This window comes from Oncorhynchus masou, chromosome 24 (assembly GCF_036934945.1).
Source record: "Oncorhynchus masou masou isolate Uvic2021 chromosome 24, UVic_Omas_1.1, whole genome shotgun sequence".
NCBI lineage: Eukaryota > Metazoa > Chordata > Actinopteri > Salmoniformes > Salmonidae > Oncorhynchus > Oncorhynchus masou.
Window position 1 is genome coordinate 11,383,465 of NC_088235.1, and position 72,089 is coordinate 11,455,553.

General features: G+C 43.0%; 1 protein-coding gene and 1 pseudogene across 1 annotated transcript; one reads left to right on the top strand and one right to left on the bottom strand.

The window, feature by feature from the left end:
• Positions 1 to 13,206: 13,206 nt before the first annotated feature.
• cabcoco1 (ciliary associated calcium binding coiled-coil 1) lies at positions 13,207 to 38,416 on the bottom strand. Its single transcript, XM_064936318.1, has 7 exons — positions 38,107 to 38,416; positions 37,850 to 37,944; positions 37,599 to 37,768; positions 32,811 to 32,949; positions 32,566 to 32,638; positions 30,709 to 30,816; positions 13,207 to 13,311 (listed from the first exon to the last, which is right to left on the bottom strand). Exons 1-7 carry the CDS (start codon positions 38,179 to 38,181, stop codon positions 13,207 to 13,209), a joined length of 765 nt encoding a protein of 254 aa, XP_064792390.1. The 5' UTR covers positions 38,182 to 38,416.
• A 1,289-nt stretch (positions 38,417 to 39,705) lies between these two features.
• On the top strand, positions 39,706 to 54,333 carry LOC135511555 (transmembrane protein 26-like; annotated as a pseudogene).
• The last annotated feature ends 17,756 nt before the right edge of the window (positions 54,334 to 72,089 follow it).

Below are 72,089 nucleotides of genomic sequence, written 5' to 3' on the forward strand. Positions count from 1 at the left end.
AGGCGGGAGACTCCGGCAGCAGCGCCGGACAGGCGGGAGACCCCGGCAGCAGCGCCGGACAGGCGGGAGACTCCGGCAGCAGCGCCGGACAGGCGGGAGACCCCGGCAGCAGCGCCGGACAGGCGGGAGACTCCGGCAGCACAGGAGAGGAGGAAGGCTCTGGCAGATCCTGGCTGACTGGCAGATCTGGAAGAGTCTGGCTAACTGGCAGATCTGGAAGAGTCTGGCTGACTGGCGGATCTGGAAGAGTCTGGCTGACTGGCGGATCTGGAAGAGTCTGGCTGACTGGCGGATCTGGAAGAGTTTGGCGGATCTGGAAGAGTCTGGCGGATCTGGAAGAGTCTGGCGGATCTGCAAGAGTCTGGCGGATCTGCAAGAGTCTGGCGGATCTGCAAGAGTCTGGCGGATCTGCAAGAGTCTGGCGGATCTGCAAGAGTCTGGCGGATCTGCAAGAGTCTGGCTGACTTGCGGATCTGCAAGAGTCTGGCTGACTTGCGGATCTGCAAGAGTCTGGCTGACTTGCGGATCTGCAAGAGTCTGGCTGACTGGCGGATCTGCAAGAGTCTGGCTGACTGGCGGATCTGCAAGAGTCTGGCTGACTGGCGGATCTGCAAGAGTCTGGCTGACTGGCGGATCTGCAAGAGTCTGGCTGACTGGCGGATCTGGAAGAATCTGGCTGACTGGCGGATCTGCAAGAGTCTGGCTGACTTGCGGATCTGCAAGAGTCTGGCTGACTGGCGGATCTGCAAGAGTCTGGCTGACTGGCGGATCTGCAAGAGTCTGGCTGACTGGCGGATCTGCAAGAGTCTGGCTGACTGGCGGATCTGCAAGAGTCTGGCTGACTGGCGGATCTGCAAGAGTCTGGCTGACTGGCGGATCTGGAAGAGTCTGGCTGACTGGCGGATCCTGGCAGACTGGCGGCTCTGGCTGCTCCATGCTGACTGGCGGCTCTGGCTGCTCCATGCTGACTGGCGGCTCTGGCTGCTCCATGCTGACTGGCGGCTCTGGCTGCTCCATGCTGACTGGCGGCTCTGGCTGCTCCATGCTGACTGGCGGCTCTGGCTGCTCCATGCTGACTGGCGGCTCTGGCTGCTCCATGCAGACTGGCGGCTCTGGCTGCTCCATGCTGGCTGGCGGCTCTGGCTGCTCCATGCAGACTGGCGGCTCTGGCTGCTCCATGCTGGCTGGCAGCTCTGGCGGCTTCTTGCAGACTGGCAGCTCTGGCGGCTTCTTGCAGACTGGCAGCTCTGGCTGCTCCTTGCAGACTGGCAGCTCCTTGCAGACTGGCAGCTCTGGCTGCTCCATGCAGACTGGCAGCTCTGGCTGCTCCATGCAGACTGGCAGCTCTGGCTGCTCCATACAGACTGGCAGCTCTGGCTGCTCCATGCAGACTGGCAGCTCTGGCTGCTCCATACAGACTGACAGCTCTGGCTGCTCCATGCAGACTGACAGCTCTGGCTGCTCCATGCAGACTGACAGCTCTGGCTGCGCTAAACAGGCAGGAGACTCCGGCAACGCTGTAGAGGCGGAAGGCTCTGGCAGCGCTAAACAGGCGGGCAGGAGACTCCGGCAGCGCAGGAGAGGAGGAAGGCTCTGGCAGCGCTAAACAGGCGGGCAGGAGACTCCGGCAGCGCAGGCCATGTAAGCCGGCCCAAGGAGACACACTGGGGACCAGATGCATAGAGCCGGCTTCATGGCATTTGGCTCGACGCTCAATCTAGCCCGGCCGATACGAGGAGCTGGAATATACCGCAACGGGCTATGCACCCGCACTGGGGACACCGTGCGCACCACTGCATAACACGGTGCCTGCCCGGTCTCTCTAGCCCCCCGGTAACCACAGGAAGTTGGCGTAGGTCTCCTACCTAGCGTCGCCATACTCCCTGTGAGCCACCCCCCAAGAAATTTTTGGGGCTGACTCTCGGGCTTCCATCCGCTTTGCCGTGCTGCCTCCTCATACCTGCGCCTCTCAGCTTTCTCCGCCTCCAGTTCTTCTTTGGGGCGGCGATATTCTCCAGGCTGAGCCCAGGGTCCTTCACCATCCAGATTCTGTTCCCATGTCCATTCCTTCTCTTGCTGCACCTTGGGGCGGCTACACTCCCCTGGTTAAGCCCAGGGTCCTCTCCCGTCGAGGATTTCCTCGCAAGTCCAGAAATTCTTGTCACGCTGCTCCTGCTGCTGCTGTTGCCTGTTACCACACCGCTTGGTCCTGTTGTGGTGGGTGACTCTGTAACGGTTCTCATCTGGTGAAGGAGAAGCGGACCAAAATGCAGTGTGGTGGTTATTCATGTTCTTTAATTAAAAAAAGGAACTCGACATGAAATAAGGATGGATAGTCAACATTCATAGTGAGATTGTTATACAACACTCATCTGGGTTCTCATACAGGCAGAGAACTACTGTTTCATTTTAAAACGTTACCATTATCATATTCAATGAGGATCAGGCAGTTCAGAGAACAGGTCGGGGACAGGGAGAGGACAGGGAGAAGACAGGAAGAGGACAGTGAGAGGACAGGGAGAGGACATGGAGAGGACAGGGAGAAGACAGGAAGAGGACAGGGAGAAGACAGGGAGAGGACAGGGAGAGGACATGGAGAGGACAGGGAGAAGACAGGAAGAGGACAGGAAGAGAACAGGGAGAAGACAGGGAGAGGACAGGAAGAGGACAGGGAGAAGACAGGGAGAGGACAGGAAGAGGACAGGGAGAGGACAGGGAGAGGACAGGAAGAGGACAGGGAGAAGACAGTGAGAGGACATGGAGAGGACAGGTAGAGAACAGGGAGAGGACAGGTAGAGAACAGGGCAGGGCACTAGAACGCTGTAAGACATCATTACTCAAGCTGAGCTACATTTCTGCTTCAATTAAATGACACACACCTATCATGTTGCAACAGTACCCTGTCAGCCCCGTTCAGGTCCTGAACAGCGAAAGACAAAACACATATTTCAAGTCACAGCAGAAGCAAAGCCTGGACTTGCAACATTAACAACCAACCACATGTTGAAACACTGATTTCACAATACAAGAAATATATTAATATATTATTTATTTATTTTTTCACCTTTATTTAACCAGGTAGGCTAGTTGAGAACAAGTTCTCATTTGCAACTGCGAACTGGCCAAGATAAAGCATAGCAGTGTAAACAGACAACACAGAGTTACACATGGAGTAACCAATTAACAAGTCAATAACACAGTAGAAAAAAAGGTTCTATATACATTGTGTGCAAAAGGCATGAGGAGGTAGGCAAATAATTACAATTTTGCAGATTAACACTGGAGTGAGAAGTGATCAGATGGTAATGTACAGGTAGAGATATTGATGTGCAAAAGAGCAGAAAAGTAAATAAATAAAAACAGTATGGAGATGAGGTAGGTATAATTGGGTGGGCTATTTACCGATAAGACTATGTACAGCTGCAGCGATCGGTTAGCTGCTCAGATATCAGATGTTTGAAGTTGGTGAGGGAGATAAAAGTCTCCAACTTCAGCGATTTCTGCAATTCGTTCCAGTCACAGGCAGCAGAGTACTGGAACGAAAGGCAGCCAAATGAGGTGTTGGCTTTAGGAATGATCAGTGAGATACACCTGCTGGAGCGCGTGCTACGAGTGGGTGTTGCCATCATGACCAGTGAACTGAGATAAGGCGGAGCTTTACCTAGCATGGACTTGTAGATGACCTGGAACCAGTGGGTCTGGTGACGAATATGTGTCGAGGGCCAGCCGATTAGAGCACACAAGTCGCAGTGGTGGGTGGTATAAGGTGACAAAACGGATGGCACTGTGATAAACTGCATCCAGTTTGCTGAGTAGAGTGTTGGAAGCTATTCGGAGATGACGTCGCCGAAGTCGAGGATCGGTAGGATAGTCAGTTTTACTAGGGTAAGTTTGGCGGCGTGAGTGAAGGAGGTTTTGTTGCGGAATAGAAAGCCGACTCTAGATTTGATTTTCGATTGGAGATGTTTGATATGAGTCTGGAAGGAGAGTTTACAGTCTAGCCAGACACCTAGGTACTTATAGATGTCCACATATTCAAGGTCGGAACCATCCAGGGTGGTGATGCTAGTCGGGCATGCGGGTGTAGGCAGCGATCGGTTGAAAAGCATGCATTTGGTTTTACTAGCGTTTAAGAGCAGTTGGAGGCCACGGAAGGAATGTTGTATGGCATTGAAGCTCGTTTGGAGGTTAGATAGCACAGTGTCCAATGACGGGCCAAAAGTATATAGAATGGTGTCGTCTGCATAGAGGTGGATCAGGGAATCGCCCGCAGCAAGAGCAACATCATTGATATATACAGAGAAAAGAGTCGGCCTGAGAATTGAACCCTGTGGCACCCCCATAGAGACTGCCAGAGGACCGGACAGCATGCAATCATAATACAATCATGACAAATGTGAAATATGTCAACATCTGTCCAACAATAATTACTGAGACGGTCTTTAGGTGTTGGTATTTTAGAGGAAGTTCAGCCTAATGGCATTTAGCCATGTTAACATCTAACAGTCTACTGGATTGAAGTCAAACACAGAATGACATTGACACAGTGTTATGCTGTAAATATTACCACAATGCTATGGTGTAAATATGATCACAATGCTATGTTGTAAATATTATCACAATGCTATGTTGTAAATATTACCACAATGCTATGCTGTAAATATGATCACAATGCTATGCTGTAAATATTACCACAATGATATGCTGTAAATATTACCACAATGCTATGTTGTAAATATTACCACAATGCTATGTTGTAAATATTATCACAATGCTATGTTGTAAATATTATCACAATGCTATGTTGTAAATATTATCACAATGCTATGTTGTAAATATTATCACAATGCTATGTTGTAAATATTATCACAATGCTATGTTGTAAATATTACCACAATGCTATGTTGTAAATATTACCACAATGCTATGCTGTAAATATGATCACAATGCTTACAATGCAGTCCTGTCCATGATCATACAATACTTTGACCTAGAAAGATAAACATTATTATGACTGATACAATTCAGAAGACTAGAAATCACATCAGAAACAACAGTTGCAGACGATTACAAATGATTTGAAATGTTGTGTTCTGTGTATCCACATGTCTGCAAAGTGCTTCTGGTATGTCAAGAAGAATGGAGCTTTGTAACAGTTTATATGGACCACTACTATATCCCCCTCGCTGCTACCTTCACTACAGAAGGGGATACAGCAGCTTATCTTTCGACGATAAGATTACATTTAGCCAGGCATTAAAACCAGACAAACAAATGAGACGGAGAAAAACAGGAAGGTTGATTTACTGCCCAGTGTTCTGAGAGAATGAATGATTTCTACAGGGAGCCCTACAGAGAGACTGAATGAATGATTTCTACAGGGAGCCCTACAGAGAGACTGAATGGATGATTTCTACAGGGAGCCCTACAGAGAGACTGAATGAATGATTTCTACAGGGAGCCCTACAGAGAGACTGAATGAATGATTTCTACAGGGAGCCCTACAGAGAGACTGAATGAATGATTTCTACAGGGAGCCCTACAGAGAGACTGAATGAATGATTTCTACAGGGAGCCCTACAGAGAGACTGAATGAATGATTTCTACAGGGAGCCCTACAGAGAGACTGAATGAATGATTTCTACAGGGAGTCCTACAGAGAGACTGAATGAATGATTTCTACAGGGAGCCCTACAGAGAGACTGAATGAATGATTTCTACAGGGAGCCCTACAGAGATAGACTGAATGAATGATTTCTACAGGGAGCCCTACAGAGAGACTGAATGAATGATTTCTACAGGGAGCCCTACAGAGAGAGACTGAATGAATGATTTCTACAGGGAGCCCTACAGAGAGACTGAATGAATGATTTCTACAGGGAGCCCTACAGAGAGAGACTGAATGAATGATTTCTACAGGGAGCCCTACAGAGAGACTGAATGAATGATTTCTACAGGGAGCCCTACAGAGAGAGACTGAATGAATGATTTCTACAGGGAGCCCTACAGAGAGACTGAATGAATGATTTCTACAGGGAGCCCTACAGAGAGACTGAATGAATGATTTCTACAGGGAGCCCTACAGAGAGAGACTGAATGAATGATTTCTACAGGGAGCCCTACAGAGAGAGACTGAATGAATGATTTCTACAGGGAGCCCTACAGAGAGACTGAATGAATGATTTCTACAAGGGAGTCCTACAGAGAGACTGTGTTTCAGACATAAGGAAGTGGATGGCTGCAAACGTTCTACTTTTAAACTCGGACAAAACAGAGATGCTTGTTCTAGGTCCCAAGAAACAAAGATATCTTCTGTTGAATCTGACAATTAATCTTGATGGTTGTACAGTCGTCTCAAATAAAACTGTGAAGGACCTCGGCATTACTCTGGACCCTGATCTCTCTTTTGAAGAACATATCAAGACCATTTCAAGGACAGCTTTTTCCGATCTATGTAACATTGCAAAAATCAGAAACTTCCTGTACAAAATTGATGCAGAAAAATGAATCCATGCTTTTGTCACTTCTAGGTTAGACTACTGCAATGCTCTACTTTCCGGCTACCCGGATAAAGCACTAAATAAACTTCAGTTAGTGCTAAATACGGCTGCTAGAGTCCTGACTAGAACCAAAAAAAATTGATCATATTACTCCAGTGCTAGCCTCTCTACACTGGCTTCCTGTCAAAGCAAGGGCTGATTTAAAGGTTTTACTGCTAACCTACAAAGCATTACATGGGCTTGCTCCCATCTATCTCTCTGATATGGTCCTGCCGTACATACCTGCACGTACGCTACGGTCACAAGACGCAGGCCTCCTAATTGTCCCTAGAATTTCTAAGCAAACAGCTGGAGGCAGGGCTTTCTCCTATAGAGCTCCATTTTTATGGAACGGTCTGCCGACCCATGTCAGAGACTCAAACTCGGTCTCAACCTTTAAGTCTTTACTGAAGACTCATCTCTTCAGTGGGTCAATGATATGATTGAGCGTAGTCTGGCCCAGGAGTGGGAAGGTGAACGGAAAGGCTCTGGAGCAACGAACCGCCCTTGCTGTCTCTGCCTGGCCGGTTCCCCTCTTTCCACTGGGATTCTCTGCCTCTAACCCTGTTACAGGGGCTGAGTCACTGGCTTACTGGGGCTCTCTCATACCGTCCCTGGGAGGGGTGCGTCACCTGAGTGGGTTGAGTCACTGATGTGATCATCCTGTCTGGGTTGACGCCCCCCCCCCCACCTTGGGTTGTGCCGTGGCGGAGATCTTTGTGGGCTATACTCAGCATTGTCTCAGGATGGTAAGTTGGTGGTTGAAGATATCCCTCTAGTGGTGTGGGGGCTGTGCTTTGGAAAAGTGGGTGGGGTTATATCCTTCCTGTTTGGCCCTGTCCGGGGGTGTCCTCGGATGGGGCCACAGTGTCTCCTGACCCCTCAAATCAAATAAATCAAATTTATTTGTCACATACACATGGTTAGCAGATGTTAATGCGAGTGTAGCGAAATGCTTGTGCTTCTAGTTCCGACAATGCAGTAATAACCAACAAGTAATCTAACTAACAATTCCTAAACTACTGTCTTATACACAGTGTAAGGGGATAAAGAATATGTACATAAGGATATATGAATGAGTGATGGTACAGAGCAGCATAGGCAAGATACAGTAGATGGTATCGAGTACAGTATATACATTTGAGATGAGTATGTAAACAAAGTGGCATAGTTAAAGTGGCTAGTGATACATGTATTACATAAGGATGCAGTCGATGATATAGAGTACAGTATATAAGTATGCATATGAGAAGAATAATGTAGGGTAAGTAACATTATATAAGGTAGCATTGTTTAAAGTGGCTAGTGATATATTTAAATAATTTCCCATCAATTCCCATTATTAAAGTGGCTGGAGTTGAGTCAGTGTGTTGGCAGCAGCCACTCAATGTTAGTGGTGGCTGTTTAACAGTCTGATGGCCTTGAGATAGAAGCTGTTTTTCAGTCTCTTGGTCCCAGCTTTGATGCACCTGTACTGACCTCGCATTCTGGATGATAGCGGGGTGTCCTCGGATAGGGCCACAGTGTCTCCTGACCCCTCCTGTCTCAGCCTCCAGTATTTATGCTGCAGTAGTTTATGTGTCAGGGGGCTAGGGTCAGTTTGTTATATCTGGAGTACTTCTCCTGTCCTATTCGGTGTCCTGTGTGAATTTAAGTGTGCTCTCTCTACTTCTCTCTTTCTTTCTTTCTCTCTCGGAGGACCTGAGCCCTAGGACCATGCCTCAGGACTACCTGACATGACTCCTTGCTGTTCCCAGTCCACCTGGCCGTGCTTCTGCTCCAGTTTCAACTGTTCTGCCTTATTATTATTGGACCATGCTGGTCATTTATGAACATTTGAACATCTTGGCCACGTTCTGTTATAATCTCCACCCGGCACAGCCAGAAGAGGACTGGCCACCCCACATAGCCTGGTTCCTCTCTCGGTTTCTTCCTAGGTTTTGGCCTTTCTAGGAAGTTTTTCCTAGCCACCGTGCTTCTACACCTGCATTGCTTGCTGTTTGGGGTTTTAGGCTGGGTTTCTGTACAGCACTTTGAGATATCAGCTGATCTACGAAGGGCTATATAAATACATTTTATTTGATGATATCTGCTGAGGGGGTAAACATGATATCTGCTGAGGGGTTAAACATGATATCTGCTGAGGAAGAAAACATGATATCTGCTGAAGAGGGAAACATTATATCTGCTGAGGGGGTAAACATGATATCTGCTGAGGAGGTAAACATGATATCTGCTGAGGGGGTAAACATGATATCTGCTGAGGGGGTAAACATGATATCTGCTGAGGGGGTAAACATGATATCTGCTGAGGAGGTAAACATGATATCTGCTGAGGAGGTAAACATGATATCTGCTGAGGGGTTAAACATGATATCTGCTGAGGGGTTAAACATGATATCTGCTGAGGGGGTAAACATGATATCTGCTGAGGAGGTAAACATGATATCTGCTGAGGGGGTAAACATGATATCTGCTGAGGGGGTAAACATGATATCTGTTGAAGGGGTAAACATGATATCTGTTGAAGGGGTAAACATGATATCTGCTGAGGGGGTAAACATGATATCTGCTGAAGAGGGAAACATTATATCTGCTGAGGGGGTAAACATGATATCTGCTGAGGGGTTAAACATGATATCTGCTGAGGAAGAAAACATGATATCTGCTGAAGAGGGAAACATTATATCTGCTGAGGGGGTAAACATGATATCTGCTGAGGGGTTAAACATGATATCTGCTGAGGGGGTAAACATGATATCTGCTGAGGAGGTAAACATGATATCTGCTGAGGGGGTAAACATGATATCTGCTGAGGGGGTAAACATGATATCTGTTGAGGGGTTAAACATGATATCTGCTGAGGGGGTAAACATGATATCTGCTGAGGAGGTAAACATGATATCTGCTGAGGGGGTAAACATGATATCTGCTGAGGGGGTAAACATGATATCTGTTGAAGGGGTAAACATGATATCTGTTGAAGGGGTAAACATGATATCTGCTGAGGGGGTAAACATGATATCTGCTGAAGAGGGAAACATTATATCTGCTGAGGGGGTAAACATGATATCTGCTGAGGGGTTAAACATGATATCTGCTGAGGAAGAAAACATGATATCTGCTGAAGAGGGAAACATTATATCTGCTGAGGGGGTAAACATGATATCTGCTGAGGAGGTAAACATGATATCTGCTGAGGAGGTAAACATGATATCTGCTGAGGGGGTAAACATGATATCTGCTGAGGAGGTAAGCATGATATCTGCTGAGGGGGTAAACATGATATCTGCTGAGGGGGTAAACATGATATCTGCTGAGGAGGTAAACATGATATCTGCTGAGGAGGTAAACATGATATCTGCTGAGGGGGTAAACATGATATATGCTGAAGAGGAAAACATGATCAAATACATTTTTATTTGTCACATGCACCGAACACAACACCTTACCCTGAAACGCTTACTTACAAGCCCTTAACCAACAATGCAGTTAAGAAAATATAGTCAAATATTTACTAAATAAACTAAAGTCAATTTTAAAAAAGCGACACAAAATAACAATCATGAGGCTATATACAGGGGGAACCGGTACCAAGTCAATGTGCGGGGTACAGGTTAGTCGAGATAATTTGTACATGTAGGTAGGGGTAAATTGAATATGCATAGATAACAAACAGTGAATAGCAGCAGTTTAAAAACAAAGGGGGGGGGCTCAAAGCCAATAGGCTGGGTGGCCATTTGATTCATTGTTCAGCAGTCTTATAGCTTGGGGGTAGAAACTGTTACGAAGCTTCTTGGACTCTTGGCTCTCCGGGACCACTTTCCGTGCGTAGCACAGAGAACAGTCTCTGACTTTGGTGACTGTAGACTTTTTGGGCCTTCCTCTGACACCATCTAGTATAGAGTCCTGGATTGCAGGAAGCTTGGCCCCAGTGATGTACTGGGCCGTACTCACTACCCTCTATATAGGTCCTGGATGGCAGGAAGCTTGGCCCCAGTGATGTACCGGGCCGTACTCACGACCCTCTATAGAGGTCCTGGATGGCAGGAAGCTTGGCCCCAGTGATGTACTGGGCCGTACTCACGACCCTCTATAGAGGTCCTGGATGGCAGGAAGCTTGGCCCCAGTGATGTACCGGGCCGTACTCACGACCCTCTATATAGGTCCTGGATGGCAGGAAGCTTGGCCCCAGTGATGTGCCGGGCCGTACTCACGACCCTCTATATAGGTCCTGGATGGCAGGAAGCTTGGCCCCAGTGATGTACCGGGCCGTACTCATGACCCTCTATATAGGTCCTGGATTGCAGGAAGCTTGGCCCCAGTGATGTGCCGGGCCGTACTCACGACCCTCTATATAGGTCCTGGATGGCAGGAAGCTTGGCCCCAGTGATGTACCGGGCCGAATTCACTACCTTATTATTGATATACAGTGGGGCAAAAACGCATTTAGTCAGCCACTTAAAAAGATGAGAGAGGCCTGTAAAATACTTATTTTCCACCATAATTTGCAAATAAATTCATTAAAAATCATACAATGTGATTTTCTGGATGTTTTAAAATCATTTTCTCTGTCATAGTTGAAGTGTACCTATGATGAAAATTACAGGCCTCTCTTATCTGTTTAAGTGGGAGAATTTGCACAATTGGTGGCTGACTAAATACCTTTTTGGAGGATAAAACTGAAATTGTAAACAGCTTTGTATGGCTTGTGTAAGAAAGGGTGACACTTTAAACAAAATTTCATTTTTAATTAGTGGGAAATATAAATTGTAATCTGTATGAAGGCAAAAAGGCCATTTTAACAAAGGAGGAGTCTTTCTTAATCATCCACTGGAGAACCATTTGGGGTTTCAGTTTAATTTAGTGAAGCTTCTAGTGAGAGGATTAAAGCTTTAATATTTAATCATTTTAGCCCCCAAACTCCTTTTCATTATATTAACAGGGACGTTTAATTTGATCTGGTTTAGCATTCCAAATAAAGTTACATATTTGTTTTGCTCATATGATTTCAAAACAAGATGTCTGGAATAGGCAGAGCCATTAGTCAGTAACTGTGACAGAACCAGAGTTAATCAATATGATTTCAAAAACGAGATGTCTGGAGTAGGCAGAGCCACTAGGCAGTAACTGTGACAGGACCAAAGAGTTAATCAATGTGATAAGACCATTAGTAAGTAACTGTGACAGGACCAAAGAGTTAATCAATGTGATAGGACCATTAGTAAGTAAACTGTGACAGGACCAAAGAGTTAATCAATATGATTTTTCCATAAATAGACAAGTATTCACCTCTCCATGGTTGCAGAATCGTATCTATTTTTGCAAACTTTCTACTGAAATTAATTGTGGTAAGTTCATTTATATTTTTAGAAATGTGAATAACAAATCTGTCTACTTTACCATCTGTCCATTTTATTGGTCAACTACAAGTTAGTGTAAACACTGTACTTTTAACGATCCAATACGTAATATGGCACCCTTGTTAGGTTTTAGTCCAGAGAGAAAAGTGACCAAGATGTTCAATGTGAAGGGATCCAGATTGCTGACTGAAGAAAAAAACGTAACACTTTAGTTTCTAACCCCTGGATTTCCAACCCCTTGATGTTCTCGTTGAATCAGTAGCTAGAAATTCAAAGGAGATAATAAATAGATATGGAGACAGACATCCTTGTTGGACTCCTCTTAACAAGCTGAATACTTTCTGAGAAGAAACCATGATTTATTTTACACCTGGGGTTGCAGTTCTTAACTTTAACATATTGTATAAGACAATCACCAAAGTGAAAGTAATCCAGGCATTTACACTGCATTCGGAAATTATTCAGACCCCTTGACTTTTTCCACATTTTGTAATGTCACAGCCCTATTCTAAGCTTGACTATACATATTAAAAAAAACTCCTCAATCTACACACACTCCCCATCATGACAAAGTGAAAACAGATTTTTTTAAATGTTTGCGAATTTAAAAAAACAAAAAAAAGAAATACATTATTTACATAAGTATTCAGACCCTTTGCTATGAGACTCGAAATTGAGTTGTTTCCATTGATCATCCCTGAGATGTTTCTGCAACTTGATTGGAGTGCACCTCTGGTAAATTCAAATGATTGGACATGATTTGGAAAGGCACACACCTGTCTATAGAAAGGTCCTACAGTGAAGGGCCTTGGTCAAAGAGGTGACCAAGAACCCGATGGTCAATCTGACAGAGCTCCAGAGTTCCTCTGGGGAGATGGGAGAACCTTCCAGAAGGACGACCATCTCTGCACCACTCCACCAATCAGGCCATTATGGTAGAGTGGCCAGACGGAAGCCACATGACAGTTCGCCTATAGGACTCTCAGACCATGAGAAATAAGATTCTCTGGTCTGATGAAACCCAGATTGAACTCTTTGGCCTGAATGCCAAGCTTCACATCTGGAGAAAATCTGGCACCATCCCTACGGTGAAGCATGGTGGTGGCAGCATCATGTTGTGCAGTGGCAGGGACTGGGAGACTAGTCAGGCTCGAGGGAAAGATGAACGAAGCAAAGTACAGAGATCCTTGATGAAAATTTGCTCCAGAGAACTCAGGACCTCAGATTGGGGAGAAGGTTCAACTTCTAACAGGCCAACGACCCTAAGCTCACAGCAAAGACAACGCAGGAGTGGCTGAACGTCCTTAAGTGGCCCAGCTGGAGCCCAGACGATCAAACATCTCTGCATAGACCTGAAAATAGCTGTGCAGCGACGCTGCCCCATCCAACCTGACAGAGCTTGAGAGGATCTGCAGAGAAGAACGGGAGAAGTCCATAAATACAGGTGTTTTAGCGACATACCCAAGACTAGAGGCAGTAATTACTGAAAAAAAGGTATTTTAACAAATTACTGAGTAAAGGGTCTGAATACTTATGTAAATGTGATATTTCAGTTTTGTATTTTTTATACATTTGCAACATTTTCTAAAAACCTGTTTATGCTTTGGTATTATGGGGTATTGTTTGTAAATTGATGAGGGGAAAAAACTACTTAATACATTTTAGAATAAAGCTTTAACACAAAATGTGGGAAAAGTCAAGTGGTCTGAATACTTTCTGAATGTTATGTGTATACATTATCAAACACCTTTTAAAAATCTGCTATGCAGACCAGGCCTGGTATCTTAGATGTTTCGTAATGTTCAGTTGGTTCCAGTAGTTGTGGCATATTATCTCCAATGTATCGTCCATGTAAAAAACCTGTCTGATCAGGATGAACAATACCTGGTAAAACCTGTCTGATCGGGATGAACAATACCTGGTAAAACCTGTCTGATCAGGATGAACAATACCTGGTAAACCCTGTCTGATCAGGATGAACAATACCTGGTAAAACCTGTCTGATCAGGATGAACAATACCTGGTAAACCCTGTCTGATCAGGATGAACAATACCTGGTAACACCTGTCTGATCAGGATGAACAATACCTGGTAAAACCTGTCTGATCAGGATGAACAATACCTGGTAAAACCTGTCTGATCAGGATGAACAATACCTGGTAAACCTGTCTGATCAGGATGAACAATACCTGGTAAAACCTGTCTGATCAGGATGAACAATACCTGGTAAAACCTGTCTGATCAGGATGAACAATACCTGGTAAACCCTGTCTGATCTGGATGAACAATACCTGGTAAAACCTGGTAAAACCTGTCTGATCAGGATGAACAATACCTGGTAAAACCTGTCTGATCAGGATGAACAATACCTGGTAAACCCTGTCTGATCTGGATGAACAATACCTGGTAAACCCTGTCTGATCAGGATGAACAATACCTGGTAAAACCTGTCTGATCAGGATGAACAATACCTGGTAAACCCTGTCTGATCTGGATGAACAATACCTGGTAAAACCTGTCTGATCAGGATGAACAATACCTGGTAAAACCTGTCTGATCAGGATGAACAATACCTGGTAAACCCTGTCTGATCAGGATGAACAATACCTGGTAAAACCCTGTCTGATCAGGATGAACAATACCTGGTAAAACCTGTCTGATCAGGATGAACAATACCTGTAACAACCTGTCTGATCAGGATGAACAATACCTGGTAAAACCTGTCTGATCAGGATGAACAATACCTGGTAAAACCTGTCTGATCAGGATGAACAATACCTGGTAAACCCTGTCTGATCAGGATGAACAATACCTGGTAAAACCTGTCTGATCAGGATGAACAATACCTGGTAAAACCTGTCTGATCAGGATGAACAATACCTGGTAAACCCTGTCTGATCAGGATGAACAATACCTGGTAAAACCTGTCTGATCAGGATGAACAATACCTGGTAAAACCTGTCTGATCAGGATGAACAATACCTGGTAAACCTGTCTGATCAGGATGAACAATACCTGGTAAACCTGTCTGATCAGGATGAACAATACCTGGTAAAACCTTGTCTGATCAGGATGAACAATACCTGGTAAAACCTGTCTGATCAGGATGAACAATACCTGGTAAAACCTGTCTGATCAGGATGAACAATACCTGGTAAACCTGTCTGATCAGGATGAACAATACCTGGTAAAACCTGTCTGATCAGGATGAACAATACCTGGTAAAACCTGTCTGATCAGGATGAACAATACCTGGTAAAACCTGTCTGATCAGGATGAACAATACCTGGTAAACCCTGTCTGATCAGGATGAACAATACCTGGTAAAACCTGTTTATTCTCTGTGTTATGCATTTCACCAGGATCTTCAAACACAACATTGAAGTGTAAGAGGCCTCCAGTTGTTTAAATGGATCTTTATGGGTCCTGTGTGGCTCAGTCGGTGGAGCATGGCGCTTGCAATGCCAAGCGTCGTGGGTTCGATTCCCGCTGGGGCCACCCATATGTAAAAGTAGTGGCCCCAGCCGACTTGTAAGTCGCTTTGGACAAAAGCGTCTGCTAAATGGGATATATTATATATATATTATTATACTACCTGGGTCCTGTTTCAGTAGTAATGAAATCAGACCTTGTTGAGTAAATCTACTATTTTTATACGATTAATTAGCCTTTCCTTCCAGTTCTCTGCTGCCTGTGACTGGAACGAATTGCAAAAATTGCTGGAGTTGGAGACTTTTATCTCCCTCACCAACTTTAAACATCTGCAATCTGAGCAGCTAACCGATCGCTGCAGCTGTACATAGTCTACTGGTAAATAGCCCACCCAATTATACCTACCTCATCCCCATACTGTTGTTATTTATTTACTTTTCTGCTCTTTTGCACACCAGTATCTCTACCTGCACATGACCATCTGATCATTTATCACTCCAGTGTTAATCTGCTAAATTGTAATTATTCGCCGACCTCCTCATGCCTTTTGCACACAATGTATATAGACTCTTCCCCCCCTCTACTGTGTAACTCTGTGTTGTTGTCTGTTCACACTGCTATGCTTTATCTTGGCCAGGTCGCAGTTGTGTCTACCTGGTTAAATACAGGTGAAAAAAAATACTAAATTAAAACATGCTAATAATGGTTTTGGTATTTACATTCAGACACAATCCATGATGGAGGAGGAAATGACACGACTCTGTATAATGAGTTGGAAGCAAAATAACATTTTGGGAGATTAAAACAGATGTGAACATTAAATATTTGTAAAAGAAAGAAAAAAATCACCTGAGAGCCAAGATAATGATGTAACACCAGATAATGTCTCCCAAACTGCACCATTTCATATAGTGCACTACTGCACTACTAATCTGCTGGGACAACACTAAAGAAGACAGAATTAACACCAGATAGGTAAATAAGTTAATAAAACCATTTTATCAGCATTCTTTTTCATCTGCAGCAGTGAGTAGTTCTAGTTGTTTCAGGTCGATTAAGTGACTCAATCAAATGCAGCGGCAAGGTACTATTCAGCTTAAATAATAGATGTCTGTATATGGCCACTCAGCTACTCAGGCTGTGAGTTGGTTCAAATCAAACCAAATAGAATGTTATCGGTCACATGTTTAGCAGATGAAGCAGATGTTATTGCGAAATACTTGTGTTCCTAGCTCCAACAGTGCAGTAATATCTAACTAAATGCTTGTGTTTCTAGCTCCAACAGTGCAGTAACATCTAACTAAATACTTGTGTTTCTAGCTCCAACAGTGCAGTAATATCTAACTAAATGCTTGTGTTTCTAGTTCCAACAGTGCAGTAATATCTAACTAAATGCTTGTGTTTCTAGTTCCAACAGTGCAGTAACATCTAACTAAATGCTTGTGTTTCTAGCTCCAACAGTGCAGTAACATCTAACTAAATGCTTGTGTTTCTAGCTCCAACAGTGCAGTAATATCTAACTAAATACTTGTGTTTCTAGCTCCAACAGTGCAGTAATATCTAACTAAATGCTTGTGTTTCTAGCTCCAACAGTGCAGTAACATCTAACTAAATACTTGTGTTCCTAGCTCCAACAGTGTAGTAATATCTAACTAAATGCTTGTGTTCCTAGTTCCAACAGTAACATCTAACTAAATGCTTGTGTTTCTAGCGCCAACAGTGCAGTAACATCTAACTAAATGCTTGTTTCTAGCTCCAACAGTAATATCTAACTAAATATTTGTGTTTCTAGCTCCAACAGTGCAGTAATATCTAACTAAATGCTTGTGTTTCTAGCTCCAACAGTGCAGTAATATCTAACTAAATGCTTGTGTTCCTAGCTCCAACAGTGCAGTAATATCTAACTAAATGCTTGTGTTTCTAGCTCCAACAGTACAGTAGTATCTAACTAAATGATTGTGTTCCTAGTTCCAACAGTGCAGTAATATCTAACTAAATGATTGTGTTCCTAGTTCCAACAGTGCAGTAATATCTAACTAAATGATTGTGTTCCTAGTTCCAACAGTGCAGTAATATCTAACTAAATGCTGAAGCTCTTTCAGTCAGCTAATTCTTCCAGTAAACATTATATAACCATCCTAATTAGATTCTTGACCTGCTAACTGACTGTTAAAGAGTGGTTCTGCTTTAATTAAATCAATAAAGCTGTACCTTAAACAACTACAATAAGGGTTAGAAATTAAAACCAGTTACCAGTTACCCTCCACCAGTTACCAGTTACCCGCCACCAGTTACCAGTTACCCGCCACCAGTTACCCGCCACCAGTTACCAGTTACCCGCCACCAGTCACCAGCCACCAGTTACCAGTCACCAGCCACCAGTTACCAGTCACCAGTTACAGGCCACCAGTTACAGGCCACCAGTCACCAGCCACCAGTTACCAGTTACCAGTTACCAGCCACCAGTTACCAGCCACCAGTCACCAGCCACCAGTTACAGGCCACCAGTTACAGGCCACCAGTTACAGGCCACCAGTTACCAGTCACCAGTTACCAGTCACCAGTTACCAGTCACCAGTTACCCACCACCAGTTACCAGTCACCAGTTACCAGCCACCAGTTACCAGCCACCAGTCACCAGCCACCAGTTACAGGCCACCAGTTACAGGCCACCAGTTACAGGCCACCAGTTACCAGTCACCAGTTACCAGTCACCAGTTACCCACCACCAGTTACCAGTCACCAGTTACCAGTCACCAGTTACCCACCACCAGTTACCAGTCACCAGTTACCAGCCACCAGTTACCAGACACCAGTTACCAGTTACCAGCCACCAGTTACCAGCCACCAGTTACCAGCCACCAGTCACCAGTCACCAGTCACCAGCCACCAGTTACCAGCCACCAGTTACCAGTCACCAGTTACCAGCCACCAGTTACCAGCCACCAGTTTCCTGCCACCAGTTACCAGCCACCAGTTACCAGTCACCAGTCACCCGCCACCAGTTACCAGTCACCAGTTACCAGCCACCAGTTACCAGTTACCAGTTACCAGTCACCAGTCACCAGTCACCAGTCACCAGTCCAGTCACCAGTTACCAGCCACCAGTCACCAGCCACCAGTTACCAGCCACCAGTCACCAGCCAAATGGAGCTTGATTCTGGCTTTGGCTTGTAGAATGTGTATTCTTACTGGCCACATTGGCGTGTGGTCACACAGAGCATTTGGGAACAGTTATATATATAAATATATATATTTGAGTGTGAATGTGTCATCTCAATGCCACCATGCTGAAAGTGGGGTAGCAGTGTTTTCTGCGATTTACCTAACCCTAACCCTTTAAGAGAGAATCTCAATACCACCATGCTGAAAGCGTAATGATTAATCTTCATTATTTATTTTTCCTGATAAAAATGAGTAAATTTCCCACCCTTACTACAATCTACTGTCCTTTTATCCAATAAAATAATTCAGTTTGGCATAGTCTGTGTGGTTGATGTCCTGTATATTTAGTAAACCCTTCAGGGAAGATCAGAGAGTTTGTGTTCATAGTGGATATATTATAAACTGTGTGGTGTATTGTGGATATATTATAGACTGTGTGGTGTATTGTGGATATATTATAGACTGTGTGGTGTATTGTGTTCATAGTGGATATATTATAGACTGTGTGGTGTATTGTGGATATATTATAGACTGTGTGGTGTATTGTGTTCATAGTGGATATGTTATAGACTGTGTGGTGTATTGTGTTCATAGTGGATATATTACCGACTGTGTGGTGTATTGTGGATATATTACAGACTGTGTGGTGTATTGTGGATATATTACAGACTGTGTAGTATATTGTGTTCATAGTGGATATGTTATAGACTGTGTGGTGTATTGTGTTCACAGTGGATATGTTATAGACTGTGTGGTGTATTGTGGATATATTATAGACTGTGTGGTGTATTGTGGATATATTATAGGCTGTGTGGTGTATTGTGTTCATAGTGGATATATTATAGACTGTGTGGTGTATTGTGTTCATAGTGGATATATTACAGACTGTGTGGTGTATTGTGTTCATAGTGGATATATTATAGGCTGTGTGGTGTATTGTGTTCATAGTGGATATATTACAGACTGTGTGGTGTATTGTGTTCATAGTGGATATATTATAGACTGTGTGGTGTATTGTGTTCATAGTGGATATATTATAGACTGTGTGGTGTATTGTGTTCATAGTGGATATATTACAGACTGTGTGGTGTATTGTGGATATATTACCGACTGTGTGGTGTATTGTGGATATATTATAGACTGTGTGGTGTATTGTGGATATATTACAGACTGTGTGGTGTATTGTGTTCATAGTGGATATATTACAGACTGTGTGGTGTATTGTGTTCATAGTGAATATATTATAGACTGTAGTGTATTGTGTTCATAGTGGATATATTACAGACTGTGTGGTGTATTGTGTTCATAGTGGATATATTACAGACTGTGTGGTGTATTGTGGATATATTACCGACTGTGTGGTGTATTGTGGATATATTATAGACTGTGTGGTGTATTGTGGATATATTATAGACTGTGTGGTGTATTGTGGATATATTACAGACTGTGTGGTGTATTGTGTTCATAGTGGATATATTACAGACTGTGTGGTGTATTGTGTTCATAGTGGATATATTATAGACTGTGTGGTGTATTGTGGATATATTATAGACTGTGTGGTGTATTGTGTTCATAGTGGATATATTATAGACTGTGTGGTGTATTGTGTTCATAGTGGATATATTATAGACTGTGTGGTGTATTGTGTTCATAGTGGATATATTATAGACTGTGTGGTGTATTGTGTTCATAGTGGATATATTATAGACTGTGTGGTGTATTGTGTTCATAGTGGATATATTATAGACTGTGTGGTATATTGTGTTCATAGTGGATATGTTATAGACTGTGTGGTGTATTGTGTTCATAGTGGATATATTATAGACTGTGTGGTGTATTGTGTTCATAGTGGATATATTATAGACTGTGTGGTGTATTGTGTTCATAGTGGATATATTATAGACTGTGTGGTGTATTGTGTTCATAGTGGATATATTATAGACTATGTGGTGTATTGTGTTCATAGTGGATATATTATAGACTGTGTGGTGTATTGTGGATATATTATAGACTGTGTGGTGTATTGTGGATATATTACAGACTGTGTGGTGTATTGTGGATATATTATAGACTGTGTGGTGTATTGTGTTCATAGTGGATATATTACAGACTGTGTGGTGTATTGTGGATATATTATAGACTGTGTGGTGTATTGTGGATATATTATAGACTGTGTGGTGTATTGTGTTCATAGTGGATATATTACAGACTGTGTGGTGTATTGTGGATATATTATAGACTGTGTGGTGTATTGTGGATATATTACAGACTGTGTGGTGTATTGTGTTCATAGTGGATATATTACAGACTGTGTGGTGTATTGTGGATATATTATAGACTGTGTGGTGTATTGTGTTCATAGTGGATATATTATAGACTATGTGGTGTATTGTGTTCATAGTGGATATATTATAGACTATGTGGTGTATTGTGTTCATAGTGGATATATTATAGACTATGTGGTGTATTGTGTTCATAGTGGATATATTATAGACTGTGTGGTGTATTGTGTTCATAGTGGATATATTATAGACTATGTGGTGTATTGTGGATATATTATAGACTGTGTGGTGTATTGTGTTCATAGTGGATATATTATAGACTGTGTGGTGTATTGTGTTCATAGTGGATATATTATAGACTATGTGGTGTATTGTGTTCATAGTGGATATATTATAGACTATGTGGTGTATTGTGTTCATAGTGGATATATTATAGACTGTGTGGTGTATTGTGTTCATAGTGGATATATTACAGACTGTGTGGTGTATTGTGGATATATTATAGACTGTGTGGTGTATTGTGTTCATAGTGGATATATTATAGACTGTGTGGTGTATTGTGTTCATAGTGGATATATTATAGGCTGTGTGGTGTATTGTGTTCATAGTGGATATATTATAGACTGTAGTGTATTGTGTTCATAGTGGATATATTATAGACTGTGTGGTGTATAGTGGATATATTATAGACTGTGTGGTGTATAGTGGATATATTATAGACTGTGTGGTGTATTGTGTTCATAGTGGATATATTATAGACTGTGTGGTGTATTGTGTTCATAGTGGATATATTATAGACTGTGTGGTGTATTGTGTTCATAGTGGATATATTATAGACTATGTGGTGTATTGTGTTCATAGTGGATATATTATAGACTGTGTGGTGTATTGTGGATATATTATAGACTGTGTGGTGTATTGTGGATATATTACAGACTGTGTGGTGTATTGTGGATATATTATAGACTGTGTGGTGTATTGTGTTCATAGTGGATATATTACAGACTGTGTGGTGTATTGTGGATATATTATAGACTGTGTGGTGTATTATGGATATATTATAGACTGTGTGGTGTATTGTGTTCATAGTGGATATATTACAGACTGTGTGGTGTATTGTGGATATATTATAGACTGTGTGGTGTATTGTGGATATATTACAGACTGTGTGGTGTATTGTGTTCATAGTGGATATATTACAGACTGTGTGGTGTATTGTGGATATATTATAGACTGTGTGGTGTATTGTGTTCATAGTGGATATATTATAGACTATGTGGTGTATTGTGTTCATAGTGGATATATTATAGACTATGTGGTGTATTGTGTTCATAGTGGATATATTATAGACTATGTGGTGTATTGTGTTCATAGTGGATATATTATAGACTGTGTGGTGTATTGTGTTCATAGTGGATATATTATAGACTATGTGGTGTGACTGTGTGGTGTATTGTGTTCATAGTGGATATATTATAGACTGTGTGGTGTATTGTGTTCATAGTGGATATATTATAGACTATGTGGTGTATTGTGTTCATAGTGGATATATTATAGACTATGTGGTGTATTGTGTTCATAGTGGATATATTATAGACTGTGTGGTGTATTGTGTTCATAGTGGATATATTACAGACTGTGTGGTGTATTGTGGATATATTATAGACTGTGTGGTGTATTGTGTTCATAGTGGATATATTATAGACTGTGTGGTGTATTGTGTTCATAGTGGATATATTATAGGCTGTGTGGTGTATTGTGTTCATAGTGGATATATTATAGACTGTAGTGTATTGTGTTCATAGTGGATATATTATAGACTGTGTGGTGTATAGTGGATATATTATAGACTGTGTGGTGTATAGTGGATATATTATAGACTGTGTGGTGTATTGTGTTCATAGTGGATATATTATAGACTGTGTGGTGTATTGTGTTCATAGTGGATATATTATAGACTGTGTGGTGTATTGTGGATATATTATAGACTGTGTGGTGTATTGTGTTCATAGTGGATATATTATAGACTGTGTGGTGTATTGTGTTCATAGTGGATATATTATAGACTGTGTGGTGTATTGTGGATATATTATAGACTGTGTGGTGTATTGTGCTCATAGTGGATATGTTATAATATGAGGTGTATTGTAGCTATTTGCAGGCAGAATGTTTCAGTGGTTCTAGTCTGGTACTGAAACTCTCCTCCTGGACTCTCAGCTTCTCTGTGAATTCAGCCTGTAACAACACAAGAGGAAAGCCATTGATACTAGTTTGGATAATTACTCATTATTTACCACATGAAGAGTGTTTCAACGTTGTCATCCAAAAGACCATTGTACATCCCTGGCTCCGTGTATTCCCCCTGGCTCCGTGTATTCCCCCTGGCTCCGTGTATTCCCCCTGGCTCCGTGTATTCCCCCTGGCTCCGTGTATTCCCCCTGGCTCCGTGTATTCCCCCTGGCTCCGTGTATTCCCCCTGGCTCCGTGTATTCCCCTGGCTCCGTGTATTCCCCCTGGCTCCGTGTATTCCCCCTGGCTCCGTGTTTTCCCCCTGGCTCCGTGTATTCCCCCTGGCTCCGTGTATTCCCCCTGGCTCCGTGTATTCCCCCTGGCTCCGTGTATTCCCCCCTGGCTCCGTGTATTCCCCCTGGCTCCGTGTATTCCCCCTGGCTCCGTGTATTCCCCCTGGCTCCGTGTATTCCCCCTGGCTCCGTGTATTCCCCCTGGCTCCGTGTATTCCCCCTGGCTCCGTGTATTCCCCCTGGCTCCGTGTATTCCCCCCTGGCTCCATGTATCCCCCTGAGCGTCCCCCTGGTCTGCGTGTCCCCCTGGCTCCCTCCCCCTGGCTCAGTCAGTATTCCCCCCTAGTCATGTCCCTGTGTGTCAGTGCGTCAGTCAGTGTCGGTCAGTCAGTATACAACATAGTCAGTCAGTGTGTGTGTCAGTCAGTCAGTGTGTGTGTCAGTCAGTCAGTGTGTGTGTCAGTCAGTCAGTCAGTGTGTGTGTCAGTCAGTCAGTCAGTGTGTGTGTCAGTCAGTCAGTCAGTCAGTGTGTGTCAGTCAGTCAGTCAGTGTCAGTCAGTCAGTCAGTCAGTCAGTGTGTGCCAGCCAGTCAGTGTGTGTGCCAGTCAGTCAGTCAGTGTGTGTCAGTCAGTCAGTGTGTGTGCCAGTCAGTCAGTCAGTGTGTGTGCCAGTCAGTCAGTCAGTCAGTGTGTGTCAGTCAGTCAGTCAGTGTGTGTGTCAGTCAGTCAGTCAGTGTGTGTGCCAGTCAGTCAGTCAGTCAGTCAGTCAGTCAGTGTGTCAGTCAGTCAGTCAGTCAGTGTGTGCCAGCCAGTCAGTGTGTGTGCCAGTCAGTCAGTCAGTGTGTGTCAGTCAGTCAGTGTGTGTGCCAGTCAGTCAGTCAGTGTGTGTGCCAGTCAGTCAGTCAGTCAGTGTGTGTGTCAGTCAGTCAGTCAGTGTGTGTGTCAGTCAGTCAGTCAGTGTGTGTGCCAGTCAGTCAGTCAGTCAGTCAGCCAGCCAGTCAGTGTGTCAGTCAGTCAGTCAGTCAGTGTGTGCCAGCCAGTCAGTGTGTGTGTCAGTCAGTGTGTCAGTCAGTCAGTCAGTGTGTCAGTCAGTGTGTCAGTCAGTGTGTCAGTCAGTCAGTCAGTATGTCAGTCAGTCAGTGTGTCAGTCAGTCAGTATGTCAGTCAGTATACAACAGACAGTCAGTCAGTATGTCAGTCAGTATACAACAGACAGTCAGTCAGTGTGTCAGTCAGTATACAACATAGACAGTCAGTCAGTATGTCAGTCAGTGTGTCAGTCAGTATGTCAGTCAGTCAGTACGTCAGTCAGTGTGTCAGTCAGTCAGTACGTCAGTCAGTGTGTCAGTCAGTATACAACATAGACAGTCAGTCAGTGCGTCAGTATACAACATAGACAGTCAGTCAGTGCGTCAGTCAGTATACAACATAGACAGTCAGTCAGTGTGTCAGTCAGTCGTCAGTATACAACATAGACAGTCAGTCAGTGCGTCAGTCAGTATACAACATAGACAGTCAGTCAGTGTGTCAGTCAGTATACAACATAGACAGTCAGTCAGTGTGTCAGTATGTCAGTCAGTGTGTCAGTCAGTGCGTCAGTATACAACATAGACAGTCAGTCAGTCAGTCAGTCAGTATACAACATAGACAGTCAGTCAGTGTGTCAGTCAGTCAGTATCAGTCAGTCAGTATGTCAGTCAGTCAGTACGTCAGTCAGTGTGTCAGTCAGTCAGTATACAACATAGACAGTCAGTCAGTGCGTCAGTATACAACATAGACAGTCAGTCAGTGCGTCAGTCAGTCAGTGCGTCAGTCAGTCAGTGCGTCAGTCAGTTAGTGCGTCAGTCAGTACGTCAGTCAGTATACAACATAGACAGTCAGTCAGTGTGTCAGTATACAACATAGACAGTCAGTCAGTGTGTCAGTCAGTATACAACATAGACAGTCAGTCAGTGTGTCAGTCAGTATACAACATAGACAGTCAGTCAGTCAGTATGTCAGTCAGTATACAACATAGACAGTCAGTCAGTATGTCAGTCAGTATACAACATAGACAGTCAGTCAGTATACAACATAGACAGTCAGTCAGTATGTCAGTCAGTGTGTCAGTCAGTCAGTGTGTCAGTCAGTATACAACATAGACAGTCAGTAAATGATTCAGATTCAGTATACAACATACCAGTCAGTCAGTTCCCAGTGTCAGTCAGATCTCCCAGCACGTAGACAGTCAGTCAGTGTGTCAGTCAGTATACAACATAGACAGTCAGTCAGTCTCCATGTCAGTGGCTGGTCCTCTGTCCCTGGGTCAACAGAACAACACCTATCAGTCAGTGGTGTGTTATCAACAGAACACCACCTATCAGACAGTGTCCTGTGGGTCAACAGAACACCACCTATCAGTGGTCTCTTTGGTCAGAACACACCTCAGTCAGTCAGTGTGTCAGTGTGTCAGTGGTCCTCTGTACAGAACACCACCTATCAGACAGGCTGGTCCTCAGTCAACAGAACACCACCTATCAGACAGTGGTCCAGTCAACAGAACACCACCTATCAGACAGTGGGTCCTCTGGGTCAACAGAACACCACCTATCAGACATTGGTCCTCTGGGTCAACAGAACACCACCTATCAGACAGGCTGGTCCTTTCAATAAAAACCACACAGACAGGCTGCTTTAAAGAACAGATTCATCAGACAGGCTGGTCCTCTGGGTTCAGAACACACCATCTCTTTGGGTCAGATCACCACCTATCAGACAGGCTGGTCCTTTGACATCACTGAACAGGCTGTATCCTTCCAGACCCACCTATCAGACAGGCTGGTCCTCTGGGTCCAGAGCTGTTTCACCTGGTACTCTCCATCCTCCTCCTGGTCCTCTGGGTCAACAGAACACCACCTATCAGACAGGCTGGTCCTCTGTCCTCTGGGTCAACAGAACACCACCTATCAGACAGGCTGGTCCTCTGGGTCAACAGAACACCACCTATCAGACAGGCTGGTCCTCTGGGTCAACAGAACACCACCTATCAGACAGGCTGGTCCTCTGGGTCAACAGAACACCACCTATCAGACAGGCTGGTCCTCTGTCCCTGGGTCAACAGAACACCACCTATCAGACAAGCTGGTCCTCTGGGTCAACAGAACACCACCTATCAGACAAGCTGGTCCTCTGGGTCAACAGAACACCACCTATCAGACAGGCTGGTCCTCTGGGTCAACAGAACACCACCTATCAGACAGGCTGGTCCTCTGGGTCAACAGAACACCACCTATCAGACAGGCTGGTCCTCTGGGTCAACAGAACACCACCTATCAGACAGGCTGGTCCTCTGGGTCAACAGAACACCACCTATCAGACAGGCTGGTCCTCTGGGTCAACAGAACACCACCTATCAGACAGGCTGGTCCTCTGGGTCAACAGAACACCACCTATCAGACAGGCTGGTCCTCTGGGTCAACAGAACACCACCTATCAGACAGGCTGGTCCTCTGGGTCAACAGAACACCACCTATCAGACAGGCTGGTCCTCTGGGTCAACAGAACACCACCTATCAGACAGGCTGGTCCTCTGGGTCAACAGAACACCACCTATCAGACAGGCTGGTCCTCTGGGTCAACAGAACACCACCTATCAGACAGGCTGGTCCTCTGTCAACAGAACACCACCTATCAGACAGGCTGGTCAACAGAACACCACCTATCAGACAGGCTGGTCCTCTGGGTCAACAGAACACCACCTATCAGACAGGCTGGTCCTCTGGGTCAACAGAACACCACCTATCAGACAGGCTGGTCCTCTGGGTCAACAGAACACCACCTATCAGACAGGCTGGTCCTCTGTCCAGAACACCACCTATCAGGGTCAACAGAACACCACCTATCAGACAGGCTGGTCCTCTGGGTCAACAGAACACCACCTATCAGACAGGCTGGTCCTCTGGGTCAACAGAACACCACCTATCAGACAGGCTGGTCCTCTGGGTCAACAGAACACCACCTATCAGACAGGCTGGTCCTCTGGGTCAACAGAACACCACCTATCAGACAGGCTGGTCCTCTGGGTCAACAGAACACCACCTATCAGACAGGCTGGTCCTCTGGGTCAACAGAACACCACCTATCAGACAGGCTGGTCCTCTGGGTCAACAGAACACCACCTATCAGACAGGCTGGTCCTCTGGGTCAACAGAACACCACCTATCAGACAGGCTGGTCCTCTGGGTCAACAGAACACCACCTATCAGACAGGCTGGTCCTCTGGGTCAACAGAACACCACCTATCAGACAGGCTGGTCCTCTGGGTCAACAGAACACCACCTATCAGACAGGCTGGTCCTCTGGGTCAACAGAACACCACCTATCAGACAGGCTGGTCCTCTGGGTCAACAGAACACCACCTATCAGACAGGCTGGTCCTCTGGGTCAACAGAACACCACCTATCAGACAGGCTGGTCCACTGTCCCTGGGTCAACAGAACACCACCTATCAGACAGGCTGGTCCTCTGGGTCAACAGAACACCACCTATCAGACAGGCTGGTCCTCTGGGTCAACAGAACACCACCTATCAGACAGGCTGGTCCTCTGGGTCAACAGAACACCACCTATCAGACAGGCTGGTCCTCTGTCCCTGGGTCAGTATCAGACATTCTGTTGCTCCATGTTCAAATCAACCGTTATGGTATTTAACTGCAATCTCCTACCCTTACATTCTGTTGCTCCATGTTCAAATCATTCTGTTTAACTGCTCCATGTTGTTCAAATCAACCGTTATGGTATTTAACTGCAATCTCCTACCCTTACATTCTGTTGCTACATGTTCAAATCAACCGTTATGGTATTTAACTGCAATCTCCTACCCTTACATTCTGTTGCTCCATGTTCAAATCAACCGTTATGGTATTTAACTGCAATCTCCTACCCTTACATTCTGTTGCTACATGTTCAAATCAACCGTTATGGTATTTAACTGCAATCTCCTACCCTTACATTCTGTTGCTACATGTTCAAATCAACCGTTATGGTATTTAACTGCAATCTCCTACCCTTACATTCTGTTGCTCCATGTTCAAATCAACCGTTATAGTATTTAACTGCAATCTCCTACCCTTACATTCTGTTGCTCCATGTTCAAATCAACCGTTATGGTATGTACTAGTAGTAGTGGTAACACATTGATCAGTCATAAAGTCAAGCTTCAGTTCTCAGTGAAGAGGTCTTCAACAGTGTGACAGCACCCACCTGTGGTCTTATGGGAAATAGCAGGATCACTGACTTGGAATAGGAGTTTTGGAATAGGAGTGACACTAACTCAGAGATAATACACAATAATACAATCTGTATTATTTATTAATCTACTCGTCTTTTAAATCCAGATAGTACACGAAAATATAAAAACATCAGCTGTGAGCAGTAACCTAAACAGAGCCCATGGTAGAGTCAATTACAGTACCTCTTCCTGCTGTTCAACAGGAGTCATGTAATGAGGTAGTCATCAGTAGTCCTACAGTACCTCTTCCTGCTGTTCAACAGGAGTCATGTAATGAGGTAGTCATCAGTAGTCCTACAGTACCTCTTCATGCTGTTCAACAGGAGTCATGTAATGAGGTAGTCATCAGTAGTCCTACAGTACCTCTTCCTGCTGTTCAACAGGAGTCATGTAATGAGGTAGTCATCAGTAGTCCTACAGTACCTCCTCCTGCTGTTCAACAGGAGTCATGTAATGAGGTAGTCATCAGTAGTCCTACAGTACAGTACCTCTTCCTGTTGTTCAACAGGAGTAATGAGGTAGTCATCAGTAGTCCTACAGTACAGTTCCTCTTTATGCTGTTCAACAGGAGTCATGTAATGAGGTAGTCATCAGTAGTCCTACAGTACCTCTTCATGCTGTTCAACAGGAGTCATGTAATGAGGTAGTCATCAGTAGTCCTACAGTACCTCTTCATGCTGTTCAACAGGAGTCATGTAATGAGGTAGTCATCAGTAGTCCTACAGTACCTCTTCCTGCTGTTCAACAGGAGTCATGTAATGAGGTAGTCATCAGTAGTCCTACAGTACAGTTCCTCTATATGCTGTTCAACAGGAGTCATGTAATGAGGTAGTCATCAGTAGTCCTACAGTACCTCTTCCTGCTGTTCAACAGGAGTCATGTAATGAGGTAGTCATCAGTAGTCCTACAGTACAGTACCTCTTCCTGCTGTTCAACAGGAGTCATGTAATGAGGTAGTCATCAGTAGTCCTACAGTACCTCTTCCTGCTGTTCAACAGGAGTCATGTAATGAGGTAGTCATCAGTAGTCCTACAGTACTGTACCTCTTCCTGTTGTTCAACAGGAGTAATGAGGTAGTCATCAGTAGTCCTACAGTACAGTACCTCTTTATGCTGTTCAACAGGAGTCATGTAATGAGGTAGTCATCAGTAGTCCTACAGTACCTCTTCATGCTGTTCAACAGGAGTCATGTAATGAGGTAGTCATCAGTAGTCCTACAGTACTGTACCTCTTCCTGTTGTTCAACAGGAGTAATGAGGTAGTCATCAGTAGTCCTACAGTACAGTACCTCTTTATGCTGTTCAACAGGAGTCATGTAATGAGGTAGTCATCAGTAGTCCTACAGTACCTCTTCCTGCTGTTCAACAGGAGTCATGTAATGAGGTAGTCATCAGTAGTCCTACAGTACCTCTTCCTGCTGTTCAACAGGAGCCATGTAATGAGGTAGTCATCAGTAGTCCTACAGTACAGTTCCTCTTTATGCTGTTCAACAGGAGTCATGTAATGAGGTAGTCATCAGTAGTCCTACAGTACCTCTTCATGCTGTTCAACAGGAGTCATGTAATGAGGTAGTCATCAGTAGTCCTACAGTACAGTTCCTCTTTATGCTGTTCAACAGGAGTCATGTAATGAGGTAGTCATCAGTAGTCCTACAGTACCTCTTCATGCTGTTCAACAGGAGTCATGTAATGAGGTAGTCATCAGTAGTCCTACAGTACTGTACCTCTTCCTGTTGTTCAACAGGAGTAATGAGGTAGTCATCAGTAGTCCTACAGTACCTCTTCATGCTGTTCAACAGGAGTCATGTAATGAGGTAGTCATCAGTAGTCCTACAGTACCTCTTCATGCTGTTCAACAGGAGTCATGTAATGAGGTAGTCATCAGTAGTCCTACAGTACCTCTTCCTGCTGTTCAACAGGAGTCATGTAATGAGGTAGTCATCAGTAGTCCTACAGTACCTCTTCCTGCTGTTCAACAGGAGTCATGTAATGAGGTAGTCATCAGTAGTCCTACAGTACCTCTTCCTGCTGTTCAACAGGAGTCATGTAATGAGGTAGTCATCAGTAGTCCTACAGTACCTCTTCCTGCTGTTCAACAGGAGTCATGTAATGAGGTAGTCATCAGTAGTCCTACAGTACCTCTTCCTGCTGCTCAACAGGAGTCATGTAATGGAGGTAGTCATCAGCGTTCATGCCTTCCTCCAGCGGGGCTACAAAGTCTGCTGAGCTGATCACCTCTATGGTCCTCTGGAATACAGTAAGTCAGGAAACAGAGGTTGTAGTCTCACCCATGATCTTACAGTAGAATATGTTGGATGTTTGCCTTCACATTGGTGAATATATTAAGAAAAGGATCATATTAACTGGTAACAGACCTTGTTAAGGTATCAATGGGAAATCAAACAGACTCATTCATAATGAATCACTATACTACAGCTCGATCTGGAAATGATGAGTAGTTTATTATGTCACATCCTGGAACGTTGCAGCTCCTAGAAAAGAGCTCTGGTTGAACAAATCAATTTAATGGGCTCTGATGTTATTATAGGCTCCATACATGCTGTGATAATGAGACCTAACGTTATTATAGGCTCCATACATGCTGTGATAATGAGATATGATGTTATTATAGGCTCCATACATGCTGTGATAATGAGATCTAATGTTATTATAGGCTCCATACATGCTGTGATAATGAGATCTGATGTTATTATAGGCTCCATACATGCTGTGATAATGAGATATGATGTTATTATAGGCGCCATACATGCTGTTATAATGAGATATGATGTTATTATAGGCTCCATACATGCTGTGATAATGAGATATGATGTTATTATAGGCTCCATACATGCTGTGATAATGAGATCTAATGTTATTATAGGCTCCATACATGCTGTGATAATGAGATCTGATGTTATTATAGGCTCCATACATGCTGTGATAATGAGATATGATGTTATTATAGGCGCCATACATGCTGTGATAATGAGATCTAATGTTATTATAGGCTCCATACATGCTGTGATAATGAGATCTAATGTTATTATAGGCTCCATACATGCTGTGATAATGAGATCTGATATCATTATAGACTCCACACATGTTGTGATAATGATATCTAATGTTATTAGAGCTCCATACATGCTGTGATAATGATATCTAATGTTGTTATAGGCTCCATACATGCTGTGATAATGATATCTAATGTTATTAAAGGCTCCATACATGCTGTGATAATGATATCTAATGTTATTATAGACTCCATACATGCTGTGATAATGAGATCTAATATTATAGGCTCCATACATGCTGTGATAATGATATCTAATGTTATTATAGGCTCCATACATGCTGTGATAATGATATCTAATGTTATTATAGACTCCATTAATGCTGTGATAATGAGATCTAATGTTATTATAGACTCCATACATGCTGTGATAATGATATCTAATGTTATTATAGGCTCCATACATGCTGTGATAATGATATCTAATGTTATTATAGACTCCATTAATGCTGTGATAATGAGATCTAATGTTATTATAGGCTCCATACATGCTGTGATAATGAGATCTAATGTTATTATAGGCTCCATACATGTTGTGAGAGGAACAGAGTGAACTGTTGTGATTGACTTTTGTTTCTGCACAGTACATGCAGTATAGGGCCAGTACATTTACAGTAAAGTGGTTCCACTAATATGACTTCTCCTGATGGTGAGTTAGACAGAGAGGACAGATAAATTATCTCCTGATGGTGAGTTAGCCAGAGAGGACAGATAAATTATCTCCTGATGGTGAGTTAGTTAGACAGAGAGGACAGATAAATGGTTAGGGACAATGAGAGGAAAGGACTCTCTGCCAAATGACTTAAATGTAATGTAAAAATGTAATGTAATGTCTTTATGGTCACTGCCCTTCCAAGTTACTCACTAGCTTCCTTAAGGAAACCTCAACATACATACGGACACAATGACGCAGGCAGTCTCACCTTCTTCCCAAGGAGCAGCTCCTCTCTAGGTTGGCTGAAGAGAAACTCATAGAGTTGGTAGTTCTGAAAGAGACTATAGTAAAACAGGTGAACCAAGATAAGTAACCAACAGACCAGAACTTCAACATCCCCTATGAGGGTCACTGCTCTGAATGGATTATCACCAGGTAAGTAAGGACAGTGTTCATGTGATATTAATCATGTAGGCCTTACTAAAAAAGGCTAACAGAGAAGAGTCTTGCTACCTGCACTTCAGGTAGTCAGTGATGGACATGGCCTGCTCAGCATCAAACAGTGAGTCAACCTCTGGAGAAGGAGACTGGCGCGTTCCTGATATCATCTTGGCAAACTCATTCAGGTTATCAACAAACAGCATCTGCTTCTCTGGGACATTGAGGACAGATATGAATACAGATATTAGCCACAGCCAGTCCATATTGACGTTAGCCATAAGAATCGGACTGGACGTTCATTACTTCTTAATGCTAAAGCAACCCATTAGATTCGACAACACTTTAGTTAGATACTCACCACAACGCATTGCATTTTAATGGAATTCAATGGGCATTGCATATAGCATTAGCTAGCCTAGCATGCTGACAAAATGGCAGTTTCATTTAAAAAACTAGCAGTATTTCAATCTTCTCAATTTTTCAGTTGGGATAATTAGGAATACAGCGCCATCTCCCATTCATGGATTGAGGTAGGTTGTCCGAGCCATATCTCGCACCGGCTCCGTGGTTTCCACAATCTGGCAGAGCACCACTCAGCTAGAGAGAGAAGTATTAAACGTCTGGTTGGATTCTTATGGCTATATTGATGAATTCCACAACAAACACAGTCCCTAATGAAGGTCTTGATGATTAGGTGGTGAACACACAGTCCCTAATGAAGGTCTTGATGATTAGGTGGTGAACACACAGTCCCTAATGAAGATCTTGATGATTAGGTGGTGAACACACAGTCCCTAATGAAGGTCTTGATGATTAGGTGAACACACAATCCCTAATGAAGGTCTTGATGATTAGGTGAACACACAGTCCCTAATGAAGGTCTTGATGATTAGGTGAACACACAATCCCTAATGAAGGTCTTGATGATTAGGTGAACACACAGTCCCTAAAGAAGGTCTTGATGATTAGGTGGTGAACACACAATCCCTAATGCAGTCCCTACTGCAATAGCATCGAATAGTCCCCGCGATATGCAACTGTTCAGGGAAGTCCGGAACCAATACACGCAGTCAGTCAGGAAAGCTAAGGCCAGCTTCTTCAGGCAGAAGTTTGCATCCTGTAGCTCCAACTCCAAAAAGTTCTGGGACACTGTGAAGTCCATGGAGAACAAGAGCACCTCCTCCCAGCTGCCCACTGCACTGAGGCTAGGGAACACGGTCACCACCGACAAATCCATGATTATTGAAAACTTCAACAAGCATTTCTCAACGGCTGGCCATGCCTTCCGCCTGGCTACTCCAACCTCGACCAACAGCTCCGGCCCCCCCGCAGCTCCTCGCCCAAGCCTCTCCAGGTTCTCCTTTACCCAAATCCAGATAGCAGATGTTCTGAAAGAGCTGCAAAACCTGGACCCGTATAAATCAGCTGGGCTTGACAATCTGGACCCTCTATTTCTGAAACTATCCGCCGCCATTGTCGCAACCCCTATTACCAGCCTGTTCAACCTCTCTTTCATATCGTCTGAGATCCCCAAGGATTGGAAAGCTGCCGCAGTCATCCCCCTCTTCAAAGGGGGAGATACCCTGGACCCAAACCGTTACAGACCTATATCCATTCTGCCTTGCCTATCTAAGGTCTTCGAAAGCCAAGTCAACAAACAGGTCACTGACCATCTCGAATCCCACCGTACCTTCTCTGCTATGCAATCTGGTTTCCGAGCCGGTCACGGGTGCACCTCAGCCACTCTCAAGGTACTAAACGACATCATAACCGCCATCGATAAAAGACAGTACTGTGCAGCCGTCTTCATCGACCTTGCCAAGGCTTTCGACTCTGTCAATCACCATATTCTTATCGGCAGACTCAGTAGCCTCGGTTTTTCGGATGACTGCCTTGCCTGGTTCACCAATTACTTTGCAGACAGAGTTCAGTGTGTCAAATCGGAGGGCATGCTGTCCGGTCCTCTGGCAGTCTCTATGGGGGTGCCACAGGGTTCAATTCTCGGGCCGACTCTTTTCTCTGTATATATCAATGATGTTGCTCTTGCTGCGGGCGATTCCCTGATCCACCTCTACGCAGACGACACCATTCTATATACTTTCGGCCCGTCATTGGACACTGTGCTATCTAACCTCCAAACGAGCTTCAATGCCATACAACACTCCTTCCGTGGCCTCCAACTGCTCTTAAACGCTAGTAAAACCAAATGCATGCTTTTCAACCGATCGCTGCCTGCACCCGCTTGCCCGACTAGCATCACCACACTGGATGGTTCCGACCTTGAATATGTGGACACCTATAAGTACCTAGGTGTCTGGCTAGACTGCAAACTCTCCTTCCAGACCCATATCAAACATCTCCAATCGAAAATCAAATCAAGAGTCGGCTTCCTATTCCGTAACAAAGCCTCCTTCACTCACGCTGCCAAGCTTACCCTAGTAAAACTGACTATCCTACCGATCCTCGACTTTGGCGATGTCATCTACAAAATTGCTTCCAACACTCTTCTCAGCAAACTGGATGCAGTTTATCACAGTGCCATCCGTTTTGTCACTAAAGCACCTTATACTACCCACCACTGCGACTTGTATGCTCTAGTCGGCTGGCCCTCGCTACATATTCGTCGCAAGACCCACTGGCTCCAGGTCGTCTACAAGGCCATGCTAGGTAAAGCTCCGCCTTATCTCAGTTCACTGGTCACGATGGCAACACCCATCCGTAGCACGCGCTCCAGCAGGTGTATCTCACTGATCATCCCTAAAGCCAACACCTCATTCGGCCGCCTTTCGTTCCAGTACTCTGCTGCCTGTGACTGGAACGAATTGCAAAAATCGCTGAAGTTGGAGACCTTTATCTCCCTCACCAACTTCAAACATCAGCTATCTGAGCAGCTAACCGATCGCTGCAGCTGTACATAATCTATTGGTAAATAGCCCACCCATTTTCACCTACCTCATCCCCACAGTTTTTATTTATTTACTTTTCTGCTCTTTTGCACACCAATATCTCTACCTGTACATGACCATTTATCAATCCAGTGTTAATCTGCAATATTGTAATTATTCGCCTACCTCCTCATGCCTTTTGCACACATTGTATATAGACTCCCCTTTTTTTTTTTTTTCTACTGTGTTATTGACTTGTTAATTGTTTACTCCATGTGTAACTCTGTGTTGTCTGTTCACACTGCTATGCTTTATCTTGGCCAGGTCGCAGTTGTAAATGAGAACTTGTTCTCAACTAGCCTACCTGGTTAAATAAAGGTGAAATAAATAAAAAATAAATAAAATGAAGGTCTTGATGATTAGGTGAACACACAATCCCTAATGAAGGTCTTGATGATTAGGTGGTGAACACACAGTCCCTAATGAAGGTCTTGATGATTAGATGGCGAACACACAGTCCCTAATGAAGGTCTTGATGATTAGGTGGCGAACACACAGTCCCTAATGAAGGTCTTGATGATTAGGTGGTGAACACAGTCCCTAATGAAGGTCTTGATGATTAGGTGGTGAACACAGTCCCTAATGAAGGTCTTGATGATTAGGTGGTGAACACACAGTCCCTAATGAAGGTCTTGATGATTAGGTGGTGAACACAGTCCCTAATGAAGGTCTTGATGATTAGGTGGTGAACACACAGTTAGGTGGTGAACACAGTCCCTAATGAAGGTCTTGATGATTAGGTGGTGAACACACAGTCCCTAATGAAGGTCTTGATGATTAGGTGAACACACAATCCTTAATGAAGGTCTTGATGATTAGGTGAACACACAGTCCCTAATAAAGGGCAAAATGAGTAGAATTGCCTGAAATTAGTTATAAATTGCTCAGTCTTCTCTCCATGACTCTGTTCCATGGCAAAATTAGTAGAATTGCAGGAAACTTGCTTTCAAACGGCAACATTATCTCAAATTGTGAAGTTTGAGGAAATTAACTCTATTTTCTTCGCTCTGCTGTCATGAGGGGGGCAACTTAAATTCTCGCAGGGTGGGGTGGGACCCTTTGGGCCCACAAAAAGGCTGTCTGCATGTGTGGGTATAGATGTGGATATGCAGGCCTGCGAGTCATTGTGGCCGGTCATGATGAGGGCTTGGCCGGTATGGATATCCTTGTCTCATCGCACACCAGCGACTCCTGTGGCGGGCCGAGCGCAGTGGCTGCCAGGTGCACAGTGTTTCCTCCGACACATTGGTGCGGCTGGCTTCCGGGTTGGATGCGCGCTGTGTTAAGAAGAAGTGCGGCTTGGTTTGGATTGTGTATCAGAGGACACGTGACCTTCAACCTTCATCTCTCCCGAGCCCGTACGGGAGTTGTAGCGATGAGACAAGATACTGCTAATTGGATACCACAAAATTGGGGTTGAAAAATGGGGTAAAATTCAAAAAATAATAGGTTGCACAGTAAATTACTCATCTCATACTTTATTCTATACTATTCTACGGCATTTCTCATCTCTAATAATGTTTACATTTCTCATCTCATATGTACTGTATTCTATCTTAGTCCGTTCCACTCTGACGTCACTTGTCCTTTACTTAGATTTGTGTGTATTGGGTTTATGTAGTGTAATTTGTTAGATATTATGTGTTAGATATTACTGCACTGTCGGAGCTAGAAGCACAAGCGTTTCGCTACACCCGCAATAACATCTGCTAATTTTATTTATTTTACCTTTATTTAAATAGGCAAGTCAGTTAAGAACAAATTCTTATTTTCAATGATGGCCTCGGAACATTGGGTTAACTGCCTTGTTCAGGGGCAGAATGACAGCTTTGTACCTTGTCAGCTCTGGGATTCGATCTGTGACCGATAAAATTTGATTTGATACTGTCTGTTACCTATAAATCCTATGACTTACCACTGATATTGTCCAGTAACAATTGCAGTAGAGCCATGATGAATGAGATCTGTTGACAGGTGTAGTTCATCTCCCTGGTCCACCAGAAGCCAGAGACAAAGTAGTCCAACAGGGAAGCCTCCTTCAGACACGTCTGGTAGTTCTTCAAACCAAGTATTTCTTCAAACTGGCTGTTGTAAAACCAAAGGTTGGCTTACATGAAACACTTCCAAATAAACTGGCCAGTATACCTATTTATCCTCGTTACTTACAATTGCACTTGTTCCACTGTCAAATCCAACAGCATGTTGATTTGTTCATGGGAAATAAGTTTCCATTGAGGGTTGGCTTTTTCAGCATAATTTTCCTGTATTAATTGGATTCAGAACACAAGTTGCGTTTGGTTAGCAGGCCAAACTCGGTTAACCCGAGCTATGATAACAGTTTGTCAAATAATAACCAGACAAATGATGTAGTAAATATTTCAAATAATATTAAATATTAATAGGGTTTTAACATATCTTCCTACTTTGGACGCAACGTCATTTCTATCGTTTGCATTTTTATCCGCTGACTTGTTGCTTTGTTTCGCTTTTGCAGACATGTTTTAGTCACCAGCGTTGCCATGTCAACATGTCCACACTGGACGGGCGGTGAGCTTCCGCTCCGGGTGATGAGCTTCCGGGCGGGTGAGCTTCTGGGCAGTCTGGTCTATGGAGATGGATAAAGCTGATTCTAGAATCGCAGTGTTGTCAACTTAGCGACTTTGTCGCTATATTTAGCGAGTATTCAGACCCCTCTAGCGACAAATAAAAATAAATAAAAAAACGAACCGCCAATAGCTACTTTCCATACTGAGGAGTTGGCAACACTGTGTTAGATCTGTCTAGTCAAGCTGTAACCAGTGCTGTCCGGAGGGCCGTACTGGTACTTCTAATTTTGGCCGAATAGCATACCGTCTCCTCTATAAAACAACGTCAATGAAAGTACAGTATCAAGACAGGTAGAAGCTGCTTCTCCAATAGAAAACCAGGCGCTGACATGGTGTCTGGCTGAACTCATGGGTAGAGACATGTCTTCGGGTTAACAGTGGTCTCGCAACGAACTGCGCATGTGCAAGCAGTCAACTCAAAGGCATTCGTTCAATATAAAGTTGTTTTTGATGAAAATGAAACCGTGTAATTTCTCTCTTTCACTTGGTTGGAGTAATAACATGTTCAGCTACTTAAGACACTAGCTTAAATCTATGTTGTGCTTTTAGACATTCATTTCCTGATTCAGCTTCGTACAAATGTATTTTCTTTAGGGTTGCTTTCCAAACACTTAAACGACACACCCTGTCCCCTCAGCCCTCAAATTAAGTGGACGCTTCTGATAACGTTTCATGACGTCTGACGAGTATACACTTGCAGGGCGAAGGAGGCAGGAATGATTTTTAATTGGGCCGGCCTTTCCCTTGAAAGGTGTCACTCGTTCGTTCCGCGACGATTGTGTTTTCAGCCACCGGTAGTTTATGGGTGCTTTACATACGCTACAGTCAATTATGATTGCATGTCTACTTATATTAACTATATCATTATTAATATACGCCTACTGTATGATACCTAGCACATTAACTAACTAACGTTAGCCTGCCTAGTTGGAACTTCTGAAGAAGGAAATGTTTTTATTTCTACAATTTCCAAAAGCTAACCAAACAAAAACATCGTTACTTTTATGATACGTGTTCGTGCATTACAGACAATGTAATCGCCATCAAATCTAATTTTATAAGTCACATGCGCCGATTACAACCTTACAGTGAAATGCTTACTTACGAGTCTCTAGCCAACAATGTAGTTTAAAATTATTATTTTTTTTATTTTATTTTTTTTGGGGGGGGGGTTGCTCTGACTTGCACTGTCAACTGTGGGACCTTATATAGACAGGTGTGTGCCTTTCCAAATCATGATCAATCAATTGAATTCACCACAGTTGGACTCCAATCAAGTTGTAGAAACATCTCAAGGATGATCAATGGAAACAGGATGCACCTGAGCTCAATTTTGAGTCTCGTAGTCAAATGTCTGAATACTAATGTAAATAAGTTATTTATGTATTAATTTTTTATAAATTTGTTTTCGATTTGTCATCATGGGGTATAGTGTAGATTGATGAGAAAAAAATAATTGTATACATTTTAGAATAAGGCTGTAACGTAACTAAATGTAGAAACGGGTCTGAATACTTTCCGAATGCACCGTATAATAATACTTCCTACATGCAACTCCCTTAAACATGTAACATTTACTTGTACTCAACTAATTGCTTTGCAATGTCGCGCGTCAAGCGCAGCATTTTGCCACCGGCAGCACCCATTGGGTATTCGTTGTGCGGAGGCGTGCCTAAACGGTCACTTTTTCAACGGTGTGTTGAAGTGGCTGACAGCGAGCAGACTAGAAGCATGCCCCGTTAATGAGGCAGCTGGAGTTGTATAGTATTTCTCGGACCCAGACAAAAAGATGATAGTGAAGTTTATCTGTGCGGTTGTTACCCGGTCGCTATTCCTTCTCATCTCTCTGATAGGAGTATGGAGGGTGGTCTGGGTTAAGAATAATGCTCTTTATTGGTTCTTGACGATCCTTTATCTTCCTCTGGTGGTCGAGATGATTTTAACCCTGAAGAGAAAAAAATTACAGGATTATAAATGGTAAATCTAAATAACATAGAACTGTGAAATTACTTTTTCTTAAAGTTTAGTAGCCTTGACTGTTTGTTTTTAATACCTTTTCATGTTATCTTTCCGTGTCTCCAGGTTTTCTCCTGCCATCTTCCTGTTCCTCGTCAGTATCATTCCATCTCTATGGATTCTAGAGTTACATCATCAACAGAACATTGCTACTGATTCCACGGTATGGACTTGGATGTTCTCTTTTATTTAGGATTTTTAATAATTTATTCCTTCACTTTAGTTGTACATTTATTTGTAACTTGCATAATGAGCGGAAATCGTATACTGTACTCTGTGTAAATAATGCTGAATGGAATCATATACTGTACTCTGTGTAAATGATGGTGAATGGAATCATATACTGTGTGTAAATGATGGTGAATGGAATCATATACTGTGTGTAAATGATGGTGAATGGAATCATATACTGTACTCTGTGTAAATAATGCTGAATGGAATCATATACTGTACTCTGTGTAAATGATGGTGAATGGAATCATATACTGTACTCTGTGTAAATGATGGTGAATGAAATCATATACTGTGTGTAAATGATGGTGAATGGAATCATATACTGTACTCTGTGTAAATGATGGTGAATGTAATCATATACTGTGTGTAAATGATGGTGAATGGAATCATATACTGTACTCTGTGTAAATGATGGTGAATGTAATCATATACTGTGTGTAAATGATGGAGAATGTAATCATGTACTCTGTGTAAATGATGGTGAATGTAATCATATACTGTGTGTAAATGATGGTGAATGTAATCATATACTGTACTCTGTGTAAATGATGGTGAATGTAATCATATACTGTGTGTAAATGATGGTGAATGTAATCATGTACTGTGTGTAAATGATGGTGAATGTAATCATATACTGTGTGTAAATGATGGTGAATGTAATCATATATTGTGTGTAAATGATGGTGAATGTAATCATGTACTGTGTGTAAATGATGGTGAATGTAATCATATACTGTGTGTAAATGATGGTGAATGTAATCATATATTGTGTGTAAATGATGGTGAATGTAATCATGTACTGTGTGTAAATGATGGTGAATGTAATCATGTACTGTTTGTAAATGATGGTGAATGTAATCATATACTCTGTGTAAATGATGGTGAATGTAATCATATACTGTGTGTAAATGATGGTGAATGTAATCATGTACTGTGTGTAAATGATGGTGAATGTAATCATATACTCTGTGTAAATGATGGTGAATGTAATCATATACTCTGTGTAAATGATGGTGAATGTAATCATATACTGTGTGTAAATGATGGTGAATGTAATCATGTACTGTGTGTAAATGATGGTGAATGGAATCATATATTGTGTGTAAATGATGGTGAATGGAATCATGTACTCTGTGTAAATGATGGTGAATGTAATCATATACTCTGTGTAAATGATGGTGAATGTAATCATATACTGTGTGTAAATGATGGTGAATGTAATCATGTACTGTGTGTAAATGATGGTGAATGTAATCATGTACTGTGTGTAAATGGTGCTGTTTCTTTTCTATTGTCCATACTGTAGGCTAGAACACATAGTATCGTATCAATTTAACTCATGTACTGTATGTCTGCTCATCCTCAGTGTGACAAACTGGATTCATCTGAAAACATAAAGAGCCTGTTAAACATGTGGAGAGGGAATTCCACCAATGGCAGCGAGACGCTACTCCAGGTGGGCAGAAAACACAGTGTTTCCTGTGTCCTGCAGGTTTTTCCTACAGGCCTGACTAGACAGAGGCTGTCTTTAACACCAGTTTGTTTGGTAATGCTGCTGGTGCACCTCAAAGACTTTATTGTGAGCTCAGACTTTTTATAACTAAAATACATCTACAGAAGTTGTTTTTTAACTAAACAACCCTTAATAAAAACTATTACAAGCTTAGTCACACAGGACTTTTATTCATGTGGCAGACTCTGCTGCTGGCTGTAGTACCCTCCCCTGGCCTGAACTGGGCTCCCTTAACCTCTTAGAAAACATTCATTCATGTTTATTAAGGAGATTTGGAGATACTGATCTTTAATAATAACAACACTGGTTGGAGTTACCTAGCCATTAATAACCTCTAATCAGTTAAACTAACCACTATGTGTCTCTCTGGTTGGAGTTACCTAGCCATTAATAACCTCTAATCAGTTATACTAACCACTATGTGTCTCTCTGGTTGGTTATACTAACCACTATGTGTACCTAGCCATTAATAACCTCTAATCAGTTATACTAACTATGTGTCTCTGGTTGGAGTTACCTAGCCATTAATAACCTCTAATCAGTTATACTAACCACTATGTGTCTCTCTGGTTGGAGTTACCTAGCCATTAATAACCTCTAATCAGTTATATTAACCACTATGTGTCTCTCTGGTTGGAGTTACCTAGCCATTAATAACCTCTAATCAGTTATACTAACCACTATGTGTCTCTCTGGTTGGAGTTACCTAGCCATTAATAACCTCTAATCAGTTATACTAACCACTATGTGTCTCTGGTTGGAGTTACCTAGCCATTAATAACCTCTAATCAGTTATACTAACCACTATGTGTCTCTCTGGTTGGAGTTACCTAGCCATTAATAACCTCTAATCAGTTATACTAACCACTATGTGTCTCTGGTTGGAGTTACCTAGCCATTAATAACCTCTAATCAGTTATACTAACCACTATGTGTCTCTCTGGTTGGAGTTACCTAGCCATTAATAACCTCTAATCAGTTATACTAACCACTATGTGTCTCTGGTTGAGTTACCTAACCTCTAATCAGTTATACTAACCACTATGTGTCTCTCTGGTTGGAGTTACCTAGCCATTAATAACCTCTAATCAGTTATACTAACCACTATGTGTCTCTCTGGTTGGAGTTACCTAGCCATTAATAACCTCTAATCAGTTATACTAACCACTATGTGTCTCTCTGGTTGGAGTTACCTAGCCATTAATAACCTCTAATCAGTTATACTAACCACTATGTGTCTCTCTGGTTGGAGTTACCTAGCCATTAATAACCTCTAATCAGTTATACTAACCACTATGTGTCTCTCTGGTTGGAGTTACCTAGCCATTAATAACCTCTAATCAGTTATACTAACCACTATGTGTCTCTCTGGTTGGAGTTACCTAGCCATTAATAACCTCTAATCAGTTATACTAACCACTATGTGTCTCTCTGGTTGGAGTTACCTAGCCATTAATAACCTCTAATCAGTTATACTAACCACTATGTGTCTCTCTGGTTGGAGTTACCTAGCCATTAATAACCTCTAATCTTATACTAACCACTATGTGTCTCTCTGGTTGGAGTTACCTAGCCATTAATAACCTCTAATCAGTTATACTAACCACTATGTGTCTCTCTGGTTGGAGTTACCTAGCCATTAATAACCTCTAATCAGTTATACTAACCACTATGTGTCTCTGGTTGGAGTTACTAGCCATTAATAACCTCTAATCAGTTATACTAACCACTATGTGTCTCTCTGTTGGAGTTACCTAGCCATTAATAACCTCTAATCAGTTATACTAACCACTATGTGTCTCTCTGGTTGGAGTTACCTAGCCATTAATAACCTCTAATCAGTTATACTAACCACTATGTGTCTCTCTGGTTGGAGTTACCTAGCCATTAATAACCTCTAATCAGTTATACTAACCACTATGTGTCTCTCTGGTTGGAGTTACCTAGCCATTAATAACCTCTAATCAGTTATACTAACCACTATGTGTCTCTGGTTGGAGTTACCTAGCCATTAATAACCTCTAATCAGTTATACTAACCACTATGTGTCTCTCTGGTTGGAGTTACCTAGCCATTAATAACCTCTAATCAGTTATACTAACCACTCTCTGGTTGGTTACCTAGCCATTAATAACCTCTAATCAGTTATACTAACCACTATGTGTCTCTGGTTGGAGTTACCTAGCCATTAATAACCTCTAATCAGTTATACTAACCACTATGTGTCTCTCTGGTTGGAGTTACCTAGCCATTAATAACCTCTAATCAGTTATACTAACCACTATGTGTCTCTCTGGTTGGAGTTACCTAGCCATTAATAACCTCTAATCAGTTATACTAACCACTATGTGTCTCTCTGGTTGGAGTTACCTAGCCATAATAACCTAATCAGTTATACTCTAATCAGTTATACTAACCACTATGTGTCTCTCTGGTTGGAGTTACCTAGCCATTAATAACCTCTAATCAGTTATACTAACCACTATGTGTCTCTCTGGTTGGAGTTACCTAGCCATTAATAACCTCTAATCAGTTATACTAACCACTATGTGTCTCTCTGGTTGGAGTTACCTAGCCATTAATAACCTCTAATCAGTTATACTAACCACTATGTGTCTCTCTGGTTGGAGTTACCTAGCCATTAATAACCTCTAATCAGTTATACTAACCACTATGTGTCTCTCTGGTTGGAGTTACCTAGCCATTAATAACCTCTAATCAGTTATACTAACCACTATGTGTCTCTGGTTGGAGTTACCTAGCCATTAATAACCTCTAATCAGTTATACTAACCACTATGTGTCTCTCTGGTTGGAGTTACCTAGCCATTAATAACCTCTAATCAGTTATACTAACCACTATGTGTCTCTCTGGTTGGAGTTACCTAGCCATTAATAACCTCTAATCAGTTATACTAACCACTATGTGTCTCTGGTTGAGTTACCTAGCCATTAATAACCTCTAATCAGTTATACTAACCACTATGTGTCTCTCTGGTTGGAGTTACCTAGCCATTAATAACTAACCACTAATCAGTTATAGCAATAACTATGTGTCTCTCTGGTTGGAGTTACCTGCCATTAATAACCTCTAATCAGTTATACTAACTGTGTCTCTCTGGTTGGAGTTACCTAGCCATTAATAACCTCTAATCAGTTATACTAACCACTATGTGTCTCTCTGGTTGGAGTTACCTAGCCATCCTCTAATCAGTTATACAACCACTATGTGTCTCTGGTTGGAGTTACCTAGCCATTAATAACCTCTAATCAGTTATACTAACCACTATGTGTCTCCTGGTTGGAGTTACCTAGCCATTAATAACCTCTAATCAGTTATACTAACCACTATGTGTCTCTGGTTGGAGTTACCTAGCCATTAATAACCTCTAATCAGTTATACAACCACTATGTGTCTCTGGTTGGAGTTACCTAGCCATTAATAACCTCTAATCAGTTATACTAACCACTATGTGTCTCTCTGGTTGGAGTTACCTAGCCATTAATAACCTCTAATCAGTTATACTAACCACTATGTGTCCTGGTTGGAGTTACCTGACCATGAATAACCTCTAATCAGTTATACTAACCACTATGTGTCCTGGTTGGAGTTACCTAGGGATTAGTTAGCTCCTCCATAACTCTAATCCAGTTAACTAACCACTATGTGTCTCTCTGGTTGGAGTTACCCATTAATAACCTCTAATCAGTTATACTAACCACTATGTGTCCATTACCTAGCCATTAATAACCTCTAATCAGTTATACTAACCAGATGTGTCTCTCTGGTTGGAGTTACCTAGCCATTAATAACCTCTAATCAGTTATACTAACCACTATGTGTCTCTCTGGTTGGAGTTACCCTAGCCATTAATAACCTCTAATCAGTTATACTAACCACTATGTGTCTCTCTGGTTGGAGTTACCTAGCCATTAATAACCTCTAATCAGTTATACTAACCACTATGTGTCTCTGGTTGGAGTTACCTAGCCATTAATAACCTAGTTATACCCACTATGTGTCTCTTGGTTGGAGTTACCTAGCCATTAATAACCTCTAATCAGATACTAACCACTATGTGTCTCTCTGGTTGGAGTTACCTAGCCATTAATAACCTCTAATCAGTTATACTAACCACTATGTGATATTGGAGTTACCTAGCCATTAATAACCTCTAATCAGTTATACTAACCACTATGTGTCTTCTGGTTGGAGTTACCTAGCCATTAATAACCTCTAATCAGTTATACTAACCACTATGTGTCTGACAATTCCATTAGGTTGGAAACAGTTACCCAGCCATTAATAACCTCTAATCAGTTATACTAACCACTATGTGTCTCTCTGGTTGGAGTTACCTAGCCATTAATAACCTCTAATCAGATACTAACCACTATGTGTCTCTCTGGTTGGAGTTACCTAGCCATTAATAACCTCTAATCAGTTATACTAACCACTATGTGTCTCTCTGGTTGGAGTTACCTAGCCATTAATAACCTCTAATCAGTTATACTAACCACTATGTGTCTTCTGGTTGGAACCTAGCCATTAATAACCTCTAATCAGTTATACTAATTCCATATGAACAGTCAGGTTGGACCTAGCCATTAATAACCTCTAATCCATTATACTAACCACTATGTGTCTCTGGTTGGAGTTACCTGACATTAATAACCAATCAGTTATACTAAACAGACTGGACCCAGGGTTCAGTATCTCTGTTGTCGTCAGTGTGCGCTAACGACTGGATCCTGGCCCAGCACCAGACCCTGTTGATCCTGCTGGTCATAGGGAAGTGGCTGCTCCCTGTTGCAGGAGGGGTGACCAGGGATGAACTGTCTCAGCTCCTCCTCATCTTCGAGGCACTGCCGCTGACATCCTGGAGTTCACCTCAGAAACAGACTGGACCCAGGCTCCTGGAGTACCTCAGTACCATGACAATTCCATTAACCCCTAACAGAAACAGAGACACTCCCTGACCTCTGGACCCAGGCTAACCTTAACCAGAGATACTGTCTAATGTCAAGTCAGTACCTTAACTAACCCAGGCTAGACCTAGAGATACCTGATGACACATTCCATAATGTGGAACCTGGGTGCCAGTTGTTTCTGTACTTGACAATTCCATAGTGAACAGAAACAGACTGGACCCAGGCTATAGTACCATGACAATTCCATTAGGAACAGAAACAGACTGGACCCAGGCTATAGTACCATGACAATTCCATTAGGAACAGAAACAGACTGGACCCAGGCTATAGTACCATGACAATTCCATTAGGAACAGAAACAGACTGGACCCAGGCTATAGTACCATGACAATTCCATTAGGAACAGAAACAGACTGGACCCAGGCTATAGTACCATGACAATTCCATTAGGAACAGAAACAGACTGGACCCAGGCTATAGTACCATGACAATTCCATTAGGAACAGAAACAGACTGGACCCAGGCTATAGTACCATGACAATTCCATAATGAACAGAAACAGACTGGACCCAGGCTATAGTACCATGACAATTCCATTAGGAACAGAAACAGACTGGACCCAGGCTATAGTACCATGACAATTCCATAATGAACAGAAACAGACTGGACCCAGGCTATAGTACCATGACAATTCCATTAGGAACAGAAACAGACTGGACCCAGGCTATAGTACCATGACAATTCCATTAGGAACAGAAACAGACTGGACCCAGGCTATAGTACCATGACAATTCCATTAGGAACAGAAACAGACTGGACCCAGGCTATAGTACCATGACAATTCCATAATGAACAGAAACAGACTGGACCCAGGCTATAGTACCATGACAATTCCATAATGAACAGAAACAGACTGGACCCAGGCTATAGTACCATGACAATTCCATTAGGAACAGAAACAGACTGGACCCAGGCTATAGTACCATGACAATTCCATTAGGAACAGAAACAGACTGGACCCAGGCTATAGTACCATGACAATTCCATTAGGAACAGAAACAGACTGGACCCAGGCTATAGTACCATGACAATTCCATTAGGAACAGAAACAGACTGGACCCAGGCTATAGTACCATGACAATTCCATTAGGAACAGAAACAGACTGGACCCAGGCTATAGTACCATGACAATTCCATTAGGAACAGAAACAGACTGGACCCAGGCTATAGTACCATGACAATTCCATTAGGAACAGAAACAGACTGGACCCAGGCTATAGTACCATGACAATTCCATAATGAACAGAAACAGACTGGACCCAGGCTATAGTACCATGACAATTCCATTAGGAACAGAAACAGACTGGACCCAGGCTATAGTACCATGACAATTCCATTAGGAACAGAAACAGACTGGACCCAGGCTATAGTACCATGACAATTCCATAATGAACAGAAACAGACTGGACCCAGGCTATAGTACCATGACAATTCCATAATGAACAGAAACAGACTGGACCCAGGCTATAGTACCATGACAATTCCATTAGGAACAGAAACAGACTGGACCCAGGCTATAGTACCATGACAATTCCATTAGGAACAGAAACAGACTGGACCCAGGCTATAGTACCATGACAATTCCATTAGGAACAGAAACAGACTGGACCCAGGCTATAGTACCATGACAATTCCATTAGGAACAGAAACAGACTGGACCCAGGCTATAGTACCATGACAATTCCATTAGGAACAGAAACAGACTGGACCCAGGCTATAGTACCATGACAATTCCATTAGGAACAGAAACAGACTGGACCCAGGCTATAGTACCATGACAATTCCATAATGAACAGAAACAGACTGGACCCAGGCTATAGTACCATGACAATTCCATTAGGAACAGAAACAGACTGGACCCAGGCTATAGTACCATGACAATTCCATAATGAACAGAAACAGACTGGACCCAGGCTATAGTACCATGACAATTCCATTAGGAACAGAAACAGACTGGACCCAGGCTATAGTACCATGACAATTCCATTAGGAACAGAAACAGACTGGACCCAGGCTATAGTACCATGACAATTCCATTAGGAACAGAAACAGACTGGACCCAGGCTATAGTACCATGACAATTCCATTAACAGAACAGAAACAGACTTCCATGACAATTCCATTAGGAACAGAAACAGACTGGACCCAGGCTATAGTACCATGACAATTCCATTAGGAACAGAAACAGACTGGACCCAGGCTATAGTACCATGACAATTCCATTAGGAACAGAAACAGACTGGACCCAGGCTATAGTACCATGACAATTCCATAATGAACAGAAACAGACTGGACCCAGGCTATAGTACCATGACAATTCCATTAGGAACAGAAACAGACTGGACCCAGGCTATAGTACCATGACAATTCCATAATGAACAGAAACAGACTGGACCCAGGCTATAGTACCATGACAATTCCATAAGAACAGAAACAGACTGGACCCAGGCTATAGTACCATGACAATTCCATTAGGAACAGAAACAGACTGGACCCAGGCTATAGTACCATGACAATTCCATAATGAACAGAAACAGACTGGACCCAGGCTATAGTACCATGACAATTCCATTAGGAACAGAAACAGACTGGACCCAGGCTATAGTACCATGACAATTCCATAATTGGACCCAGAACAATTCCATTAGAAAGAAACAGACTGGACCCAGGCTATAGTACCATGACAATTCCATTAGGAACAGAAACAGACTGGACCCAGGCTATAGTACCATGACAATTCCATTAGGAACAGAAACAGACTGGACCCAGGCTATAGTACCATGACAATTCCATTAGGAACAGAAACAGACTGGACCCAGGCTATAGTACCATGACAATTCCATAATGAACAGAAACAGACTGGACCCAGGCTATAGTACCATGACAATTCCATTAGGAACAGAAACAGACTGGACCCAGGCTATAGTACCATGACAATTCCATTAGGAACAGAAACAGACTGGACCCAGGCTATAGTACCATGACAATTCCATAATGAACAGAAACAGACTGGACCCAGGCTATAGTACCATGACAATTCCATTAGGAACAGAAACAGACTGGACCCAGGCTATAGTACCATGACAATTCCATTAGGAACAGAAACAGACTGGACCCAGGCTATAGTACCATGACAATTCCATAATGAACAGAAACAGACTGGACCCAGGCTATAGTACCATGACAATTCCATTAGGAACAGAAACAGACTGGACCCAGGCTATAGTACCATGACAATTCCATTAGGAACAGAAACAGACTGGACCCAGGCTACAGTACCATGACAATTCCATAATGAACAGAAACAGACTGGACCCAGGCTATAGTACCATGACAATTCCATTAGGAACAGAAACAGACTGGACCCAGGCTATAGTACCATGACAATTCCATAATGAACAGAAACAGACTGGACCCAGGCTATAGTACCATGACAATTCCATTAGAACAGAAACAGACTGGACCCAGGCTATAGTACCATGACAATTCCATTAGAACAGAAACAGACTGGACCCAGGCTATAGTACCATGACAATTCCATTAGGAACAGAAACAGACTGGACCCAGGCTATAGTACCATGACAATTCCATTAGGAACAGAAACAGACTGGACCCAGGCTATAGTACCATGACAATTCCATTAGGAACAGAAACAGACTGGACCCAGGCTATAGTACCATGACAATTCCATAATGAACAGAAACAGACTGGACCCAGGCTATAGTACCATGACAATTCCATTAGAACAATTCCAGGCTATAGTACCATGACAATTCCATTAGAACAGAAACAGACTGGACCCAGGCTATAGTACCATGACAATTCCATTAGGAACAGAAACAGACTGGACCCAGGCTATAGTACCATGACAATTCCATTAGGAACAGAAACAGACTGGACCCAGGCTAAGTACCATGACAATTCCATTAGGAACAGAAACAGACTGGACCCAGGCTACAGTACCATGACAATTCCATAATGAACAGAAACAGACTGGACCCAGGCTACAGTACCATGACAATTCCATTATGGAACAGAAACAGACTGGACCCAGGCTATAGTACCATGACAATTCCATTAGGAACAGAAACAGACTGGACCCAGGCTATAGTACCATGACAATTCCATAATGAACAGAAACAGACTGGACCCAGGCTATAGTACCATGACAATTCCATAATGAACAGAAACAGACTGGACCCAGGCTATAGTACCATGACAATTCCATAATGAACAGAAACAGACTGGACCCAGGCTACAGTACCATGACAATTCCATAATGAACAGAAACAGACTGGACCCAGGCTATAGTACCATGACAATTCCATTAGGAACAGAAACAGACTGGACCCAGGCTATAGTACCATGACAATTCCATTAGGAACAGAAACAGACTGGACCCAGGCTACAGTACCATGACAATTCCATAATGAACAGAAACAGACTGGACCCAGGCTATAGTACCATGACAATTCCATTAGGAACAGAAACAGACTGGACCCAGGCTATAGTACCATGACAATTCCATTAGGAACAGAAACAGACTGGACCCAGGCTATAGTACCATGACAATTCCATAATGAACAGAAACAGACTGGACCCAGGCTACAGTACCAGTGCAGAGAAACATACATGTGAATGTTTCTGCAGCTTCACACCCTTAACAATGTTAAACCATGTCTCCCACAGGGACAGCAGTCCCAGCATGGTGTACGTCATCCTCGGAGTCTGGACGTGGAGTATGTTCCAGTTTCCTCTCCACCTGTCAGGTACTGTGTTTCTCTCCTGGCTCTTCTTATGGTTAGGGTATTGGGCTGTTATACAGGGTCCATTAGTATTGCTCTGTTATACAGGGAATTGCGGTAACCATAATGATATTGCTCTGTTATACAGGGAATTACGGTAACCATAATGTTATTGCTGTGTTATACAGGGAATTATGGTAACCATAATGTTCTTGCTCTGTTATACAGGGAATTATGGTAACCATAATGTTCTTGCTCTGTTTTACAGGGAATTATGGTAACCATAATGTTATTGCTCTGTTATACAGGGAATTATGGTCACCATAATGTTATTGCTGTGTTTTACAGGGAATTATGGTAACCATAATGTTATTGCTCTGTTATACAGGGAATTATGGTAACCATAATGTTATTGCTCTGTTATACAGGGAATTATGGTAACCATAATGTTATTGCTCTGTTATACAGGGAATTATGGTAACCATAATGTTATTGCTCTGTTATACAGGGAATTATGGTAACCATAATGTTATTGCTCTGTTATGTTATTGCTGTGTTATACAGGGTTATTGCTGTGTTATACAGGGAATTATGGTAATAACCATAATGTTATTGCTCTGTTATACAGGGAATTACGGTAACCATAATGTTATTGCTCTGTTCTATAGGGTATTATCAAAATCAAATCATATCAAATTTATTTATATAGTACATCAGCGGCCAAAGGAAGAATTTGCTTTGGGGGTGACCAGTGAGATATACCTGCTGGAGCGTGTGCTATGGGTGGGTGCTGCTATGGTGACCAGTGAGCTGAGATAAGGTGGGGCTTTAGCTAGCAGAGACTTGTAGATGACCTGGAGCCAGTGGGTTTGGCGACGAGTATGTAGTGAGGGCCAGCCAACGAGAGTATACAGTTCGCAGTGGTGGGTAGTATATGGGGCTTTGGTGACAAAACGGATGGCACTGTGATAGACTGCATCCAATTTGTTGAGTAGAGTATTGGAGGCTATTTTGTAAATGAGTCGAAAGCCTTGGCCAGGTCGATGAATACAGCTGCACAGTAATGTCTCTTATCGATGGCGGTTCTGATATCTTTTAGTACCTTGAGCGTGGCTGAGGTGCACCCATGACCAGCTCTGAAACCAGATTGCATAGCGGAGAAGGTACAGTGAGATTCGAAATGGTCAGTAATCTGTTTGTTAACTTGGCTTTCAAAGACCTTAGAAAGGCAGGGTAGAATAGATATAGGTCTGTAGCAGTTTGTGTCTAGAGTGTCTCCCCCCTTTGAAGATGAGGATGACCACGGAAGTTTTCCAATCTTTGGGAATCTCAGACGATACGAAAGAGAGGTTGAACAGGCTGGTAATACGGGTTGCAACAATTTCGGCAATTAATTTTAGAAAGAGGGGGTCCAGATTGTCTAGCCCGGCTGATTTGTAGGGGTCCAGATTTTGCAGCTCTTTCAGAACATCAGCTATCTGGATTTGAGTGAAGGAGAAATAGGGTGTGTGGAGGGTGTGGGGCAGTTGACCAGGGTGGGGTAGGCAGGTGGAAAGCATGGCCAGCCGTAGAGAAATGCTTATTCAAATTCTCAATTATTGTGGATTTATCGGTGGTAACAGTGTTTCCTAGCCTCAGTGCAGTGGGCAGCTGGGAGGAGGTGCTCTTATTCTCCAGAACTTTTTTGAGTTTGTGCTACAGAATACACATTTCTGCTTGCTCTATTATACAGGGAATTATGGTAATGACAATATTTTCCACCAGAAATTCTTGGGACCCCACTGCAAATATATTTATATGTATTTTATTCAGTCAGTATGTATGTATGTATGTACAGTATGTGGCGATATTTAGACACAGATTCTGGATTTCAATGTCACTAACTTATCCCACATGACCAGCTGACCAATGTCTCTTCTCTCCCCAGTGTCTACCTCCAGACCTGATGATTATTCAGAGGGGGACCAGGGTGTGTCTCTGCTGGCCAGACTAAGGACAGATATCTGGAGCATGGTGGAGAGCCTCTTCGTCCAGGACGGTCCCTTCCTGGTGGTCCGCCTCACCCTCATCCTCTACTTCCACGTCATACACCAGATGCTCATCTTCTTCGCCATCAAGAACTTCCTGGTGGTCATTCTGAACTTCTACCGTCTGTTTGCCATCTACTGCGACTACAAGGCTTCAGGTTGATCTGGGGTTATTGTCATGACTTCCTCCGAAGTCGGTCCCTCTCCTTGTTCGGGCGACGTTCGGCGGTCGACGTCACCGGTCTTCTCGCCATCGCCGATCCACCTTTCATTTTCCATTTGTTTTGTCTTGTCTTTCCACACACCTGCTTCCAATTCCATTCATTACATGTTGTTTATTTAACCCTCTGTTCCCCCCCATGTCCTTGTCCGGAATTATGTTTGTAAGTGCTTGTGCACGTTATGCTGGTGTGCGACGGGTTTTTGTACCATTTATTGATTGTTCTGTTTTCCGGTGGTTTTTATGATTAAACTGCGCCGTTGGAAACACTGTTTTTGCTCTCCTGCGAACTGATAAATATCTCTGGGTTAGGGTGATAGAGGGCTGACAGCAGAGGTGTCTGTCTGAACTGATAAATATCTCTGGGTTAGGGTGGTAGAGGGCTGACAGCAGAGGTGTCTGTCTGAACTGATAAATATCTCTGGGTTAGGGTTAGGGATAAATATCTCTGGGTTAGGGAGGGGCTGACAGCAGAGGTGTCTGTCTGAACTGATAAATATCTCTGGGTTAGGGTGGTAGAGGGCTGACAGCAGAGGTGTCTGTCTGAACTGATGAATATCTCTGGGTTAGGGTGGTAGAGGGCTGACAGCAGAGGTGTCTGTCTGAACTGATGAATATCTCTGGGTTAGGGTGGTAGAGGGCTGACAGCAGAGGTGTCTGTCTGAACTGATGAATATCTCTGGGTTAGGGTGGTAGAGGGCTGACAGCAGAGGTGTCTGTCTGAACTGATGAATATCTCTGGGTTAGGGTGGTAGAGGGCTGACAGCAGAGGTGTCTGTCTGAACTGATGAATATCTCTGGGTTAGGGTGGTAGAGGGCTGACAGCAGAGGTGTCTGTCTGAACTGATGAATATCTCTGGGTTAGGGTGGTAGAGGGCTGACAGCAGAGGTGTCTGTCTGAACTGATGAATATCTCTGGGTTAGGGTGGTAGAGGGCTGACAGCAGAGGTGTCTGTCTGAACTGATAAATATCTCTGGGTTAGGGTGGTAGAGGGCTGACAGCAGAGGTGTCTGTCTGAACTGATGAATATCTCTGGGTTAGGGTGGTAGAGGGCTGACAGCAGAGGTGTCTGTCTGAACTGATGAATATCTCTGGGTTAGGGTGGTAGAGGGCTGACAGCAGAGGTGTCTGTCTGAACTGATGAATATCTCTGGGTTAGGGTGGTAGAGGGCTGACAGCAGGAATATCTCTGGGTTACAGCAGCAGAGGTGTCTGTCTGAACTGATGAATATCTCTGGGTTAGGGTGGTAGAGGGCTGACAGCAGAGGTGTCTGTCTGAACTGATGAATATCTCTGGGTTAGGGTGGTAGATGACAGCAGAGGTGTCTGTCTGAACTGATTATCTCTGGGTTAGGGTGGTAGAGGGCTGACAGCAGAGGTGTCTGTCTGAACTGTGAATATCTCTGGGTTAGGGTGGTAGAGGGCTGACAGCAGAGGTGTCTGTCTGAACTGATGAATATCTCTGGGTTAGGGTGGTAGAGGGCTGACAGCAGAGGTGTCTGTCTGAACTGATGAATATCTCTGGGTTAGGGTGGTAGAGGGCTGACAGCAGTCTGTCTGAACTGTGTATCTCTGTCTGAAGAGGGCTGATGAATGTCTCTGGATGAATTAGAGGGCTGACAGCAGAGGTGTCTGTCTGAACTGATGAATATCTCTGGGTTAGGGTGGTAGAGGGCTGACAGCAGAGGTGTCTGTCTGAACTGATGAATATCTCTGGGTTAGGGTGGTAGAGGGCTGACAGCAGAGGTGTCTGTCTGAACTGATGAATATCTCTGGGTTAGGGTGGTAGAGGGCTGACAGCAGAGGTGTCTGTCTGAACTGATGAATATCTCTGGGTTAGGGTGGTAGAGGGCTGACAGCAGAGGTGTCTGTCTGAACTGATGAATATCTCTGGGTTAGGGTGGTAGGACAGCAGAGGTGTCTGTCTGAACTGATGAATATCTCTGGGTTAGGGTGATAGAGGGCTGACAGCAGAGGTGTCTGTCTGAACTGATGAATATCTCTGGGTTAGGGTGGTAGAGGGCTGACAGCAGAGGTGTCTGTCTGAACTGATGAATATCTCTGGGTTAGGGTGGTAGAGGGCTGACAGCAGAGGTGTCTGTCTGAACTGATGAATATCTGAATATGGGTTAGGGTGGTAGAGGGCTGACAGCAGAGGTGTCTGTCTGAACTGATGAATATCTCTGGGTTAGGGTGGTAGAGGGCTGACAGCAGAGGTGTCTGTCTGAACTGATGAATATCTCTGGGTTAGGGTGGTAGAGGGCTGACAGCAGAGGTGTCTGTCTGAACTGATGAATATCTCTGGGTTAGGGTGGTAGAGGGCTGACAGCAGAGGTGTCTGTCTGAACTGATGATCTCTGGGTTAGGGTGGTAGAGGGCTGACAGCAGAGGTGTCTGTCTGAACTGATGAATATCTCTGGGTTAGGGTGGTAGAGGGCTGACAGCAGAGGTGTCTGTCTGAACTGATGAATATCTCTGGGTTAGGGTGGTAGAGGGCTGACAGCAGAGGTGTCTGTCTGAACTGATGAATATCTCTGGGTTAGGGTGGTAGAGGGTCTGACAGCAGAGGTGTCTGTCTGAACTGATGAATATCTCTGGGTTAGGGTGGTAGAGGGCTGACAGCAGAGGTGTCTGTCTGAACTGATGAATATCTCTGGGTTAGGGTGGTAGAGGGCTGACAGCAGAGGTGTCTGTCTGAACTGATGAATATCTCTGGGTTAGGGTGGTAGAGGGCTGACAGCAGAGGTGTCTGTCTGAACTGATGAATATCTCTGGGTTAGGGTGGTAGAGGGCTGACAGCAGAGGTGTCTGTCTGAACTGATGAATATCTCTGGGTTAGGGTGGTAGAGGGCTGACAGCAGAGGTGTCTGTCTGAACTGATAAATATCTCTGGGTTAGGGTGGTAGAGGGCTGACAGCAGAGGTGTCTGTCTGAACTGATGAATATCTCTGGGTTAGGGTGGTAGAGGGCTGACAGCAGAGGTGTCTGTCTGAACTGATGAATATCTCTGGGTTAGGGTGGTAGAGGGCTGACAGCAGAGGTGTCTGTCTGAACTGATGAATATCTCTGGGTTAGGGTGGTAGAGGGCTGACAGCAGAGGTGTCTGTCTGGATTTTTAACAGTCCTTTACCGGCCTGGACTCTTTTAGGCCCGAGGTACAGGACATTTCTGGAGGAACCAGAACTCATTGTGTTGTATTGTTATGTGTGTGTGATCATTTGTTGGTAATACAACACACGCAAAAGAATAGTTGTTTTTTAAGTTCTTTTCAATGTTTTAAGGGTTTATGAAAAGTTTATTTCCATCCTGACTTACATAAGTCCTTTGTATTGGTGTAGACTTGACGGACCAGATGGGACTCATTCCCTCCCAAACCAAAAGGAGAAACCAATGTTTTCTCTGGTAGGCACAACCTACCTGGCACCCCTATAAACAATTACAAGTCAAAACCCTTACAGTGCAGTAATATCTAACAATTTCACAACATATACACACAAATCTAAGTAAAGGATTGGAATATAGAAATATATGGATGAGTAATGTCAGAGCGGCATAGACTAAGAGTGTGTAGGTCGCTCTGGATAAGAGCGTCTGCTAAATGACTTAAATGTAAATGTAAGATATGTAAACATTATTAAAGTGACTAGTGATCCATTTATTAAATTGCCCAATGATTTTGAGTCTGTGTAAGCAGCAGCCTCTCCGTGCTAGTGATGGCTGTTCAACAGTCTGATGGCCTTGAGATAGGTGTTTTTCAGTCTCTCAGTCCCTGCTATGATGTACCTGTACTGACCTCGCCTTCTGGATGGTAATGGGGTGAACAGGCAGTGGCTCGGGTTGTTGTTGTCCTTGACATTTTTGTCCTTCCTGTGACATCTGGTGGTGTAGGTGTCCTGGAGGGCAGGTAGTTTGTCCCCGGTGACGCGTTGTGCAGACCTCACTACCCTCTGGAGAGCCCTGCGGTTGTGGGAGGTGCAGTTTCCGTACCAAGCGGTGATACAGCCCGACAGGATGCTCTCAATTGTGCATCTATAAAAGTTTCTGAGGGTTTTAGGTGCCAAGCTGTTGCACCTTCACCACACTGTGTGGGTGGAACATTTCATTTTTTCAGTGATGCGATGCCTAGGAACTTGAAGCTTTCCACCTTCTCCACTGCGCTCCTGTAGATGTGGATAGGGGGGTGCTCCCTGCTGTTTCCACAATCATCTCCTTTGTTTTGTTGACGTTGAGTGAAAGGTTATTTTCCTGGCACCACACTCCCAGAGCCCTCACCTCCTCCCTGTAGGCTGTCTCGTCCCCCTGTGGGGCCCCAGTGTTGAGGTTCAGTGAAGTGGAGGTGTTGTTACCTACCTTCACCACCTGGGGGTGGCCCGTCAGGAAGTCCAGGACCCAATTGCACAGGGCGGGGCTCAGACCCAGTGCCTCGAGCTTAATGATGAGCTTGGAGTGTCCTGTGGTGTTGAATGCTGACCTGCAGTCAATGAACAGCATTGTTCAGAGGTGTTCCTCTTGTCCAGATGGGAGAAGGCAGTGTGATGGCGATTGCATCGTCTGTGGATCTATTGGGGCGGTAAGCAAATGATTTGTACAGCCTGTGTGGGGAATGTCAGTGAATGGTTTTAATCAGTAGTCAGTATCGCTAGATAGTAGCAACGCTCATAACAGAAGAATGTAATTCCATGTCGTTTTACTATGCTGCATCTTTATTTTATTCAACAGTTTAATGTTTGGCCAAGCGTTGCCTTAGCAGTTCAATCAAGTACTGTACAAATATTTTATCTTTCATTTACAATCTGTAGAAACTATGAGAATAGAACGTTTTCGGAACTTGTTTGAAACATCACAGCACAGTTGAGAAAAAAAATATGACAAATATAAACGAAATGGATGTTGTTCAGAGATAGATGGGAGGGGTTGAGGGGAGCTGAAGGGTGGGACTGGATGGTGGTCAAAGATAGATGGGAGGGGTTGAGGGGAGCTGAAGGGTGGGACTGGATGGTGGTCAGAGATAGATGGGAGGGGTTGAGGGGAGCTGAAGGGTGATTATATATGGGTGGTTATAACATTTTGGAATATACAGTGCATTCAGAACATATTCAGACCCCTTGACTTGTTCCACCTTTTGTTACGTTACAGCCCGTTTTCCTCATCAATCTACACACAATACCCCCTAATGACAAAGAAAAAACAGAAATACCTTAATTATATAAGTATTCAGACCCTTTGCTATGAGACTTGAAATTGATCTCCGGTGCATTCTGTTTCCATTGATCATCCTTGAGATGTTTCTACAACTTGATTAGAGTGAACCTGTGGTAAATTAAATTGATTGGACATGATTTGGAAAGGCACACACCTGTTTATATAAGGTCCCACAGTTGACAGTTCAAGTCAGAGCAAAAACCAAGCCATGAGGTCGAAGGAATTGTCCGTAGAGCTCTGAGAAAGGATTGTGTCGAGGCACAGATCTGGGGAAGGGGTTACCAAAACATTTCTGCAGTATTAGGGGGTCTGAATACTTTTGGAATGCACTGTATAATGTCTCTAACTCTGTCCTCAGTTATGGGAGCTATAATGTCTCTAACTCTGTGGTCTGTTATGGGAGCTATAATGTCTCTGTAACTCTGTGGTCTGTTATGGGAGCTATAATGTCTCTGTAACTCTGTTATCAGTTATGGGAGCTATAATGTCTCTGTAACTCTGGTCTGTTATGGGAGCTATAATGTCTCTGTATGGGAGCTAATGTCTGTAACTCTGGTCTGTTATGGGAGCTATAATGTCTCTGTAACTCTGGTCTGTTATGGGAGCTATAATGTCTCTGTAACTCTGGTCTGTTATGGGAGCTATAATGTTAACTGTGGTCTGTTATGGGAGCTATAATGTCTCTGTAACTCTGGTCTGTTATGGGAGCTATAATGTCTCTGTAACTCTGGTCTGTTATGGGAGCTATAATGTCTCTGTAACTCTGGTCTGTTATGGGAGCTATAATGTCTCTGTAACTCTGGTCTGTTATGGGAGCTATAATGTCTCTGTAACTCTGGTCTGTTATGGGAGCTATAATGTCTCTGTAACTCTGGTCTGTTATGGGAGCTATAATGTCTCTGTAACTCTGGTCTGTTATGGGAGCTGTTAACTCTGGGATGGGAGCTATAATGTCTCTGTAACTCTGTGGTCTGTTATGGGAGCTATAATGTCTCTGTAACTCTGGTCTGTTATGGGAGCTATAATGTCTCTGTAACTCTGGTCTGTTATGGGAGCTATAATGTCTCTGTAACTCTGGTCTGTTATGGGAGCTATAATGTCTCTGTAACTCTGGTCTGTTATGGGAGCTATAATGTCTCTGTAACTCTGGTCTGTTATGGGAGCTATAATGTCTCTGTAACTCTGTCTGTTATGGGAGCTATAATGTCTCTGTAACTCTGGTCTGTTATGGGAGCTATAATGTCTCTGTAACTCTGGTCTGTTATGGGAGCTATAATGTCTCTGTAACTCTGGTCTGTTATGGGAGCTATAATGTCTCTGTAACTCTGGTCTGTTATGGGAGCTATAATGTCTCTGTAACTCTGGTCTGTTATGGGAGCTATAATGTCTCTGTAACTCTGTAACTCTGGTCTGTTATGGGAGCTATAATGTCTCTGTAACTCTGGTCTGTTATGGGAGCTATAATGTCTCTGTAACTCTGGTCTGTTATGGGAGCTATAATGTCTCTGTAACTCTGGTCTGTTATGGGAGCTATAATGTCTCTGTAACTCTGGTCTGTTATGGGAGCTATAATGTCTCTGTAACTCTGGTCTGTTATGGGAGCTATAATGTCTCTGTAACTCTGTGTCTGTTATGGGAGCTATAATGTCTCTGTAACTCTGGTCTGTTATGGGAGCTATAATGTCTCTGTAACTCTGGTCTGTTATGGGAGCTATAATGTCTCTGTAACTCTGGTCTGTTATGGGAGCTATAATGTCTCTGTAACTCTGGTCTGTTATGGGAGCTATAATGTCTCTGTAACTCTGGTCTGTTATGGGAGCTATAATGTCTCTGTAACTCTGGTCTGTTATGGGAGCTATAATGTCTCTGTAACTCTGGTCTGTTATGGGAGCTATAATGTCTCTGTAACTCTGGTCTGTTATGGGAGCTATAATGTCTCTGTAACTCTGTGGTCTGTTATGGGAGCTATAATGTCTCTGTAACTCTGGTCTGTTATGGGAGCTATAATGTCTCTGTAACTCTGGTCTGTTATGGGAGCTATAATGTCTCTGTAACTCTGTAACTCTGTCTGTTATGGGAGCTATAATGTCTCTGTAACTCTGTGGTCTGTTATGGGAGCTATAATGTCTCTGTAACTCTGTCTCTGTAACTCTGTCTGTTATGGGAGCTATAATGTCTCTGTAACTCTGGTCTGTTATGGGAGCTATAATGTCTCTGTAACTCTGGTCTGTTATGGGAGCTATAATGTCTCTGTAACTCTGGTCTGTTATGGGAGCTATAATGTCTCTGTAACTCTGTGTCTGTTATGGGAGCTATAATGTCTCTGTAACTCTGTGGTCTGTTATGGGAGCTATAATGTCTCTGTAACTCTGGTCTGTTATGGGAGCTATAATGTCTCTGTAACTCTGGTCTGTTATGGGAGCTATAATGTCTCTGTAACTCTGGTCTGTTATGGGAGCTATAATGTCTCTGTAACTCTGTGGTCTGTTATGGGAGCTATAATGTCTCTGTAACTCTGGTCTGTTATGGGAGCTATAATGTCTCTGTAACTCTGGTCTGTTATGGGAGCTATAATGTCTCTGTAACTCTGGTCTGTTATGGGAGCTATAATGTCTCTGTAACTCTGTGTCTGTTATGGGAGCTATAATGTCTCTGTAACTCTGTGGTCTGTTATGGGAGCTATAATGTCTCTGTAACTCTGTGTCTGTTATGGGAGCTATAATGTCTCTGTAACTCTGGTCTGTTATGGGAGCTATAATGTCTCTGTAACTCTGGTCTGTTATGGGAGCTATAATGTCTCTGTAACTCTGGTCTGTTATGGGAGCTAATGTTAACTCTGGTTATGGGAGCTATAATGTCTCTGTAACTCTGGTCTGTTATGGGAGCTATAATGTCTCTGTATGGGACTCTGTCTCTCTCTGTTATTATGGGAGCTATAATGTCTCTGTAACTCTGGTCTGTTATGGGAGCTATAATGTCTCTGTAACTCTGTTATGGGAGCTATAATGTCTCTGGTAACTCTGTAACTCTGGTCTGTTATGGGAGCTATAATGTCTCTGTAACTCTGGTCTGTTATGGGAGCTATAATGTCTCTGTAACTCTGGTCTGTTATGGGAGCTATAATGTCTCTGTAACTCTGGTCTGTTATGGGAGCTATAATGTCTCTGTAACTCTGGTCTGTTATGGGAGCTATAATGTCTCTGTAACTCTGGTCTGTTATGGGAGCTATAATGTCTCTGTAACTCTGTCTGTTATGGGAGCTATAATGTCTCTGTAACTCTGGTCTGTTATGGGAGCTATAATGTCTCTGTAACTCTGGTCTGTTATGGGAGCTATAATGTCTCTGTAACTCTGGTCTGTTATGGGAGCTATAATGTCTCTGTAACTCTGGTCTGTTATGGGAGCTATAATGTCTCTCTAACTCTGTGGTCTGTTATGGGAGCTATAATGTCTCTGTAACTCTGGTCTGTTATGGGAGCTATAATGTCTCTGTAACTCTGGTCTGTTATGGGAGCTATAATGTCTCTGTAACTCTGTGGTCTGTTATGGGAGCTATAATGTCTCTGTAACTCTGGTCTGTTATGGGAGCTATAATGTCTCTGTAACTCTGGTCTGTTATGGGAGCTATAATGTCTCTGTAACTCTGGTCTGTTATGGGAGCTATAATGTCTCTGTAACTCTGTGGTCTGTTATGGGAGCTATAATGTCTCTGTAACTCTGGTCTGTTATGGGAGCTCTGTAACTCTGGGTCTGTTATGGGAGCTATAATGTCTCTGTAACTCTGGTCTGTTATGGGAGCTATAATGTCTCTGTAACTCTGGGTCTGTTATGGGAGCTATAATGTCTCTGTAACTCTGTGGTCTGTTATGGGAGCTATAATGTCTCTGTAACTCTGTGGTCTGTTATGTCTGTAACTCTGGTCTGTTATGGGAGCTATAATGTCTCTGTAACTCTGGTCTGTTATGGGAGCTATAATGTCTCTGTAACTCTGGTCTGTTATGGGAGCTATAATGTCTCTGTAACTCTGTGGTCTGTTATGGGAGCTATAATGTCTCTGTAACTCTGGTCTGTTATGGGAGCTATAATGTCTCTGTAACTCTGTGGTCTGTTATGGGAGCTATAATGTCTCTGTAACTCTGGTCTGTTATGGGAGCTATAATGTCTCTGTAACTCTGGTCTGTTATGGGAGCTATAATGTCTCTGTAACTCTGGTCTGTTATGGGAGCTATAATGTCTCTGTAACTCTGGTCTGTTGTTATGGGAGCTATAATGTGGTCTGTTATGGGAGCTAACTCTGTGGTCTGTTATGGGAGCTATAATGTCTCTGTAACTCTGGTCTGTTATGGGAGCTATAATGTCTCTGTAACTCTGGTCTGTTATGGGAGCTATAATGTCTCTAACTCTGTGGTCTGTTATGGGAGCTATAATGTCTCTGTAACTCTGTCCTCAGTTATGGGAGCTATAATGTCTCTGTAACTCTGGTCTGTTATGGGAGCTATAATGTCTCTGTAACTCTGTGGTCTGTTATGGGAGCTATAATGTCTCTGTAACTCTGGTCTGTTATGGGAGCTATAATGTCTCTGTAACTCTGGTCTGTTATGGGAGCTATAATGTCTCTGTAACTCTGGTCTGTTATGGGAGCTATAATGTCTCTGTAACTCTGTGGTCTGTTATGGGAGCTATAATGTCTCTGTAACTCTGGTCTGTTATGGGAGCTATAATGTCTCTGTAACTCTGGTCTGTTATGGGAGCTATAATGTCTCTGTAACTCTGGTCTGTTATGGGAGCTATAATGTCTCTGTAACTCTGGTCTGTTATGTCTCTGGGTCTGTTAGCTATAATGTCTCTGTAACTCTGGTCTGTTATGGGAGCTATAATGTCTCTGTAACTCTGGTTATGGGAGCTATAATGTCTCTGTAACTCTGGTCTGTTATGGGAGCTATAATGTCTCTGTAACTCTGTGTCTGTTATGGGAGCTATAATGTCTCTGTAACTCTGGGTCTGTTATGGGAGCTATAATGCTATAATGTCTCTGTAACTCTGGTCTGTTATGGGAGCTGTAACTCTGGTCTGTTATGGGAGCTATAATGTCTCTGTAACTCTGGTCTGTTATGGGAGCTATAATGTCTCTGTAACTCTGGTCTGTTATGGGAGCTATAATGTCTCTGTAACTCTGGTCTGTTATGGGAGCTATAATGTCTCTGTAACTCTGGTCTGTTATGGGAGCTATAATGTCTCTGTAACTCTGTCCTCAGTTATGGGAGCTATAATGTCTCTGTAACTCTGTGGTCTGTTATGGGAGCTATAATGTCTCTGTAACTCTGGTCTGTTATGGGAGCTATAATGTCTCTGTAACTCTGGTCTGTTATGGGAGCTATAATGTCTCTGTAACTCTGGTCTGTTATGGGAGCTATAATGTCTCTGTAACTCTGTGGTCTGTTATGGGAGCTATAATGTCTCTGTAACTCTGGTCTGTTATGGGAGCTATAATGTCTCTGTAACTCTGGTCTGTTATGGGAGCTATAATGTCTCTGTAACTCTGTGGTCTGTTATATGGGAGCTATAATGTCTCTGTAACTCTGGTCTGTTATGGGAGCTATAATGTCTCTGTAACTCTGGTCTGTTATGGGAGCTATAATGTCTCTGTAACTCTGTGTCTGTTATGGGAGCTATAATGTCTCTGTAACTCTGGTCTGTTATGGGAGCTATAATGTCTCTGTAACTCTGTCTGTTATGGGAGCTATAATGTCTCTGTAACTCTGTCTGTTATGGGAGCTATCTGTTATGGGAGCTATAATGTCTCTGTAACTCTGGTCTGTTATGGGAGCTATAATGTCTCTGTAACTCTGGTCTGTTATGGGAGCTATAATGTCTCTGTAACTCTGGTCTGTTATGGGAGCTATAATGTCTCTGTAACTCTGTGGTCTGTTATGGGAGCTATAATGTCTCTGTAACTCTGTGGTCTGTTATGGGAGCTATAATGTCTCTGTAACTCTGGTCTGTTATGGGAGCTATAATGTCTCTGTAACTCTGTGGTCTGTTATGGGAGCTATAATGTCTCTGTAACTCTGGTCTGTTATGGGAGCTATAATGTCTCTAACTCTGTGGTCTGTTATGGGAGCTATAATGTCTCTAACTCTGTCCTCAGTTATGGGAGCTATAATGTCTCTAACTCTGTGGTCTGTTATGGGTCTCTGTAACTCTGCTGTTATAGCTATAATGTCTCTGTAACTCTGGTCTGTTATGGGAGCTATAATGTCTCTAACTCTGTGGTCTGTTATGGGAGCTATAATGTCTCTGTAACTCTGGTCTGTTATGGGAGCTATAATGTCTCTGTAACTCTGTGGTCTGTTATGGGAGCTATAATGTCTCTGTAACTCTGTGTCTGTTATGGGAGCTATAATGTCTCTGTAACTCTGGTCTGTTATGGGAGCTATAATGTCTCTGTAACTCTGTGGTCTGTTATGGGAGCTATAATGTCTCTGTAACTCTGTGGTCTGTTATGGGAGCTATAATGTCTCTGTAACTCTGGTCTGTTATGGGAGCTATAATGTCTCTAACTCTGGTCTGTTATGGGAGCTATAATGTCTCTGTAACTCTGGTCTGTTATGGGAGCTATAATGTCTCTGTAACTCTGGTCTGTTATGGGAGCTATAATGTCTCTGTAACTCTGGTCTGTTATGGGAGCTATAATGTCTCTGTAACTCTGGTCTGTTATGGGAGCTATAATGTCTCTGTAACTCTGGTCTGTTATGGGAGCTATAATGTCTCTGTAACTCTGGTCTGTTATGGGAGCTATAATGTCTCTGTAACTCTGGTCTGTTATGGGAGCTATAATGTCTCTAACTCTGGTCTGTTATGGGAGCTATAATGTCTCTGTAACTCTGGTCTGTTATGGGAGCTATAATGTCTCTGTAACTCTGGTCTGTTATGGGGGAGCTATAATGTCTCTGTAACTCTGGTCTGTTATGGGAGCTATAATGTCTCTGTTATGGGAGCTCTGGTCTGTCTGTTATGGGAGCTATAATGTCTCTGTAACTCTGTGGTCTGTTATGGGAGCTATAATGTCTCTGTAACTCTGGTCTGTTATGGGAGCTAGTCTCTGTAACTCTGTCTGTTATGGGAGCTATAATGTCTCTCTAACTCTGTTCTGTTATGGGAGCTATAATGTCTCTGTAACTCTGTGGTCTGTTATGGGAGCTATAATGTCTCTGTAACTCTGTGGTCTGTTATGGGAGCTATAATGTCTCTGTAACTCTGGTCTGTTATGGGAGCTATAATGTCTCTGTAACTCTGTGGTCTGTTATGGGAGCTATAATGTCTCTGTCTGTTAACTCTGTAACTCTGTGGTCTGTTATGGGAGCTATAATGTCTCTGTAACTCTGGTCTGTTATGGGAGCTATAATGTCTCTGTAACTCTGTGGTCTGTTATGGGAGCTATAATGTCTCTGTAACTCTGGTCTGTTATGGGAGCTATAATGTCTCTGTAACTCTGGTCTGTTATGGGAGCTATAATGTCTCTGTAACTCTGGTCTGTTATGGGAGCTATAATGTCTCTGTAACTCTGGTCTGTTATGGGAGCTATAATGTCTCTGTAACTCTGTGTCTGTTATGGGAGCTATAATGTCTCTGTAACTCTGGTCTGTTATGGGAGCTATAATGTCTCTGTAACTCTGGTCTGTTATGGGAGCTATAATGTCTCTGTAACTCTGGTCTGTTATGGGAGCTATAATGTCTCTGTAACTCTGTGGTCTGTTATGGGAGCTATAATGTCTCTGTAACTCTGGTCTGTTATGGGAGCTATAATGTCTCTGTAACTCTGTGGTCTGTTATGGGAGCTATAATGTCTCTGTAACTCTGGTCTGTTATGGGAGCTATAATGTCTCTGTAACTCTGTGGTCTGTTATGGGAGCTATAATGTCTCTGTAACTCTGGTCTGTTATGGGAGCTATAATGTCTCTGTAACTCTGTGGTCTGTTATGGGAGCTATAATGTCTCTGTAACTCTGGTCTGTTATGGGAGCTATAATGTCTCTGTAACTCTGGTCTGTTATGGGAGCTATAATGTCTCTAACTCTCTGGTCTGTTATGGGAGCTATAATGTCTCTGTAACTCTGGTCTGTTATGGGAGCTATAATGTCTCTGTAACTCTGGTCTGTTATGGGAGCTATAATGTCTCTGGTCTGTTATGGGAGCTATAATGTCTCTGTAACTCTGTGTCTGTTATGGGAGCTATAATGTCTCTGTAACTCTGGTCTGTTATGGGAGCTATAATGTCTCTGTAACTCTGTGGTCTGTTATGGGAGCTATAATGTCTCTGTAACTCTGGTCTGTTATGGGAGCTATAATGTCTCTGTAACTCTGGTCTGTTATGGGAGCTATAATGTCTCTGTAACTCTGGTCTGTTATGGGAGCTATAATGTCTCTGTAACTCTGGTCTGTTATGGGAGCTATAATGTCTCTGTAACTCTGGTCTGTTATGGGAGCTATAATGTCTCTGTAACTCTGTCTGTTATGGGAGCTATAATGTCTCTGTAACTCTGGTCTGTTATGGGAGCTATAATGTCTCTGTAACTCTGGTCTGTTATGGGAGCTATAATGTCTCTGTAACTCTGTGGTCTGTTATGGGAGCTATAATGTCTCTGTAACTCTGGTCTGTTATGGGAGCTATAATGTCTCTGTAACTCTGGTCTGTTATGGGAGCTATAATGTCTCTGTAACTCTGGTCTGTTATGGGAGCTATAATGTCTCTGTAACTCTGGTCTGTTATGGGAGCTATAATGTCTCTGTAACTCTGTGGTCTGTTATGGGAGCTATAATGTCTCTGTAACTCTGGTCTGTTATGGGAGCTATAATGTCTCTGTAACTCTGGTCTGTTATGGGAGCTCTGTTAACTCTGGGTTATGGGAGCTATAATGTCTCTGTAACTCTGGTCTGTTATGGGAGCTATAATGTCTCTGTAACTCTGGTCTGTTATGGGAGCTATAATGTCTCTGTAACTCTGGGTCTGTTATGGGAGCTATAATGTCTCTGTAACTCTGGGTCTGTTATGGGAGCTATAATGTCTCTGTAACTCTGGTCTGTTATGGGAGCTATAATGTCTCTGTAACTCTGTCCTCAGTTATGGGAGCTATAATGTCTCTGTAACTCTGGTCTGTTATGGGAGCTATAATGTCTCTGTAACTCTGTGGTCTGTTATGGGAGCTATAATGTCTCTGTAACTCTGGTCTGTTATGGGAGCTATAATGTCTCTGTAACTCTGGTCTGTTATGGGAGCTATAATGTCTCTGTAACTCTGGTCTGTTATGGGAGCTATAATGTCTCTGTAACTCTGTGGTCTGTTATGGGAGCTATAATGTCTCTGTAACTCTGGTCTGTTATGGGAGCTATAATGTCTCTAACTCTGTGGTCTGTTATGGGAGCTATAATGTCTCTGTAACTCTGTGTCTGTTATGGGAGCTATAATGTCTCTGTAACTCTGGTCTGTTATGGGAGCTATAATGTCTCTGTAACTGGTGGTCTGTTATGGGAGCTATAATGTCTCTGTAACTCTGGTCTGTTATGGGAGCTATAATGTCTCTGTAACTCTGGTCTGTTATGGGAGCTATAATGTCTCTGTAACTCTGGTCTGTTATGGGAGCTATAATGTCTCTGTAACTCTGGTCTGTTATGGGAGCTATAATGTCTCTGTAACTCTGTGGTCTGTTATGGGAGCTATAATGTCTCTGTAACTCTAATGTCTCTGGTCTGTTATGGGAGCTATAATGTCTCTGTAACTCTGGTCTGTTATGGGAGCTATAATGTCTCTGTAACTCTGGTCTGTTATGGGAGCTATAATGTCTCTGTAACTCTGGTCTGTTATGGGAGCTATAATGTCTCTGTAACTCTGGTCTGTTATGGGAGCTATAATGTCTCTGTAACTCTGGTCTGTTATGGGAGCTATAATGTCTCTGTAACTCTGGTCTGTTATGGGAGCTATAATGTCTCTGTAACTCTGGTCTGTTATGGGAGCTATAATGTCTCTGTAACTCTGTGGTCTGTTATGGGAGCTATAATGTCTCTGTAACTCTGGTCTGTTATGGGAGCTATAATGTCTCTGTAACTCTGGTCTGTTATGGGAGCTATAATGTCTCTGTAACTCTGGTCTGTTATGGGAGCTATAATGTCTCTGTAACTCTGGGGAGCTCTGTTATGGGAGCTATAATGTCTCTGTAACTCTGGGTCTGTTATGGGAGCTATAATGTCTCTGTAACTCTGGTCTGTTATGGGAGCTATAATGTCTCTGTAACTCTGGTCTGTTATGGGAGCTATAATGTCTCTGTAACTCTGGTCTGTTATGGGAGCTATAATGTCTCTGTAACTCTGGTCTGTTATGGGAGCTATAATGTCTCTGTAACTCTGGTCTGTTATGGGAGCTATAATGTCTCTGTAACTCTGTGGTCTGTTATGGGAGCTATAATGTCTCTGTAACTCTGGTCTGTTATGGGAGCTATAATGTCTCTGTAACTCTGGTCTGTTATGGGAGCTATAATGTCTCTGTAACTCTGTGGTCTGTTATGGGAGCTATAATGTCTCTGTAACTCTGTGGTCTGTTATGGGAGCTATAATGTCTCTGTAACTCTGGTCTGTTATGGGAGCTATAATGTCTCTGTAACTCTGGTCTGTTATGGGAGCTATAATGTCTCTGTAACTCTGTGCTCTGTTATGGGAGCTATAATGTCTCTGTAACTCTGTGGTCTGTTATGGGAGCTATAATGTCTCTGTAACTCTGTCCTCAGTTATGGGAGCTATAATGTCTCTGTAACTCTGGTCTGTTATGGGAGCTATAATGTCTCTGTAACTCTGTGGTCTGTTATGGGAGCTATAATGTCTCTGTAACTCTGGTCTGTTATGGGAGCTATAATGTCTCTGTAACTCTGGTCTGTTATGGGAGCTATAATGTCTCTGTAACTCTGGTCTGTTATGGGAGCTATAATGTCTCTGTAACTCTGTTATGGTCTGTTATGGGAGTCTCTGTAACTAATGTCTCTGTAACTCTGGTCTGTTATGGGAGCTATAATGTCTCTGTAACTCTGTGTCTGTTATGGGAGCTATAATGTCTCTGTAACTCTGGTCTGTTATGGGAGCTATAATGTCTCTGTAACTCTGTGTCTGTTATGGGAGCTATAATGTCTCTGTAACTCTGGTCTGTTATGGGAGCTATAATGTCTCTGTAACTCTGTCCTCAGTTATGGGAGCTATAATGTCTCTAACTCTCTGGTCTGTTATGGGAGCTATAATGTCTCTGTAACTCTGGTCTGTTATGGGAGCTATAATGTCTCTGTAACTCTGGTCTGTTATGGGAGCTATAATGTCTCTGTAACTCTGGTCTGTTATGGGAGCTATAATGTCTCTGTAACTCTGTGGTCTGTTATGGGAGCTATAATGTCTCTGTAACTCTGGTCTGTTATGGGAGCTATAATGTCTCTGTAACTCTGTGGTCTGTTATGGGAGCTATAATGTCTCTGTAACTCTGTGGTCTGTTATGGGAGCTATAATGTCTCTGTAACTCTGGTCTGTTATGGGAGCTATAATGTCTCTAACTCTCTGGTCTGTTATGGGAGCTATAATGTCTCTGTAACTCTGGTCTGTTATGGGAGCTATAATGTCTCTGTAACTCTGTGGTCTGTTATGGGAGCTATAATGTCTCTGTAACTCTGGTCTGTTATGGGAGCTATAATGTCTCTGTAACTCTGGTCTGTTATGGGAGCTATAATGTCTCTGTAACTCTGTCCTCAGTTATGGGAGCTATAATGTCTCTGTAACTCTGGTCTGTTATGGGAGCTATAATGTCTCTGTAACTCTGGTCTGTTATGGGAGCTATAATGTCTCTGTAACTCTGGTCTGTTATGGGAGCTATAATGTCTCTGTAACTCTGGTCTGTTATGGGAGCTATAATGTCTCTGTAACTCTGTGGTCTGTTATGGGAGCTATAATGTCTCTGTAACTCTGGTCTGTTATGGGAGCTATAATGTCTCTGTAACTCTGGTCTGTTATGGGAGCTATAATGTCTCTGTAACTCTGGTCTGTTATGGGAGCTATAATGTCTCTGTAACTCTGTGGTCTGTTATGGGAGCTATAATGTCTCTGTAACTCTGTGGTCTGTTATGGGAGCTATAATGTCTCTGTAACTCTGGTCTGTTATGGGAGCTATAATGTCTCTGTAACTCTGGTCTGTTATGGGAGCTATAATGTCTCTGTAACTCTGGTCTGTTATGGGAGCTATAATGTCTCTGTAACTCTGGTCTGTTATGGGAGCTATAATGTCTCTGTAACTCTGGTCTGTTATGGGAGCTATAATGTCTCTGTAACTCTGGTCTGTTATGGGAGCTATAATGTCTCTGTAACTCTGGTCTGTTATGGAGCTATAATGTCTCTGTAACTCTGGTCTGTTATGGGAGCTATAATGTCTCTAACTCTGTGGTCTGTTATGGGAGCTATAATGTCTCTGTAACTCTGGTCTGTTATGGGAGCTATAATGGAATGTAGGACTGAACAAATCACCAGACTTCAAAGCCTTGTTTATAACAAGATGTTAACAGCTGATTGGCTTCAGTTGAAGTTGTTTACTCTTCACTTCCTGAATAATTAGCTGGGTTGAAGTCATTCAACACAATCCTATATTAAGTTCTGTTTTTGTGAAATGGGTTTTTATTTGATATGAAGTGGAGTTGATAGTTACCTGCAATCTGACATTAATGTAGCCTTTCTTCTGTAAATAAAGCATTGGTGAATTCCATGACAAATCTGCTTATCAGAATGTCTGTTGGGAAATCAAGATGGTCATATATCAAACGGAAATACAATTCCATT

Excerpts from the sequence above, each read along its gene's own strand:
- cabcoco1 (XM_064936318.1), bottom strand. The coding sequence starts at position 38,181 with ATGTCTGCAAAAGCGAAACAAAGCAACAAGTCAGCGGATAAAAATGCA. Across the intron at positions 32,950-37,598 it reads GTTACTGGACAATATCAGTG|AGAAGCAGATGCTGTTTGTT; the intron begins GTAAGTCATAGG and ends TCAATGTCCCAG. Across the intron at positions 30,817-32,565 it reads AGCTGCTCCTTGGGAAGAAG|AGGACCATAGAGGTGATCAG; the intron begins GTGAGACTGCCT and ends ACTGTATTCCAG.